General features: G+C 43.0%; 6 protein-coding genes and 2 pseudogenes across 6 annotated transcripts in view; 3 read left to right on the top strand and 5 right to left on the bottom strand.

Moving 5' to 3' along the window:
• Positions 1-1,145, top strand: part of LOC101960561 (transmembrane protein 161B-like) — a 2,496-nt gene extending 1,351 nt beyond the window's left edge. Inside the window, 1 exon segment of the mRNA XM_021721312.2 lies at positions 1-1,145. This exon segment is cut by the window's left edge and continues 1,039 nt beyond it. Coding sequence (XP_021576987.2) covers positions 1-138 — 138 coding nt within the window. The 3' untranslated portion in view covers positions 139-1,145.
• A 5,313-nt stretch (positions 1,146-6,458) lies between these two features.
• Positions 6,459-7,901, bottom strand: LOC101954802 (nucleosome assembly protein 1-like 1 pseudogene; annotated as a pseudogene).
• Positions 7,902-10,804: 2,903 nt separating this feature from the next.
• Positions 10,805-12,004, bottom strand: LOC101960273 (olfactory receptor 7D11). The gene has a single exon (XM_013366102.2). The coding sequence runs from the start codon at positions 11,885-11,887 to the stop codon at positions 10,904-10,906; it is 984 nt and encodes a 327-aa protein (XP_013221556.2). The 5' UTR covers positions 11,888-12,004; the 3' UTR covers positions 10,805-10,903.
• Positions 12,005-24,082: 12,078 nt separating this feature from the next.
• Positions 24,083-33,566, bottom strand: LOC144372188 (olfactory receptor 7E178-like). The gene is made up of 2 exons (XM_078035570.1): positions 29,347-33,566; positions 24,083-26,174 (listed from the first exon to the last, which is right to left on the bottom strand). The coding sequence occupies exons 1-2, from the start codon at positions 29,373-29,375 to the stop codon at positions 25,232-25,234; spliced, it is 972 nt and encodes a 323-aa protein (XP_077891696.1). The 5' UTR covers positions 29,376-33,566; the 3' UTR covers positions 24,083-25,231.
• On the top strand, positions 32,820-35,127 carry LOC101959990 (olfactory receptor 7D4-like; annotated as a pseudogene).
• A 6,664-nt stretch (positions 35,128-41,791) lies between these two features.
• On the top strand, positions 41,792-42,736 carry LOC101959696 (olfactory receptor 7D4). Its single transcript, XM_005342145.4, has one exon. The coding sequence runs from the start codon at positions 41,792-41,794 to the stop codon at positions 42,734-42,736; it is 945 nt and encodes a 314-aa protein (XP_005342202.4).
• Positions 42,737-51,159: 8,423 nt separating this feature from the next.
• On the bottom strand, positions 51,160-63,737 carry Znf317 (zinc finger protein 317). The gene is given in 10 exon segments (XM_078035569.1): positions 51,160-53,031; positions 53,033-54,310; positions 55,534-55,616; positions 56,659-56,754; positions 57,199-57,325; positions 57,803-57,942; positions 58,892-59,026; positions 59,882-59,981; positions 60,383-60,538; positions 63,535-63,737. Coding segments are annotated over 7 exon segments (2,019 nt in total). The 5' UTR covers positions 58,923-59,026; positions 59,882-59,981; positions 60,383-60,538; positions 63,535-63,737; the 3' UTR covers positions 51,160-52,767.
• Positions 63,738-70,693: 6,956 nt separating this feature from the next.
• The window catches only part of LOC101978475 (olfactory receptor-like protein OLF4), a 939-nt gene continuing 169 nt past the window's right edge, over positions 70,694-71,463 (bottom strand). The window contains exon 1 of the mRNA XM_078029657.1: positions 70,694-71,463. This exon is cut by the window's right edge and continues 169 nt beyond it. Within this exon, the coding sequence (XP_077885783.1) occupies positions 70,694-71,463 (770 nt within the window).

The following is a 71,463-nucleotide window of genomic DNA, read 5'->3' as shown; positions in this document are numbered from 1 at the left end:
CTGAGCAGCTTAAAAAACATTTTTACTCCTCTCCTTTTTCGAGGACTTCTATCATTTTTGACATGGTGGATTGCTGCTTGCCTTTTTTCTACAAGCCTTTTTGGGATCTTCTATCATCAGTATCTGACTGTGGCATGAATCTCAGTTAACAAAAAAGGTTATCCAAGTCATACTTTGAATTCAAATATCTGTGCCCTTAAAGGGCTAGAAAAAAACCAGAAGAAAGCAAATACAAAGGAAAAAAAAAAACAAACCATATCAAAGTATGTTGTTTTAAATGCTTCCTCTGTATTCTCAGGGTGAATTAATGTTGTAATATTTAAAATCACAAGATGGATTGTTAACTATTACACTGTGTCATTGGAATTTTAACTTACTGTATTAACTAATGTGAGAGGGCTATCTGCAGGGGTAATACTTGTGATTACCTTGGTTTACAGAAACCTCCAGCAATCTTTCAAACTTATGACTCTAGTTACTGATTGCTCTTAATGGTATTAAGGTACTGTTAGTAGTCCTAGTGGCTGCCTATAGAACAATCTTCAAACTGAGCCATGCTTTAGGGGAGAGAACAGAACTAAAGTCATTTCTGTTGGTAATATATTAGTTACTCTTCAAACAACAACAAAAATCCAACAGAAAGGAAGAGAAAGCTACTGTATATTACAGTAAGGAAAGCTGCATAGTTACTTTAAATTTAATGGAGTTGTATGTGCTTGATAACTGCAAGTACTGCTGCTTGAGAGTAGCAAAAGTGTTGTTTTAAATTGTATTCTACCTAAGTTGAAAGTTCTTTTAAAACTGTTGGCCATATGAACATTTGCAGTCTTGCTGTTAGGTTTGGGCCTACCATATTTTATTTTATTCTGTGATCCTAGATAGTTTCTTTTAATTGTCTAAAAATATTTATCAGTACTGATCAGACTTTTAAAAAATTACTTTGTAATCCTGCTGACTACATGTATGTATTGTATATATATTATATATTAAATATATAATATATTGAGATTATAAAAGATGAAAATATTGGGATCCTTATAATATTTTAAGTTGCTGAATGTATGTTTAAAAGTGATTTGAATGAGATGTATTTGTATCTAGAAATTTTATTTCTGTTTGGAATGAGATTAAAATACATTTTGAAAGTTCAAAAAAAAAAGAACAAGGAGACCATCACAGTTAGTAAGAAATGTGGATGTGGCTCAAGTGGTAGTGTGCTTGCCTAGCATGCCTGAGGCACTGGGTTCGATTCTCAGCACCACATAAAAGTAAGATAAAGATGTTGTGTCCACCTAAAACTAAAAAATAAATATTTAAAAAATGATTTTCATTATTAACATTATAATTACTAAAATCCTCCTGTAGGATAATTATTTTGGATACATATCTCCCAGGTCTCCCATGGCATCAATGTGAGAGCAACATTTAGAAATTGGGTTTTGAGTCAGACTTCATTTAATAGAATTTTGGTTCATCTGTGATCTTGAGGAACTATTTAAACTCTCTTAGATGTATATCATTCACTGCACAGTAGGAGTTGTAAATATTCACTCCATGTAAGATTGGGGAGTGAAATTAAATAGGATAATGCATGTAATTGCCCTACTATGGCTCTGGGGACCTACAATGGGCATTTCATAAACATGAGCTAATGTTCTTTTATATATAAAATTTATATATATGTTTATATTATATATATGTATAAAATTTATACATATATATATATAAACAATACCTTTATTTTTTTTTATGTGGTGCTGAGGATCGAAACAAGTGCCTCACACATGCTAGACAAACACTCTACCACAAAGCTACAACCCCCAACCCCAGTTTGTGTTCTTAACATGACAAAGATAATCTGTCTTCATGGGTACCATTGGTCAGAATCCCCCTGAACAGGGGTCAGCCATGGAGGATGCAATTCTCATCAATATAAGTATCAGTCGTCTTATCTCCTGTAATTGTGCACGGCACTTGTATTGTCGCCAGACGACAAGCAGAGAGGCTTTGCTGTTTGTAAACAAAACCATCAATTATATATTTTGACCATAAAGTGCTGATTTTAGTCCAAAGCCTCTCTGCTCAACAGCAGGACTCGGGGCACTCTCACATGTGCCTTCTGTCTGAGTGAGAGGCTGGGTGTTTCTTGGTTTCCTCCTTGTATTTATGGAGTCCCTGGTTTGTCATCTGGCAACAATGCACCTCCCAGGAATTGGCCCAAAGAAGGGGGAATAGGGAAGGTGACTGACTACAAGTGCTGTGCACCGTTACAGGAGATAAGATGACTCTGATACTTATATTGATGAGAATTGCATCCTCCATGGCTGACCCTTGTTCAGGGGGATTCTGACCAATGGAATCCATGAAGACAGATTATCTTTGTGATGTTAAGAACACTAACTTGGATCTGGGGTGGTGGCTCAGCGGTAGAACGCTTGTCTAGCACATGTGAGGCACTTGGTTCAATCCTCACCACTGCAAAAAATAAATAAAAGCTATTGTGCTCATCTACAACTAATATGTATAAACCAACTCACCCTAGAAACATTAAGTGACAAAATTACAATTTAAGCATCACTGTTTATATCTAGGCCTATGGCTCTTGCCTATAATCCCGACAGCTCAGGAGACTGAGGGAGGAGGATTGCAAGTTCAAAGCCCAGCCTCAGTAACTTGGGGAGGCCATAAGCAACTTAAAAGGACCCTGTTTCAAAATAAAAAAGGGCTAGGGATGTGGCTCAGTGACTGAGTGTCCTGGGTTCAATTCCTGGTACAAAACAAACCAACAAAAAAACTGCTTACAATGAGTAAGAATTATGAAACCTGAGGATGTTAACTATTTCAAGATAGGAAAAAAATCCTTGAAGATCAATGTAGTCCATGAAGGTGGGAGGAGGTGCTCTCTGAAATGGGAATGCTTGGGCAAGGAGAGGAAGGACCGGGGACTGCTCACTGGGGAGTGTAAGTGAGGGAGGAACTTTCTAGTATAAGAGGATAAGTGGCTGCCCAACTAGATGGCCAGCTGGTATAGGAGGGGGTGCAGTGGAGTGGAGTGGCCAGTGGATGGAGCAGGGTGGGCTTCTGAAGGGACCGAGTGTGAGGCCCACAGTCCAGCTGCCTGGGGACCTCCCTGAGGTCCCTCACACATGGGTAAAGCTGTACTGATTTGTGGATAAGAGGATGGGACCGTTTTGTTCCTTTTTCTACCCAAAGGGGCATATGGTGCCTGTCACCTGGCAGGTGCTTGACAAGTACAGATGCGGGCTGCGTAACAGACTGAGATCTGTGATCTTGAGAAAGTCACTTAAGCTCATGTCAACAACAACACAAAAAAGAAATAGGTGAATGAAGAGAACTCAAAATGATAATCACAATAAAAAAAAATAACTCTGAGGAGATTTAGCAGCCATTACGGTTTTTATCAGCCAGGCCAGAGAATCCTCCGGCATGAGCAAACCAGGGTCAAGTTATTAAGACAATAAAAATGATCATAGCAAACATGAGATGCTGGGGTGGAGTACTGTAATATTTGGGTTCAGTTAATGAATATGCCAAGAAAATATACTCCAATATTCATCAGGCAGTATTCTCCTGAGATGAGGTCAGAATAGGCACAAATAGCAAACATCAGAAAAGGTCATATTATTGTATTATGTGGTGGCCACTGAAGTGAGCAGAAAGGAGAATGGCAGCAACCATCATGTGGGACTATTCAGCAATGTCATTAAGTCAGGATCGACAGAAAATGTAGGTAGAGTACAAAGGAAAAATCACACTAAGAACCCATGAGTCAATATCTCATGCAGAATGGATGGATCTTCAGTGAGTAATTAGGAAATATATGATTTGGTATGGAAATCTAATAGGAGCCTATAATTCACGGGAGAGAGTAGAAAAGATACAGAATGGCCACTTCTGAGCTATTGAAAAAGGTTCTGAATACCAGAAAGCAAGGAAAGGAAGCAGAATGAGAGTTTGAAAAGATGATTCAGAGGAAAATAAAGTACCTTGCAAAGTGCAGGACCTTCGCCTTCATAGACTGACTACACGGGGCTGTCCCAGGGTCACTGTCCTGGAGTACAGCCCAGGGCCCACCTTCCCCTTTTCCTTTTTTGCTCCACCAGCCGCCCTGGAAATGCTGCCTCTCTCCAAGACTCTCACTGGAGACATCCCTTCTGCACAGCCTTTGTACAGAGAGTTGGAGCGGAGAAGTGTAAGAGAGGGGATAGAAGGCATGCTTAAAGAGGTGGATCCTCAGTGCTCCTCATTAAATAAATTATTCTTTTATCTTTGCAGTTGCACGTAATTCAACTCCCCTGGGCCACGGAGCAGAGAACAGAAAGAAAAACTTTCAGTCGGTACTGTATGTATGTATGCAGCAAGAGGGTGAGGTGGATTCGTTTCCTCCAAGGAAAATAAAAACAGTTTGCTTTAGTTTAAATGTCACAAGGTGTCCCCTGTGGAACGTTTTTTTTCTACATGGACCCAAAGTCAAGAATCAGTCCTCTGTGAAGTGCTTCCTCTAAAGAATCTTTCAGGTGAGGGATATAGCTGGGTTGGTAGAGTGCTTGCCTTGCATGCACAAGGCCCTGGGTTCAATCCTCGGCACCACCAAAGGAAAAAAAAGAAAAGAATCTTTGACAGTTTTGTAAACCATTTTGTGTTTGCAATGGTAAATTCATGATAATTAAAAGTGTCAAGGTGGAGAGGGAGGTACTTTGAAGTAGGGTTATGATCAAACATCACTGTGGGGAGTCCTCTGTGAGCTATTTGAGGGGCCTTTGCTCTGTATTGAGCCATGGAGACTTAGATGTTTTTCCTTAGGACTATCCCAGCTCTCCTGTGTGCACCAGATTGCCCAAGGCAGGAGACCTCTGTCCTCCATCTACTAGGGGAACAGCTCCTGCAGCTCCAGAATTGGGCCTAACCCGTAGGGTGTAACCCCACCCCCTACCTTATTTGGCAAAGATCATTCCATGGAAAACCTTTGATGTTCCCCCATATAAAGAAAAAAATTGTGGGCTCCATCTCTCTTTTTCTAGTGTAGAAACTCCATCCTTTTTTTTAATAAAATTAATTCCAAGTTTTATTAAGGATTTCAAATTACAAATATTTCAAATTTCTAGAATGGAATAGAACCACTTTGGAACTGACGAAATGGCATAAATGAACACTGACATTCCCTGAAACTCCAATTGGATAAAGAAAACAATTCCTGTGCAGACCACACGGATTATTTAAAGATGAAGTATTACTATCTTTTCACTTTGGCATAGCTGTTTCTTAAAGGAATAAAACAAAAAATAGTGATTTTTGTTGCTTCTTTCAATTCATTAAAAATGGGATTCTATCTTTAGATCAAAATTTTTAGATTCAGAAAAAGCTTGTATTTAGATTATGGTTAGAAAAAAAATCACAGACTTTCTAAGTCAAAGCAATCAAAATCATTTTGAAAATGAAGGAAAAAAAACTATTATAATTGGTTAAGGATTTCCAGTAGTTAGTTAAAAATCTCAGGAAAAGGCATGGATAATTCTATGCAAATAATAAAATGCCTTCACGTTCTAAAACCTTAATACTAAATTTTCAAAAGAAAACTATCACTTCTAAAAGTGAACTTAATGTAATTTTATTAACAGCAGAAATTCAAACTCTCCTGTAATTACAATTCATTTAGTTCACCCTCACTGTCAGATCAAAAGTTCACCTCACCCAAATTAACAGTAATAAGCCTGAGGTATTTTAAATGTGGCTCTATAGTCTCAAATTTAATTTCATTCCCCTTCCCTGAATGGTCTTATTACCACTTTAGTCCCGTGATCTCTATAGTATTTTGTTACAGTATGGTCATCTGATATACCTGGGAAAAAAAATCCTTGGGCCTACTGAAGAGTTCACTCATCTCATCCAATTTTCATTAAAATAGGAGCCATGCACAGATCTGAAAGAGTGTTGTCTGGCCAGATCCAGAAGAGAAATGTTTTCAATTCATTTTCCAGTTAATTATGGAAGCCTGGTATGGAAAAAAAAAATGCTGAACATCACACTTGTGGTACAAAACAGGCCCAAATTTTTAAGCTTTTAATGAGGCTGAGAAACAGTTCATGAAATTTAACTTAATATGCCTTAACACATCTTTGAGGTAGTTAAGTAAACAGTACTACCCATTTTAATACACAGTAAACAGAAGCATGGTAAATGACATACTAAAGCAATAAGAATTAGAATAAACCACACAAGCTTAGGGCTTTGGTTCTAGCCCAAAGGAAATGAAATTTAACATTTTTGCTTTTTAAAACTATATCACATCATTAAGAGTCTTTTTTTTTTTCCTTCCACTTGCTTAGGAAGCTGGCATGCTTTCCTTCAATAATATGGTAAACTGGGCACAACCCTTAATCCAAGCCTCTGGGTCTAACCTGAATTAGTACAAAATTAAGACAGTATCTTGTGAGAACTAAAATTATATTTGACATTTTTACTTTAGGCTGCAAAAACAAAAACAAGCAAACAAACAAGAAAAACTTGAAAAAGGCTCATCAAATGATGGAGATTCATCCTTTCCAGGAAAGCAGAAGGTAGATTCAGTGCAGGTTATCCTCAAGGCCACATACATCCTGCTTCACTGTTGCTTGCACTCTGCTGGGTTTTGATCCTTCTTGGAGTCATAGTCTGGATCATTTTCCTCATCTCCTTCTTATTCCCCTTCCTCATCCGCTTCTTCACCTTCTTTATCATAATCATCATCATCATCTTCAATAGCTTTTCCAGTGAAGTATAACTGGAATTACAGGATTCCAGTTCAGGATTATACATTCATGTAAAAAGTGACCAATTTCAAAGTCTGCAGCAAGAATAGCGTCAGCATCATCATCCAGATCTCCACTGTCGGGAACTTCAGGAGGGGCAAAAAAAAAAAAAAAGAAAGAAAGAATCATTGGAGACTGTTTCCGTCACTGTACGAACTTTCCCTCGACCCTTGTGTTTCTGCTTCTTCTTAACAGATTTCAAAGTGACATTCTTTCCTTTTTTCCAATCTATCTGGCACCCTGTACAGCCCATAATTTCGGGTCCATCAAAAGAAAAGGGATCAGAATTGTCTGGTTCTGACCTCATCCTGTATGCCTTTGTCAACACTTCATTTGTGAAATATTCATTGGGTTCAAAGTGAAATTCTGAGATAAAACTCGTAGGCTGGCCAGCTTCTGAGAACTTCACTTTAATATCTTTCAAGTGCTTCAGAATAGGTTCATCATGTTCCTGAACCATGTCACTGAGCAAGTCAACGTTCTTAAAAACAGTCCACCAAAATTCAGGAATTCCTTTAGGGTCTTCTTTTTCTTCATCTTTTTCTCTCATCTTCTATCTTGGCCTTTTCTTTTCAGCTCCTCCGAAATCGCCTCTTCTTCATCTGGTTTCCATTCACCTTCTTCTTCTGTAGGTTCATAAATTGCATTAATGATCTCAAATCGCTTATCAAACAGAGGCTGATGGAGAACAGCATACTTCCTTTCAAGATCATGAACTTCCTCATAGAATCTGGCTTCTGTCTGTGCACACTTAACTTGAAGGTTTTTGAGAGCACTCACTCATCTTTTGACCACCCTAGGCAAGCTTTCAGTGTGTCCTGTTGGTGTTTCTACCAGATCATCAAGTCTTTCTTGAAGAGCTACAAGAATCGGAGGATTTTGCATCATCTGAACAGTCAGCTGAGGCGCTTTGGTTTTTGTTTCTTCACCAGTTTCTTCTTCTGCTGCTTCTTCAACATCATCCAAATCTTGATCAAGTTCAGATTGTTCTTTGTGGTCAATGTCTGCCATGTTGTAGGAACTTCAAATACCGGCAGCTAGTACTGGGAGCCAGGTGGTCGGAGCTGCGCAGGCAGTGACTCAGGGAGGCAGCAGAGAGGCCAGGAGCCCTAGGCGGCACCGAGAGCAGATGGCGCTAAAAAAGCTGGAAACTCCATCCTTAAGATGAGCGAGCCCCCACCCACCTCTGCTTTTTAAAATTACATCCTGTGTCCCGTGGTTTTCCCGCGGCTTTCTCTTTTTTAGCTTTTATTGTGCAGCCAGCCGGCTCCACAAAGGGGAACCTCACTTCCACTTCATTACAGCTTTATCCCTAAAGCTGTAATGAAGGAAGAAGGGAGGAGAAGGAAGAAAGAAGAAGGAAGAAGAAAGGAGGAAGAAGGAGAAGGAGAAGTTGTTCTCAGAAGAAGACACAGATGGGGGCTGGGGATATGGCTTAAGCGGTAGCACACTCGCCTGGCATGCGTGCGGCCTGGGTTCCATCCTCAGCACAAAGATATTGTATCCTCCGAAAACTAAAAAATAAATATTAAAAAATTCTCCCCCCCCCTCTCTCTCTCTCTCTCTCTCTCTCTCTCTCTTAAAAAAAAAACAAGAAGAAGACATAAATGTCCAGCAGATATATGACAAAACTCCTCAACATCACTCATCATTAGGGTAATGCAAGCTAAAACTACTAGGAGACAACACTGCACATTGCTCAGCAAGGTTATGATCAAAAACAGAATAAAAAGGGAAATATGGGCTGTGCACTGTGATCCTAGCTACTCAGGAGGCTGAAGCAGGAGAACCTCAAATTCAAAGCCAACCTGGGAAACACAGAAAGACCCTTTCCCTAAATAAAAAATTAAAGAGGCTGCAGATAAAGCTCAGTTGTGGTACAACTGTCTGGCTTGGGTGAGGCCCTGGGTTTAATCTTTAAAAAAAAAAAGAAAGAAAGAAAGGCAGAAAAAAAGGAATGTTGGTGAGGATGTGGAGAAAAGGCATCTCTGAAACGTAAATAAATGCAATAATTTATTGTAATGTAATAAATATGGAAAACACGTTGTAATGTAAATAAATGTAATAATTATGGAAAACAGGTTGCTTGAAGAATTTTAAATAGACCGCCATAATGTCCATAAATTCCATTTTTGCATGAGAATCAGATGGATGTGAAATAGGTATTCACATTACATGTGCATTCTCATTAATGTAGCAATATTATTCACAGTACTCAAAGTACAAAATCAATGTAAATGTTTATTGACATATAACTGGAAAAATAAATATGCATCTACACAATGGGACATTAGTCAGGCACAACAATGAGAGAATCATGGCATTTAGTACAACATGGATGAACCTGGATGACATTATCGGCGTGACATATCAGTATGTCATACTGAAGCTGCCGGGCGGGCGTAGGAAGTCAAGTCCCACATGGCTCACTTACACATGGGTCTAAAAGTAGAGCCCAGCGAAATAGAGAAGATGGTGAGCACAAGAGCTATGGGGTGGAGGATTAGGTGGTTATCTGTCAGAGCTACCCATTCCAGTTAGATATGTTGAGAAGCTTCAAGAGATCTATTGTACCACATGATGAGCATAATCAATAACTGTAAACTTCAGAGTTGAGACAAAGGGAAAGATATCACAATGAGGGGGAAATATTGGCAAAACACATATTGGATAAGGGTCAAGTATCTTTATAATGTAGTGATTTTAACTGTCAGAAACAAAAATACCATCTACACAATTACTTAATGAGCACTGACTTCGTAAGACATTTCCCCACAGAAGATAGATCAACTGCCAACAAATTCCTGAAAAGATGTTCAATTTGTCACAGGGAAATGCAAAGCAAATGCAAAATGAGATAGTACTTCACAGACTGTGGAATGCTCTGCTTTTTATAAGTATCGGCAAGGATGTTATGATACCAGAACCTTCACAGGTAGAATGTAAAATGGGACATTTTATACTTACCATAGGCCCAAGCTCCACTCCTATTTATATTACCCAAACAATAATGATAATAGTATAATTCTTAACAGTAAAGATAGGTTCTGAGAAATGCACTCTTATGCAGTTTTGTCATCATGCAAACATCCTACCGTACACTTAGATGAAGTATCATGGCTGTGACATCACTAGACAATCCAGTGTTATGGAACTGCCCGTCACGTATACAGTCTGTCATTTGCTGAAGCCTCATTAATGCAGCTTGTGACTTTACTCAGACATAAGCATTCATGAATATCCTTAGCAGCACTCTTCACAGTAGCTACAAGATGTAAATTACCCCAAGGTCCATCAAGGAAGGAATGGCAAAACCACTTTGTTGTACACCTGAAGTGAAATATGCAGTGACAGAAAGAGAGAGAGGTAACATTAATCAATAAAACTGCCAAAGGGAAGAAGGAAAATAAGGACAGAGGAAATGAGGGAAAGAAGGAAGGAAAACCAGCAAGAACCACAGAGAATGAAGCAAGGTCTCAGTGCAATTCTAGCCATTACCTCACAAGTCGTATGAAAAAGCCTGTGTTCAAAACTTGATTCCAGATTTCATGTTCAAAATCCAAACATTGCTGTTACAAAGCGTATGTCAGCAAAGGTCGGAGCTGACCTCAGTTGTGTGTTCCACGTTTAGTCAATTCCAATCTCAGTGTCTTCAAGTGAGTAAGTGAATGAGAGAAAATATTTCAAAGAAGTCTTTTCCAGGGTAAATAAAGTCACAGATGTAAAGCAACAAGCATAGTCCTGATATAACAGGCTCTTTTGTCTTAAAATATTCATTCCATTTCCTCAGGGAAAATAGGAATATTCAAATTAAGGTAAATAATATTAATATTCAAGGAATGATTTTTCAGGAAATTATTTCAGCATATGGCATAAGTTCTTTATGTCAAGTTGAACAACTCAGGAATGACTACCAGAAACTTCCACATGTGGAAATTCATGCACCACGTATAATTAAGAAAAGTTAAAAGTACTGAATGGATTCTAGAGGAGAAGTTAAGACAAACACAAACAAATGTGGAATCAGGGATCTTTTGGGAAAAGAAGAAATAAGGCATGTCTTTAGGTCCCGGAAGGAGCCAGGATAGGTAAATTCACAGCAATAGCTTAAGGTTCTGCAGTGTCCACTTAGTTCTGAGGTCAGTGATCCAAGAAGGACCAAAGGCTGCTCTTCTGAGGAGCCTCCCCAGGGCCCCCTTCACATCCTTGTTCCTCAGGCTGTAGATGAAGGGGTTCAGCATGGGGGTGACCACAGTGTACATCATTGAGGCAATCATGGTTCTTGGGGAAGAGTGGGTCCCAGCAGAATTGAGATAAACCCCAAATCCTGTTCCATAGAACAAGGAGACCACACAGAGGTGGGACCCACAGGTGGAGAAGGCCTTAGACTTTCCCACAGAGGAGGACATCCTCATTAAGGAGGAGACGATCTGAGAGTAGGAGTAGAGGATCCCAGTGACAGGAACCACACCCAGCAGGACAGTCACTGTATACATAAAGATGTCATTGATGATGGTATCAGATCTGGCCACCTTGAGTAGCTGAGCCAGTTCACAGAAGAAATGTGGGATTTCAGTGCCCGTGGAGAAGGTCAGATGATTCAACAGTACAATATGAACCAGGGAGACCCAGCATATGATGATCCAAGACATCAAAACAAGGAGGACACAGAGCTGGGGGTTCATAATGACTGTGTAGTTCAGAGGATGACAGATGGCCACAAAGCGGTCAAAGGCCATGACGGTTAATAGGAAATTTTCCATACCAGCAAAGATATTAAAAAAATATACCTGAGTCAGGCACTCGATGTAGGAGATGTCTTTATTCTGTGCCAGCATCTTTGGGACCGTGGTGGAGATGAAGCAGATGTCATTGAAGGACAGGTTGGAAAGGAAGAAGTACATGGGGGTGTGGAGGTGGGGGTCAGAGAAGATGGCTAGGATGATGAGCAGGTTCCCGAGCACCGTGACCAGGTACATGGACAGGAACAGCCCAAATAGGATGGGCTGCAGGTCTGGGTCCTCTGAGAGAGGCAGGAGGAGGAATCCTGGTACACACGTGTGGTTTTCTGCTTCCATATAATTGGTGTACCTGCTGGGGAAAGAGGCAAGTGCACTGTTCAGTTAATAGCCAGCTGTCATCTCAGGTAATTTTCTCTTTACAGCGTCACCCTTGGATAGATGTCCTTCACCCTGTTTTGAATCACACCCTGACTGTGACTTACTCAGCCAAATGACAGCCCATTGCCCACTTTCAAAAGTGTGTAATTGGGCTGGGGATGTGGCTCAAGCGGTAGCGCGCTCGCCTGGCATGCGTGCGGCCCAGGTTGGATCCTCAGCACCACATACCAACAAAGATGTTGTGTCCGCCAAATTTTTAATGTTTATTTTTTAAACATTAAAAAATAATAAACATTAAAAATTAAAAATAAACATTAAAAATTCTCTCTCTCTCTCTCTCTCTCTAAAAGAAAAAAAAAGAAAGTCCTTCAGTAAGTTCCTGTTGCCATAAAAATTTTTTTTTTAAAAAAGTGTGTAATTATCCTGACTTCCTTTAACTTAGCAGAAACATCTCTTTCTATCATTGACTCACTAGTTTCCATTTTCCTAACTAAATCAATGGGCATCTGGGGGAAGCCACCCATGAATTACATGAGGATTTAGGTTTGGCCTTAGGAACTATCCATGGCTCTCCCATGGCAAGAGATTGCCCAATGCATGTGACCTTTGAACTCCGCTCTCCTAGGAAGATCCCTCATAGTAGCTACAAAGATGGATGTAACCCGTTGGGAAGGGGACAGCCCACATTTAACCTTTTTTGGTAAAGAACATTCTATGGACTGTCTCTGATATTTCCCGATATAAAGAAAGCAGGTGGGGGCTCCATTTTGCCTTAGTGTAGACACTGCATCATGACCAGCTGGCCCATCCTGCTCCAGCTTTTGAAACTGATTCTACCGAGGGGAACTCCATTGTCACTGCCCTCACAGGGCATCACCTGATTTCTCATCGATGTTAAACTTCCAAGGTATTTGCAGAAACTTCATCATCTCTTTTCAGTAATCCAATACTTTATTAATTCTCATGGCTCTGTAACGGTCACTGGCACATGAAGTTTCAGCCCAAGCAACCTTCACTGTGTGACATGGCACAAAGACATCGATTAACTCCCACATTTGCTTGGAAATGAATGGTAATCACTGTTACTATTTTTGTGATGTTTAAAAATGCCTTGTTCCCAGAAGGATCTAAAAAAATGATTTATCATTATTAAGTATCCCAAGGTATCATTATGAGAGGGACATTCAGAAACTGAGTTCTCAAGTCAGATTTCACTTAACCTCATTCTGGTTCAGCAATGCAGCACATGATGTTGGGAAAATGACTTAAACTCTTCTAGATGCAGATTCTTCCCTCCACAGTAGGAGTCATAATTATTCATGACACAGTAAGGATTAGAGAGTGAAATTGAAACAGTGCATGTAATTGTTGTCCTGTGGTTCCTGTGCTGTAAAGTGGGCACTCAGTAAATGTGAAATGTTAAAAACAATGTTAAGAACAGTACATCTGCCTTGCCAGGCTACTGTATTTCAATACTCCTCTTAACTTAACCAGGGCAGCCATAAAGGATGAAATTCTGAACAATACAGATATAACAATGATGTTACCTCTTTTAACTGCATACAGCACTTGTATTAATGAAGAGACCTATGGCTCCTCTGGGAGAATTTCTTGCCAGGTGAATTGTTCCAAGAAGAGGAAAAGTTCAGGGGGGCTCTATTGATAAGAGGAAGAAACAAAAGCACACCACCATTAAAGTCAGATGCAGGAGACGTGTGAGAACGTGTGTCCAGTTGCCCATTCTCTTGAGTAGGGACGTTTTGTAATGAAATCAGCAGTCAGTGGGCCAAATATATAGCTTTGGATTCCATTTCAAGCATTCAAGCATTCATAAACCAAATCATCTTAAAATCAAAACACCAATTTATGATTTAAAATTTTAAACAAAGAGTGAGCATGAAGATGGCTAGGGATGTTCGTTTTTTTCAAAACATGAAAAAAATCCTTGAACACCAATTTAGTCTGGGAAGGTGGGGAGAGAGTGTTCTCTGAAACAGGAATGCTTGAGCGGGGAGAGGGAGACGGTGACTGCTCATCGAGGAACGCAAGTGAGGAAGAAACCTTCTGGTCGGAGAGAAGAAGATGAGTGGCTGCCTAATCAGATGGCCAGCTGGTATGGGAAGGGGTGGCAGTGACCAGTGTGACAGAGAGCAGGGAGGGAGGAGGATGAGTTTCTGGAGAGACAGAATGAAATTGAGAGGGACATTCAGAACTGCCTAGGGTCCTTCCTGAGGTTCCTCACACATTGGTAAAGCTGTATTGATTTGAGGATATGTGGTTTGGACATCTTTGTTCATTTTTTTTACCCAAAGATGCATATGGTGGATGGATAAAGAAAATGTGATATCTGTACTCAATGGAATATGACTCAGCTTTAAAGAAGAGAGAAATTATGGCATTTGCCAGTAAATGGTTGGAGTTGGAGACTATCATGCTACGTGAAATAAGTCAATTCCACAAAACCAAAGGCTGAATGTTTTCTCTAATAAGTGGATTCTAATTCACAATAAGGTGCGGGGGGCACTAGGGAAGAAGAGCGAATAGCGTGACCTTAGATTAGGTAGAGGGAAGTAAAGGAAGGGAAGGGGAGGGGATGTGAGGATAGGAAAGACAGTGGAATGAAACAGACTGTATGTATATATGTGACTGCATGACCAATGTGATTCTGCAACATGTACACTCAGAAAAATGAGAAATGATATCCCATCTATGTATGATATATCAAAGAGCAGAAATGCATTCATTCTACTGTCATGTATGACTAATTAAAAATTTTTTTAAAAGATGCATATGGTACCTTTCACCTTGCAGGTGCTTAACAAGTCTAGATGTTGGCTGTGTAACAAAGACTGAGATGTGTGATCTTGAGAAAGTTGCTTAAGCTCATGTCAACAGCAACATAAAAAGAAATACATCAATGAAGAGAACTCAAAAGTATAATCACAATAAAAAGTGACTTTGAGGAGATTTAGCAGCCATTACTGTTCTTAACAGCCAGGCCACAGTATCCTTGGACACGAGGAAACCAATAGTAACTTCTTAACTCAATAAAAAATGATTGTTGGAAAACCACAGCAAACAGAAGATGCTACAATGAAACGCTATAATATTTGTGTTTGATTCATGAACATGGCAAGAGAGCACACTCCAACTTCAATCATTCAGTATTCTCCTAAAATCAGAATTGGCCTGAGTACCACACATCACAAATAATCAGGATTGTATATGTGGTGGCTACTGAAGTGCACAGATAGTGACAATGTCAATCACCACAATCTGAGCTTCAGTGCAGATTCAGTGACATAATTAAGTCAGTCTGACAGCAGCATCGGTAGATCACAAAAGAAACATCCAGGCACATCAGAGCAAAACCTCATGCCGGAGGCATCTTCAGTGAGCAGTTAGCAAATAAATGAATTGAAAGAGGGAATCTAATAGGGACCTGTCATCCAGGGAGGGAGTGGAGGAGATAGGAAACTCTCCAGAAAGCACTGCCTTCAAGGAATGGCCACTTCAGACTCTTGCATTAAGGTTCAGAATTCCAGAGAGCAAGGAAAGAGGCAGAATGGGAGCCTGAAAAGATGGTTTGGTAGAAAGTAAAGTACCTTGCACGTGCAGGACCTTCACCTTCACAGACTGACTACCCTGGGCTGCCCAGGGTCACTGTCCTGGATTAGAGCCCGGTGCCCACCTTCCCTTTTCCTTCTTGCTGCACCAGCCACACTGGACACACCGACTTTCTCCAAGGGCTACCACTGGAGATGTCCCTTCTGCACAGCCGGTTCCAGGAAGCCCACTTGGGTTTCCACAGGGACCTGGAACAAAGAGGTCAGGAGAGGGGAGCAGGGGCTTGCTTCAGATTTCTAGCAGCTCAAGGGTTGAATTCTCTGTGCTCCTCACTGAGTCAGTCCTTGTGTTGTATTCTCACCCTCCAGACAATTCAGCTCCCCTGGGCACAGAGCAGAGAGCACAGTGGAAAATTTTCAGTCTCTCTTGTGTGTATGTAGGCAGCAAGAGCGTGAGATGGACGCATTTCCTCCAAGGAAAACATCTGTTTGCTTTGCTTTGATTTAAGTATACAATGTGTCCTCCAAGGAATGTTTAATTTCTACGAGGGACTCATCAGAAGAATCACTCCTCTGTGAGGGGCCTGCCCCAAGCAATCTTTGAGGATTTAATAAATCTCTTGGTGTCCACAATGTTCAATTCATGATAATTAATGGTGTAGATAATTAAGGTAGGTAGTGAGGTACATACGTAGAGTGTGAGGCCAAGGTGACTTCATCCCTATAGGTCTAACAGTTCTAAAAATCATATATACTATATGTGTACATTATGCCCAATACACAAGCAATGTGATTTTCAAAATGTTTCTTTAAGCTTTCCCCATGTTCTTTATTTTCAAAAATTATTTAATTTTGTTTTATATATTTTGTTTATCTTTTCAAGGAATAAGGAGTAAATAGCTAAAAGCGTGAGGGTCTGTTTTTATGGTGATGAAGATGTTCTAATTTGCCCTCATGTTGCCCCCACATGTGCATGGATAGACTGGAAGTCACTGAGTTGTACACTTTCAGAGGAGGAATGACATGGCACGTGATTATATGGTAACAAAATGGTTTAGGAAAGTTTATCAAACTAATATCAGATATCAAAATATATATTATTGTGGTTTGGGGTGCAAGAGTGATATTGTACACAACGGATTGTAGGTTCTAGAAAGACATAGAGAAGAATGTTACTTTGTTTCTGCAAAGGGAATGACATCACTTGGGAGGTATTGAGGGCTGGCTGGTTGGTTTACAGTGCTGGGATGGAACCCAGGGCCTCCTGTGTTGTTATGCTTGAATTCGGGACACCCAAAAGACCACCAGAGACCAAGATCGATGTAAGCAGCAAACAGGTGTTTATTGCAAGCTAGCTCGGTCCTCCACACGCACACACAGCAACTGGTGATGCTGAGAGGCCCGAGCCCAGGATTTGCAGCAGTTTTATACACTCTTTGGGGAAGGCAGGGACTTCACATACATCATAGCATCTCTTAGCAAATCATCACACACCGTGGGAAAATCATAAAACAACTCTAAAACATGGTTAGCACATTCACTGGTGGGAACAAGTTGGATAGGGGTGATTGGCTAGTACAAGAGGGGGATTTGTTTGAACTGCTTGGTTTAAGCCATGAGATCAACCACCATAAACTACTGGGAGGGTCATCTGGCATCCCAGGTATTTTCCCTGTCTCATGCTGATTGGTGGTTGCTAGGGGGTTGCTATGGGTCCTCACCTAGCCTGACTGAGTCAGGGACACCTGGCTCTCCTGTTATTTGTAGATAAACAACTGAGCTCAGTTCTATTGTAAAGGTAAAATTTCTAAGCTGATTCTAAGCTGCAAAAGCCTGAATTAAAATGTAAAAGACTGAGCATTGTAAAGCTTCTAAATTGCAAAGCCTGAATTAAAATGTAAAAGACTAGGTATTGTTAAGTTCCTCTGCTACACCCAGATCCTGAAATTCCTGAGATAGTTAAGACAACACCCTACTGGCCATTTAGCCTAGAGCCCTGTGCAGTTTGTCACAGGGCCCGAACCAATCAGTTTGAATGTGTATCCCGCTTAGGAGTGACCAATCACCCCCGCCCAACCTGTTCCCGCCAATTAATGTGCTAATCATGTCTCAGAGTTGTTGTTCAATTTTCCCGTGCCTCATGATGATTTGTTCTGATGTATGCAAAGCCCCCTGCCCTCCCCAAAAAGTGTACTTAAGCTCTGCTTGACCTCTGCTCGGGGTTCTGGGCTTCTCTATCTTCCTGAGTGAGCCTGGAACCTCAGCATGCTGAATTAATAAATCCCCTTTTGCCAATTGCATGGAGCCAGTCTCCTGTGTGGTTTCTTTTTCCGACGCTACGCCGGACCTTTACACTATGAACACAAATACAGAACAGAGAAGAAAATTTCTTGCAATTGACAGTGTAAATTTCAGCAACATAGCAGTACTGATGCTAGACATAAAAACAGAGTATGGGCCAGGCTTGATGATACACACCTGCAATCAGGAGAATGAAGCAGGAGGATTGCAAGTTTGAGGCCAGTGTGGGCAGCTTAGCAAAACCCTGTCTCAAAGTATACAGGGGACCCGAGTCCCCTGTGTTCCTCCTTTGCTAGCAAAGGAAAGGGGCTGAGGATGTGGCTCTGGGGTAAAGTACTGGGTTCAATCTCCAATATTCAAAAGTAAATAAAGAAATGAGTGTGGGCTGGGGATGGGAGTGTTGGTGAGCCTGATTCTGGACCCTCAGGGAGGAATGCTTGTCTTTCTCACTGCAGCGGGGAAGTCCTAACACAGAACACTGTTTGGGGACAAAGTTCTGTCAGAACACTGGCAAGTGCCATTTCCTTGTCCTTTGACAAAAAGTTATTCCCCTGTTGGTACAAGATCAGCCTGAGTGGCAATTTCTGAACTCTTGGTGTCTGGACTCCAGTAATATGATATGTTGTGTATCACCTCTGGCCTGTTGTGACTGTTATATTGGCACATACCACTATAAAAGCTGTTTTTGCTGTGCAATAAAGCAGATGCAGTTCTCTGAAACTGTCTCCAGAGGGGTTTCTCTGCACCCCCAAAGGGCAGGCCCTTTATTACTGCTGTTGACTGGTGATGAGTCCTTGCTTCCCCAATGTTGAAGTATAACACCAGAGAAGCATGCCGAGGCAAGGTCAGAGTGGAAAATAGAAGTTTATTAAAGGACAGCAGAAAATACTTCTCCAGGAGGAAGAAGGGGACCCAAGAGATAGAATTCATTGAAGGGAGAATATGTTCCCCTTTTTATAGTTTTTTGAGTGATGGAATGTAGGTGGGAAGGCCCAAAGGGTGGGACACAGGTGGGTCAAAGAAGTAATCTGGGCAGGAAGGACTTTTGAGTCAGCATCTTCAAGTTTGCTGGAAGCTGTTCATTAACACTTCTTTGGGATGGGCTCTGGGCCTTGGGCTTTTCCTGGACTTCATTAACATTCCAAGAGTTGTTCAGCTTTTCCTGGAATTCATTCTCAACATGGCCTCCATTTTGGATCTTACTCAATATTAGACCCAATTTACCTAACTACACTGACTACCTATCTTTAAATCTGGCTTCATTCCCCCCTCTAATTTTGGGAACTCTTACTGCTGTAAGGAAAGGGGGCAAAGATCGTTCTGGCTTCCTCAAGCTGAAAGGGGATGATGTTGGGCAAGCAGTTTGGAGTCCCCCTTTAAAAATTGGGTTTATCGAGTGGTCCATGATAGAAGTCTGATTGAGAAGTAATAGGCTGGAGGGCCACTTGAGTGGATGGGTGGTCTATAAGAGAAGCAAGAATTTATTAGTACTGAAACCAGATTGATGCAGCAATAAATACCACAGCACAGGAATATGCCAATGAGTATGATGCCAAAGACAGAGACTAACAATGTTTTCCACCAGGAAGTAGAAAATGACGCACTTTTTTTTGAGCGTTTGAGGGTCAAATCTATCCCAATTTTTCAATATACAGGTTAGTGGTGCACCTGGCATATTGGAGAGAGAAGCTCCCATCTGAGTGAGAAGAGAATAAAACAGGACTCAGGCGCCCACACCAGAGAAAACTGTTCTTGTTCTCATTATGGACGTCTCCCTAAGCTTGAGCTTCCTAAATGGTCCAGAAAACCCGTCTCTCACCTTGCTTTGCCAAGGGTGTTTCTGGTCCCCTTTGGCAAAGTGCTAGGGTCTCAGTTTGCCCTGTGCCAAAGACCCTGGGAGGATTCAGACTTAAGGGCATTACTGCTTGTCCTCCCTGCCATTAAAAACCAATTGCAAAAGAGAATCGTGTGCTTTTTGTCGCTTTTGCTCTGTAGACTAAAGGAACTTCCTAAGGGTGAGGGAAATCTCCTGGTTGTAAGGTAGCGCTTTCTATCAGAGAGATAACTGGAGGAGTCTATTCCAAAAATGCCTCCCTCTAGCAGCTTAAAGAGAACACAGAACATTTTAAACATTGGAGCAGTAAAACAGACTAGTGAAAGTTACCTATGCATCTTAGGAAACCTGGGCAGATTTTACTAATTATCCCATACCTTTATCTCAGTCCTACAACCTGAATTGCTAACATTTCTGACCGGCAAAGGAAGGGGAGCATCCAGGAGGGAATGGATGCGAGGTGGGAGTGTTGCGTAGCCCACACGGAGGCAAGTGTGATTGGGGCTTTCCCTCAGTGCCATTCATCTACTGATCACCCTAGATACCCCTTAGGGCTGTCAGGAGGGGGCTCAAGAGAAAGGAACCTTAGGAATACGACTGAGTGTAGCCCAGACAGGAATTCCGCAGTTGTTCCAAACTCCTTCCTCCACCTCCACGCATCCGAGGCAGATTGGGATTTAGGGACACTGTGTACTCACGCCAATTGCTCTCCGGGCCCAGACAGAAAAGTTGGAAGTGGCTTTGGCAGAACCCAACATGCCTGCTCTGTATTGAACAGCTGATTGAGAGCTGCCTAGACTGGGAAACCTCTCACCTGAGTCTTGAAGAGTGGCGGCTGCACTAATAGCATTTAAGTAGCCATCGGGTGCCCACCTTACCCTCCAGAAAGAAAGAGAGAGAAAGATGCACCTCAGACAGCCATGGGGTGTGTGGAAAGGCACTTACCTCGGTGTAGAATCTCGGTGGGACCTCCAATATATTACCGCTGTTGACCAGTGACGAGTCCTTGCTTCCCCAATGTTGAAGTATAACACCAGAGAAGCATGCCGAGGCAAGGTCAAAGTGGAAATTAGAAGTTTATTAAAGGACAGCAGAAAATACTTCTTCTGGAGGAAGAAGGGGACTCAAGAGATGGAATCCATTGAAAGGCAAATCTGTTCCCCTTTTTATAGTTCTTTCAGTGATGGAATGTAGGTGGGAAGGCCCAAAGGGTGGGACACAGGTGGGCCAAAGAAGTAATCTGGGCAGGAAGGACTTTTGAGTCAGCATCTTCAAGTTTGCTGGGAGCTGTTCATTAACACTTCTTTGGGGTGGACTCTGGGCCTTGGGCTTTTCCTGGACTTCATTAACATTCCAAGAGCTTTTCCTGGAATTCATTCTCAACATGGCCTCCATTTTGGATCTTACTTGATATTAGACCTGATTTACCTAACTACACTGACTACCTATCTTTAAATCTGGCTTCACCTTCAGCAATGGAGCTCAGTGATAGAGACTTGCCCAGCGTACACATGGTCTTGGGTTCTTTCTCTAGCACTGAAAGAAAAGTAATTAAAAATGGAAATAGATATCTCAAGATGTCCAGCAATACATGTCTCAAAAGGAAAAATTCCCTTTATCCCACCACTCTTTATTTCTCTCATATAGAGTGGAAATTCTTCTGGGGATAGAACGTTCCTGAAGACAAACGTTCTGTGAGTTCATCTCTCAGGACACCCTCTCCTGGGGTCCTGCTTCAGCCCACTGGATACAATGCAGTCTTTCCATTCCTAGAAGTGTTTGGGGTAAATGAAGTGATGACTGCCTGTCCTGGGGCCACCACTCTCATTCTGCTCATGAGGATCATGTCGTGTAATGTCACAATATACCCCATGTTATGGTAAAAGTAGTGAAAACTAATGACAGAAACAGAATGGGATTTCACCTTTTAAAAATCCTGTTCATGTTATAATTTTAGAAACCACATCAATATTTCTAAAAGATCCTTTTGGCAATGTGATCCCTGAGATATCTTCTAATGTCCTGCAAGTGACAATGACAACTTTCCTTGAAGACAGTGGGGACTCTGAGGATACTCCAGGAATTTTAACAGTGCTCCTCCAGTTTACCTTTTCCTCTTCTCCCTCTCCCCCTCCCTAAACTGGGGCAGGGAACAGGATTACCTTGAGTTATTTGTGCTCCACAGGAAGGAATTATCTCCCAAGTTAACAAGTGAATCCCAACACACCATCAGGGGGCCCTGGGATGCCCTGTCGGGGCACACCTGGAATGAAGCCTTTGAATAGCTTCTTAAAATCTCCCTGTCTCTCCTAATGGGCAGAATTGCTGCATCTGGGACAGGAGCTCCCCGTGTTTCTCCTTTGCTAGCCAAACAATAAAACCTCTTTTTCCTTTTTCTCAAAACCGTGTCCTTGTTAGTGAATTGGCATCCAGGACAAGGACCAAACTTTCAGTTACAGATGATTAAGACTTCTAAGGGGTTTATCAGCCTAGCATGACAGCACACACACGCCTGCAATTCCAGCTGCTCAGAAGGCTGAGGCGGGATTGCAAGGTCAACTTAGTGAGAGGCACTGTCTTAAAATTTTAAAAATTTAAGAGGTCTAGGGATGCAGTTCAGTGATAGAGTGCAGGCGCCAAGCCCTGGGTTCAATCCCCAGATGGTTAAAAAAAAAACAAGGAAAAAGGAACTTATTTACTGTTCAAATTGTATTTCCTGCACAGTTATATTAATTCTCTTTACATCTGTGAAGCACATACAGATTACTGTACATACTGGCAGAGTTTGAATGTCCAACATTCAGGTATTGCCTCTTTAAGAGGGGAAGAGGCTAATGAAGATTAAGGCCCTAATGAAGAAGCTCCAGAGAGAGGGGTAGGGGAGGGTCGGGGAGAGAAAGAGGAGGGTGGAGCTATGGAACAGGCCAGTCGACAAATCATTTCCACGCTATTCATTGCCATGTGTAATGTCAAAGTAAATGCAATGTTCTTGGTGTCAAATAAGAGAGGACAACCAGAGATACCGTCAGTCACTAGTGACGTTCATTCCAACAGTGCACACAGCACCAAAACCCACACAAATGTCTGTGCAGCCTGTTAGGTAAGAATAGGGTCTCAGGTCAGAGTTCTGGGCTTCAGTCCTGCTTTTGCCATTGATCCCTCTATCACTTTGGAAGGTTTGCTTTGTTCTGTATCCTGTGCCTGTGTGTGCACGTATGTTTGCTCTTAGAGACTCACTTTCTGTAACAGAGGTCCCTTCACCTTCTGAATATAGCCCTCATTGCTCTAAGGTTTATTATTCTCTCTCTCTCTCTCTCTCTCTCTCTCTCTCTCTCTCTCTCTCTCTCTCTCTAACAAGATTACGGAGACAGTGTTATCTTTTCTTCTCCTAGTTAATTGCCCTCCAACATATACAACAACATATACAACATAGAGGAAGGAGATGCCTGCTGAGGATCTAGGAAGTGAATATCTCCCAAATTAACAAATGAATCCTGAAACTCCATCAGGGCGCCCTGGGGCCCCCCTATCAGAGCACAAGTGGAATGTAACCCTTGTAATTCCTTTAAAACTCCCCTATTCCTCCTGATCCAGAGAGTCACATTTTCCTGAAATCAGAATTGACCTGACTACCCCACACATCACAAGACCCTGTTGACAGATATCTGGATTGCATGGGAGAATTGCTTTGGTTATACGTTTCAGAGTCATTTGTTTTATATCAGGGCCATAGTCAGGGACGTCAGAAGGTCCTACTCTTATTGTCAACACAGATACAGTTGTCAGGAGGCTCAAAAAGGAAATATTTTAAGCAAGCATAAAATGGAGTCAGGGCAGAATGAAACGCCGTTACTTTGGTTCTATTTCATCTATTAGGGCATTACAGTTATAGATAATAGCTGGGTTCATTTTGACATAATCACAGGTGCAAGAAAATTGACTCCATATCAGTCCCTGGTACCTCCTTTTCCATCCCTTCCTCCATCCCCCTATTTCCCTTCCTCTGCTGGTTTATTTCCACTCATTTACTTATTTAAGTTCTCACTTTGAGAACTACTATACTAGCAAGGAACCAGGAAGGTGTTAGTAGGTGGGTTGGAGATTCTTAGGAAAAAACCACTCAGGGGGGATGAGGCTGTAGCTCGGTGGTGGAGCACTTTCCTACCTCCTGTGAGGTACGGGTTGGATCCTCAGCACCACATAAAAATAAAATAAAGGTATTGTGCCCATCTACAACTAAAAATATACTTTAAAAAGAAAATAACTACTCAGGGAGCACCAAATCTTAGTGACATTGAGAAAGGCACTAATTTCCACAAGGAAGGGCCATCACAGCTGCTGGGGACAGAAGACAGTCACAATGGAATCTAAAAAGACATACATAACCAGAGAAACACACTCCAGAGATTTCAGAAAGTTTCTAGGGGACATGATCACCACGGGAGTTCCATCTTTGTTCCTTTTTATTCATTTATTTATTTTTGTGGTGCGGGTGATTAAACCCAGGGCCTGGTGCATGCAAAGCAAGCACTTTACCAACTGAGCTATATCCCCAACCCCTCCTGGCTACTTTTTAAAATCCTTCTTTTCACATGCAGAACTCACTCAGTAGAACAGGGTGATCCTCCCTCTACTCGGCTGGTGTTGCATTAAAGAAAGCTGGACATCCTCTTTCTTCTCTGTCAGTTAGAGGCTGAGGTCAAATTCCACCCGAGAATGGCAGGGAGATAGACTTGTCCTGAAGCCTTCCCAGCTCATGTCTGTGAGAGGCACAGGTGTGGTCTAGTCCTGATCAAGCGTCACTGAATTACAGATGGACAGTACCAGGCAAGTATTTATGGCCTCTTGAGCCCGAGGAGGAGACTGATTTCTTATCCTTGCTCATCAAATAAATTGTTCCTGAGATGTTTGGCTCCGTTGGGGTGAAGAACAAATGGCAGAAAGGAACAAGGAATTCTGACTCTGTTTTCAAGAAGGCAGCTTTGGAACAAGAGAGAGCCAGGCGTGGTGGTACATATCTGTCATCCCAGCTACTTGGGAAGCTGATACCGGAGGATAACGAATTTGAGGCCAGTCTGGGCCACTTAGAGAGACCCTGTCTTATAACAAATAATAATAATAATAATAATAATAATAATAATAATAATAATAATAATAATATAATAATAAAAGGTTGAGAGTGTAGCTCAGTGGTAGAGCACTTCCCTAGCATATAATTCCCTAGGTTCAATCCCCAGTACTGAAAAAGAGAAAGAGAGAGAGAGAGAGAGAGAGAGAGAGAAGCAGGATTGTGTTCAGTGAAAGGAAGTGAGACTTCTCATGATTCAGAGACCTGGGTAGTAGATAAGGAAAGCATGAGGTTTATACTGAGTTCTGAAGACATTCCTTGAAGGACTATCACTTAAGTGTTTATCCATAATAACTTCTCAACTCCATTAAAGATACACTAAGAGGAATAATTGTGTTAACAGAAATCAGAAGGCCATATAGATAAATAGAGTCCTGTACACTGGGACTGCAGACTCAGGATTTCTTGCTGCCCACCTTTGAATCTGCTCCTATTTACAGCCTTACTACCAAAGGATAGCACAGGCAGTGAGATTAGGTTATTCTTCTGACAATTCTCTGCAGGGACTTCTTGATGTCCTTGTTCCTCAGGCTGTAGATGAAGGGGTTCAGCATGGGGGTGACCATGGTGTACATCACTGAGACCACCATACTCTTTCTGGAGGAAGTTGAGACAGATGAACTGAGGTACACCCCAAGGCCTGTTCCGTAAAATAAGCAAACAACAGACAGGTGAGACCCACAGGTGGAGAAGGCTCTGCACTTCCCACCTGAGGATGGGACTCTTAGAACAGAGGAAACAATTTTACAGTAGGAGAAGAGGATCCCTGCGATAGGCAGAAAACCAGAGATGGTGCCAACGAGAAATATGACTATGTTGTTAGCAGAGGTATCAGAACAGGCAAGTTTGAACAACTGAGGCACATCGCAGAAGAAATGAGGGATTTCTACATCTTGGCAGAAGGTCAGTTGTGACACCATCCAGCAGTGTACCTGGGAGTCCACAAGACTGATGGAGAAGGACACCAGGGCCAACAGGCCACAGAGGCGGGGGTTCATGATGATTGGGTAATGTAGAGGGTGGCAAATGGCCACCAAGCGGTCATAGGCCATCACGGCCAGCAGTAGACTATCCAAACATCCAAAAAGGAAAAAACAGGACACCTGAGTTAGGCAACCTGCATAGCTGATGGATTTGCTGTGTGTCTGGAAGTTCACCAGCATCTTGGGAATTGTAGAGCTGCTAAAGCCAATGTCAGCCAAGGACAGGTTGGAGAGGAAGAAGTACATGGGGGTGTGGAGGTGAGGGTCAGAGCTGATGGCCAGGATGATGAGCAGGTTCCCAAGAACTGTGACCAGGTACATGGACAGGAACAGTCCAAAGAGGACAGGTTGCACCTCTGGATCATCTGAAAGGCCCAGGAGCAGAAATTCCAAGATACCTGTTAAATTCTGTGGTTCCACATAGCAGAGGCACCTTTTAGAAAAAAAAAAAAAAGGTTGGAATAAAGAAAACAAGCACATTGGGACCCGTTACTGTGTGTCATGAATTAAAGCAATTCATAATGAAAGCATGCACACTTGTGCTGGAGATATAACTCAGTTGGGAGGGTGCTTGCCTCATATGCATAAGGCCCTGGGTTCAATCCCAAGCACCACAAAAAAAAAAAAAAAGGATACAGACTTGAGGATCATACACATTAGCACTATTTTTTAATTATGGCAAATACTTTCTCCTTTGGATTCTCTCTGTGGCTTTAGTTCCATTCATCTGCTGAATCTAAATCCATGTAAATCCACTTTAGAAACTCTAGGAAGAAGAATCTATGGGAGCATGGATATTTGGAGATTAAGAAAAGTCCATAAGCATTCTAAAACATGAGTCTCCTCCTTTGACTGGAACATAAATGTATTAACTTTCTCTTACTGAAACACAATACCTGCGATGTCCAGTGTAAAAATAAAAAAGGTGTTTATTTTGCCTGTCACGTGGTCCTATTGCTTTGGGCCTGTGGTGACACAGAAGTATGATGGCGGCATGTGGCAGAGGAGGCCTGCTCATCTTACAGTGGCCAGAAAGGAAAGAGAGAGGATGGGGCTGGGGTCCTAATATTCCCTTCAAGGGAATGCCCCCAGTGACCTTACTTCCTCCCACCAGCCCCTCCTCTTAAAGGTTGCACTAACTCCCGACAGCACACAGGGTGGCCACCTAGCCCTTGACACATGGGACTCTGGGGGACATTTTGGATCCACTCTATAGCGGTAAATATTATCCTTCTCTTTTAAAGAAAAAAAAAAAAGTTGTTCTAATTAAGGAGTCCTCCCTCCCTCCCTCCCCGCCATACAAGGGATTAAGCCCAAAGGTGCATGCCAGGCAAGTACTCTACCTCTTAGCTACAGCCCCATCCCTATCCCTGCCTATTTTATTTTTTTTTTAATTTCAAGACAGGGTCCGGCTAAATTGCCTAGACTAGCTTCAAACTTGGAATTCTTCTTCCTCAGCCTCCCAAGTAGCTGGGATCAAAGGTGTCCACTACCATGCCCAGATAAAGAATGCTTTAAATAGTCAAGTGTACTTTATTTTACTCAAATGCAGTTCCATAAATTCCTCTGTAGTGGACTATTTATTTATAAGCACCCTTTCACGTCAGACATGGCGATGCACACCTGTAATTCCGGCTAACCTGGGAAGCCCAGGGAGGAAGATTGTGCTCGAGGCCAGCCCGAGAACAGCAAGACACTGTTGCAAAATTCACAGGAAAAGGGCTGGACATGTTGCTCAGTGGTGAGGTGCTTGCCTAGCGCATATGAGGCCCAGCCTTATCCACCACGAAAACCAATAAAGAAACAATAACAACAACAACAGAAATAACCATTAATAGCTGCATAACAAAGAACCTGGCTGGATATAGGCACAGATTTGTAATCCCAGTGATTTGGAAGACTGAGGCATAAGGATCACAAGTTTGAGTTCAGCTTGAGCAATTTAGTGAGACCCTTTCTCAAAAAAAAATTAAAAATTTTTTTTAAAAAGAAAGGACTGGGGATATAGCTGAGTGGTAGAGCACTGAGGGGTTCAATCCCCATGAAAGAAAGAAAGAAAGAAAGAAAGAAAGAAAGAAAGAAAGAAAGAAAGGAAGGAAGGAAGGAAGGAAGGAAGGAAGGAAGGAAGGAAGGAAGGAAGGAAGGAAGGAAGGAAGGAAGGAAGGAAGGAAGGAAGGAAGGAAGGAAGGAAGGGACAGGAAGGAAGAGAAAGAAAGAAAGAAAGAAAGAAAGAAAGAAAGAAAGAGAGAGAGAGAGAGAGAGAGAAAGAAAGAAAGAAAGAAAGAAAGAAAGAAAGAAAGAAAGAGAGAAAGAGAGAAAGAGAGAAAGAGAGAGAGAAAGAAAGAGAGAAAGAGAGAGAGAAAGAGAAAGAAAGAAAGAAAGAAAGAAAGAAAGAAAGAAAGAAAGAAAGAAAGAAAGAAAGAAAGAGAAAGAGAGACAGGAAGGAAGAGAGAGAGAAAGAGAGAAAGAAAGAGAGAGAGAGAAAGAAAGAAAGAAAGAGAGAGAGAGAAAGAGAAAGAAAGAAAGAAAGAAAGAAAGAAAGAAAGAAAGAAAGAAAGAAAGAAAGAAAGAAAGAGAAAGAAAGAGAGACAGGAAGGAAGAGAGAGAGAAAGAGAGAAAGAAAGAAAGAAAAAGAAAGAAAGAAAGAAAGAAAGAAAGAAAGAAAGAGGTAGTGGGAGGGAGAAAGAAAGAGTGAAAGAAGAAGGAAGGGAGGAGAAAGAAAACAGAAGGAAGGAAGGAAGGAAGGAAGGAAGGAAGGAAGGAAGGAAGGAAGGAAGGAAGGAAGGAAGGAAGGAAACCTCACTCTTTCCTCCTATGGAGGTGGCAGGAGATGGGATCCCTAGAAGCTCATGCTCATGGGCAGGAGCCCATCCTCACCACAGTGAAAGCCACAGGCAGCCTCTTCCTTGAATGCTCCTGCATCACAGAAAAGGGAACTGGGGCTCTTCTGTCTGCCTATGCCAGCTGTCCTGCCTGTGAGGAGGAATCCGGGCTCCCCACACTCCCTCCACCATCGCCGCTGTCTGACACCCCCCCACTCACTGGGCTGTGCTCTGTCCCTGTGTCTGCCCCACCCCCACCCACGCCCCTTGTACTCACTGGGCTGTGCTCTGACCCTGTGTCTGCCACCCCCAACCTGCCCCCCTTGCACTCACTGGGCTGTGCTCTGTCCCTGTGTCTGCCCCACCCCCAACCTGCCCCCCTTGCACTCACTGGGCTGTGCTCTGTCCCTGTGTCTGCCCCACCCCCACCCACGCCCCTTGTACTCACTGGGCTGTGCTCTGACCCTGTGTCTGCCACCCCCAACCTGCCCCCCTTGCACTCACTGGGCTGTGCTCTGTCCCTGTGTCTGCCCCACCCCCAACCTGCCCCCCTTGCACTCACTGGGCTGTGCTCTGTCCCTGTGTCTGCCCCACCCCCACCCACGCCCCTTGTACTCACTGGGCTGTGCTCTGTCCCTGTGTCTGCCACCCCCAACCTGCCCCCCTTGCACTCACTGGGCTGTGCTCTGTCCCTGTGTCTGCCCCCCCCCATGCCCCTTGCACTCACTGGGCTGTGCTCTGTCCCTGTGTCTGCCACCCCCAACCTGCCCCCCTTGCACTCACTGGGCTGTGCTCTGTCCCCGTTGGGGCATGGTGAGGAATTGGGATCCACTGCTGTTCCCAGCTTGGTGAATGGTGAGGGCCCAGGCTCCGTCCTCAGGGGCAGCAGGAAGGCAGAGTGAGTCGTGGACTGACTGATGCAGAAGAAGAGACACAGATATCAGAGCCCACCAGACTGGCACCAGCAACCTGACCGTCTCCAGGACCCAGATTCATTATTTGTACTTAGACAAAGGGCACAGAGCTCACCATTAGCATAATTGGTCCACATTCTCCCAGCCTCTGAGGACTTGCTAATTTTAATGGAAAGGAAAAGAGGAGGGCTTGGGTCCTTCCTCCTCTAGGGAGAAAGCTGGCCTGCAACCTCTGGCTTCTCTTAAAACAAAATGTGATTCTTTCTTCAGTTTAGTTTACGACTCTTGACCTTGATATCTGTAAGTCCATCGTTTTCATCAACCACTTGAGGAAGAACTGGGTTTTCTATAGAGAATCTGAGGCAAATTCCATGTTCCCAGTTAAGATTTATGTCTCTAAGAAAATAATTCTCCATTCTGCTTGGTAGTCTTTGCTTGGGAGTTTTGGTTTATATGCATGGAATATTTATGGGGGCTTCTGATTATTTACATAACAGCCCAAGTCCTAATTTTTCTTTTGAAAGTGTGATATTAGTATACTAGAAAATGGCTATTGATGAAAGAAATTAAAGCCACAAATAAATGAAACAATATTTCCTGTTCATAAAGTGGATGAATACAGTTAAAGTGCCTACTAACCAAAGCAACCTACAGATTGAGTGCAATCCCAATCAAAATTCCCATAACGTTTTTTTAGAAAAATTCTAATTTTTTTTTTGTACTGGGGATTGAATTCAGGAGCACTCCACCACTGAGCCACATCCTCAGTCCCATTTTGTATTTTATTTAGACACAAGGTCTCACTGAGTTGCTTAGCGCCTTGTTGTTGCTCGAGGCTGGCTTTGAACTTGCAATCCTCCTGCTTCAGCCTCCCAAACTGTTGGGATTACAGGCATGTGCCATCATGCCCGGCACAATTCTAAAATTTACATGGAATGTGAAAGTCTCTTGATAGCCAAAGCAATCTTGAGAAAAATGAACAAAAGTGGCAGTATCACACTTCCTGCTTTCCAGCTATATTATGAAGTCATGTAATCAAAAGAGAATGATACTGGCATGAAAACAGACACATCGACTCATGGGACTGAACAGAGAATGCAGAAATAAGCTCGTGCATATGAAGGTAGCTAGTCTTCGACAAGGATACCAAGGACACCCCACGGGGAAGGAGGGCCTCTTGAAGGAATGGTGTGTGAAAACCTGGGCATCCACAGGCGAAGGAATAAGATGGGACTTACACAAAAATCAACTGGACTAGATTAAAGACTTAAAGGTAAGACCTGAAACCATAAAACCTCTGGTAAGAGGGCACACGGTTGAACTTCCTTGACTTTAGTCTTGGCAGTTTGGACTGGCCACCAAAATCAACTAAAGCAAAAATGTTTCCAGCGTGACTACGTCAAACTAAAAATCTTTGTGGTTTGAGGTTTTTGTTCATTTTTTTTTTCAGCAAAGGAAACAATCAACAAAACAAAAAGGAATCCACATGATGGGAGAATGTATTTGCAAACCACATATCTGACAAGAGGTTAATATCCAAAATATATAAAAGAAACTTATACAACCCAAAAGCAATAAATGAGTAAGTAAATAACTGGATGTAAGAAAAAGCAAAGGTCCTGAATAGGCATTTTTCCAAAGACATACAAATAGCCAACAGGAATAGGAAAAGTTGCTTGACATCATTCAATATCGGGGCATGAACTACAATGAACTAGCCCCTCCCATCTGTTAGAATGCCTTTATGAATAAGACAGAAGATAACATGCCACTGAGGATGTGCAGAAAAGAAAACCCTTGCACACTGGTGGTCACCATGTAAATTGCTTCAGCCATAGTGGAAAACCATGTGGAAGTGCCTCACAAATGTGAAACTAGAACAACGGTAGGAACCAGCAATCTCGCTTTGGGGTATATGTCCAAAATAAATAAAATGTGCATCTCAGAGAGGTCTCTGTACTTTCATGTCCTTGCAGCACTGCTCACAAGAACCAAGATATGGAAAACACCTAGGTGTCTGTTGGTGGGTGAAAGGATAAAGAAAATATGGTGTGTATATTATAATATTCAATATATTTTTCAGCCATAAACAAGAAAGAAATCTTGCTAAATGAAATAAACCAGACATAGAAGAAAACTCCTGCAATGATCTCACTTATATGAGAAATCCAAAAAAAAGTCAAACTCACAAAAATAGAGTAGAAAGGGGGTTGCTACCAGGTCAGGGTGGAAGATGTTGGTAAAAAGGAATAAATATTTATTTATGAAATGAAAGAATTCTGGAGCTTGATGCATAGTGGTGTCATCATAGGTAATTATGTTTTGATTACTTGAAATTTACTGAGAGCTGCGGAGTTGGCGCAATGCTGCTCTTCTCTCTGGATTGTGCGATGGGTTGATCGTGGAGGAGGGCCAGCGCTGAGCAGTGGACACCCAGCTGGATACGGATTATGTGCTTTGAGGATTAGCCAAAGCAATCTTGAGAAAAATGAACTGGTGTAGTGGGAAGTTCAATCCTTGGGATGGGAGAACCGGACATCAGGAAATGGAGCCCGCCTGCCAGTCAGGGGAGGAGAGCCACAGGGAAGGGTGCTGGGGTTGAAGTCCTGCTCATTCGCCTTTTACATTCACTAGGCAGATGACATTTCCTCACAGCCAATGAACATGCCGCTGTTTGCACAACTTAGTACTGTAAATGTCCCTAAATATTTAACTGTTAATTGTAAACCTGTTACCAAAACTTGTTCTGAATTTCTCATAAAAATGAAGTCTAAAAAAAAAAAGAAATTTACTGAGATCTTAAGTGTCTTCACCACAATACACACGTGATCACATGAGGTGATAGATATATTAATTAATTTGATGTATATCAAATTATCACATTGTCTACCTTGAATTTGTATAAGTTTTGTTAACTTTGCTTCAATAAAGCTGGAAAATTGATTTTTTTTTCTTATGTATGATGTGTTACTTATAACTTGCTGTTTCCCTTAATAACCTATGGTGTCACACAAGGCTGCAGTCACTCAAGAGTCTGCTGGGGAAGACCTGCTTCCAAGCTCACCCCTGTGGCTGGTGGAGGACTCAGTTCTTTGGGGGCTGTTGGACAAAGGCCACCCTTAGTTCTTTGCTGCATTGACTTCTGCATGAAGCAGATCACATAGGGCAGTTGGTTTCCATCAGAAAGAACAGATGGGTGGGGTAAAAGCAGAAAACCAGAAAGAAGCCAGTGTCTTTTTATACCCTAATCTCAAAAGTGACACCTGGTCCCTTCTGTCACGTAGCATTGGTTGGAAGTACATCGCCAGGTCCAGGACATGCTCAAAGAAATGGGTGCGCACAATGACTCGCACACAGGAGGTTAGATCTGTTAGAAACGTGTCCGAAGCGGCCCACTACACACGCTTGCCCTCTGTCAGGACACTTGGCTCCTCGCACACTAAGGTTCTGGAGTCATTTCTCCACTGCCTGACACAGCCCCAACCCACCACACCACCATGCTTCACCAGAAGCTCCCTGTAGCAGAACTCACGTGGGAGTAGAAATGGACTCTGATCTTGATATTTCTGAAGATGGCCTCATGCTGTTCCAGGTCATGCAGTCAGAAAGCCAACGAAAGAAAAGGTGTGGGAAGCCATTCTCACGCGTGATTGGGCACCTCCCGGATTGGGTGTGAGGCGCTCTGGCTAAACTGTGTCGGAGCTTTCCCGACCCTCTCCTGGTGCGAGAGCCTGTCCTATGGGGGTGTGCCTGACCACTGACCCTGAGGCCAATCACTGACCCTGACCTTGGAGTGCTGCCCCCCTCCACCTTCATTGGATGGAATTCTCCCCTGAATTTCTTGTTCCCCAATAAAAGGCCACTCCCTGGCGTGCTCTCTCGCTCTCTCCTGCTAGCCCTGAGTAATCCTTGTTGCCCTACCGGGTGGTTAGAGGTGTGAGCCAGAGATGTGAGAGCCGTCTTGGACCTGGTCATAGAAAAAGGTAATTGAGTCTGTGTGGTTTATTTTGATCTCACTAGCTAACTTTTATGCCAAGAACCTCTTTAATGAAACCAGTGCGCTGGTCGCCTGGTGGAAAAAAGGGCTTCTTTTCCATCCACAGTGTCTGTTCACTGACATCACATCAAGCTACCAATAATTAACAAATGTCTGCAGGGCTTGTGACTTTGGGTCACGTGAAAAAAAAGTTCATCTTGTTGCAAAATAGGATGAACCTGAAGTTGAGTCTACAAACAGACAAAGAGAATAAAAAAACATTGAACTAAATAGCACTCAAATTTAAGTAAAATTGGAAATTATTAAAATTGAGCACCTGCATTTGATAATATTGATTTTGATTTAACAAATTTTGAGGTAAGTATCAAGAACACATCATGAAATATCTTCAAATACTTTCAACGAGTCATAAAAGAAGGAATTGGTTGATGTCCATAGGTTCAGATAGAACAACCAAAACCAGAGAGTGGATGATAAAGGCAGAGGGCTCTCTGCTAAGTTGAGAAAGGCAGGCTGACTTTACACACTTGGAAATAGAACTGGGTTGTCACTCTGCTGAGTGGGTCATTGTTGTCTGGAGGGTTTAATGCAAGAGGAGTGGCATCCACCCAAGGGTGAGATGGTAAAGAGATAACATGGGAGGGGCTAGTTGGATATTCTGTGAAGGTTGCATTTGCCTCTGTCCCAGCAGGTGCACCAGCTCTATGGAAGTGGAAACTGCACAAGTGAATCAGAATTCCTCCTCCTGGGCCTCTCAGATGGTGCTGAACTGCAGCCCGTCCTCTTTGGCCTGTTCCTGTTCGTGTACCTGGTCACGGTGCTTGGGAACCTGCTCATCATCCTGGCCGTCAGCTCTGACTCCCACCTCCACACCCCCATGTACTTCTTCCTCTCCAACCTGTCCTTGGCTGACATAGGCTTCATCTCCACCACGGTCCCTAAGATGCTGGTGAACATCCAGGCACAGAACAAAGACATCTCCTACACAGAGTGCCTGGCACAGGCATATTTTTTAAATACATTTGCTGCAATGGATAATTTCCTACTGACCATGATGGCTTATGACCCGGTTTGTGGCCATCTGTCATCCATTGAAATAGTCACCATGAATCCACGGTTCTGTGTCCTCCTGGTGCTGCTGTCTTGGCTCATCATGTTCTGGGTCTCCCTGGTTCATATTCTACTGGTAAAGCGACTGACCTTCTCCGCTGGCACTGTTATCCCACATTTCTTCTGTGGACTGGCTCAGCTTTTCAAGGTGGCCACATCTGATACACTCATCAATAATATTTTTCTGTATGTGAGCACCACTGTGCTGGGGTTTTTCCTATGACAGGGATCCTCTTCTCTTATTTTCAGATTGTCTCCTCCTTATTGAGGATGTCCTCTTCTGTGGCCAAGTATAAAGCATTTTCCACCTGTGGATCCCACCTCTGTGTGGTCGCCCTATTCTATGGGGCAGGCCTTGGGGTTTACCCCAGTTCTGCCATGACCCATTCTTCCCAGAGAACCATGATGGCCTCAGTGATGTATTCTGTGGTCACCCCCATGCTGAACCCCTTCATCTACAGCCTGAGGAACAAGGATGTGAAGGGGGCCCTGGGGAGACTCCTCAGCAGAGCAGGTTTTGGCCCTGGATGGATGGATAACTGACCTCAGAATTAGTGGAAAATATATTTCATAATTCAAATGTGAACTTGACTACCTAGGCTTATTTTTTTTTCCTTGAGTGAATGATTAATTGCTTTCATTCCCTATGACTTTGCTTGTTTATATTTTTTTTATATATTTCACCCTATTTACTGCTTTAGTGATCCATTTCAATTTTCTTCCCTAAACATGGTCCATAAGTTTTCTTACAGGAATTTCTGAGTTTTCCAACTTGACATAGAATCTACATCAATGGGACTGCAGTTGTGGCTCAGTGGCAGTATGCTTGTGTAACATGTGTGAGGTACTGGGTTCGATTCTCAACACTGCATATAAAAAATAAAATACAGATCCATCAACATCTAAACAAAAAATAAGAACCCACATCAAGTGCTAACATGGGTTCCTCAAAACTTATGAATGTTCTTCACCTGAACATCAATGTATTCTTGTTTTCCCTAGCGGTGAGATGAAAATCATCAAAGTGCTTACCACGTCTGTCCTGTACTTGTTGATCTTCATGTTTGATTTTACTTATCCTGCAAAGAGTTCTTTGATGTATTTTCTCTCATGCACATGATTTCTGAAGGGAACAGACTCTCCATGGGTGCGTGAGAGCATGTCTGCACTGAGCACACCCTTCTCCCTCTACTACTTTGGCTACAATGATTGTAATGTAAACTTGACATTCCAATTTCATGAATGTGGTGATACAATGCCTCATCTTGCTTCCTTCCTTGTGATCTTGCCCTGTTTCTTTCTTCCTTCCTTTCCTGTTTTCCTCCTTGATTTTGGCCATCTCATGAGTGAATCTTAACTACTTATCTTCTTTCTATGGTGAAATAATTTTTTTCCTCCAGGGTACACTATAAGCTGCTCATCCATCCATGCACTGATGGACACCTGGGTGATTTGAATGGTCCTGCCTCCTGTAGGCACTCACAATAGTGTTCAGAGCTCGAGGACAGGTGTGTGCTGCATTGATGATGCTTGGGTAGATACAGACTGCACACACGGGGGTCTGTCTAGTGATGTCACACCCATGCTGATTTATGTAAGTGACTCTGTGATGTTTGCACAATGACAAAACTGTCCAACTGTGCACTTCTCAGGACATACCCTCGGTGCTCAAGCATGCGAGATTCTATGTTCAGTTGCTTGGATAAAATGTACACAGGAAGGAGATACTGGGTAATAAGGCAATGGTAGGTACAACTTAATGAAGAATCACCAAACTGCTTTTCGTTGTAGCTGGCACGTTTCATATCTAGTGTGGGAGGTTCAGGCCTCTTTACCTTGCTGCCAAAACTCATCATCTTCAATTTGATGTAAATTAAGGCTTTCTATTGGCTGTGAAGCAATCTCATGTTGCTTTGGATTTGCATTTCCCTGTAACTAATTGAGCATCTTTTTTAGGGGCTTGTTGGCAGTTGATGTATCTTTTGTGGGGAAATGTCTTACAGAGTCAATGCTCATTTCGTAATTAAGCAGGTTGTAGCTTTGTTTCTCACCTGTAAGAGTTCATGACATGGTCTAGATACCACCCTTATCATATATGGTTTTAGCAATATTTCCCCCTTCTGTATGATTTTTCCCATGTGTCCACTTGGAAGCTTATTGTTGATGATTAGCTAATGAGCTATTCATCAAATCTATCTCAAATTTGGTGACTCTGACTGCTAACTCCCTAACTTCTACCCCAAAGCTGACTTGGTCACCATCTTCTGAGTTCTGCCGTTAGATCCACCTCTAAGTGAGCTCTGGCAGTGCTTGTCTTCCTGTGGCTGGCCCTGTTACTTACATAATGTCACACTGGCTCCTCCATAATGCATCAAATACCCAGATTATTTTACTTTTCATGCACAGTGGTATTTCATTGTGTATGTATAGCATATTTATTTATTTACATGATAATAAACATTAATGGCGATTCCCTACATTAATTATTGTGAGTATTGCTGCCATGATGATAGATTTGTACATCTACTTTGACATTCCAATTTCATGCACATTATACAGATGTGCAGTAATGGGATTACTGGATCTTATGGTAGTTGTATTTTAAATTTGAAGGAACCTGCATAATGTTTCCCATAATTATTACACTGATTTATGCTGCCCAATATTGCAGTCAGAGGTCCCTTTTCTCCATATTCTCACAAACATGTTTTGTTCTGGTTTTTGAGATTAAACTTTCTAACTGGTGTGATCTGATGTCTCATTGTGGTTTTCTTTATGATTACCCAGATGATCTGTGATGCTGAGTCGTTCTTCATAAATCTGCTGAACATTTTTATCTTCTTTTGGAAAATGGCTAATATTACCACCCTGCAGACCCAGGCTTCATCACCATGGACAGAAGCTCTATTCAAACCATAGAGCATTGTTTAAAGGGAAAGTTTTTGTTTTTGTGGTTTTTTTTTTTTTTTTGTATCCATGATGCTTAACCATTGAGCCACATTTATATTTTATTTAGAGACAGGGTTTTGTTGAGTTGTTTAGGGCTCGCTAAGTTTCTGAGGCTGGCTTTGAACTCACGATCCTCCTGCCTCAGCCTCCCCAGGAGCTGAGATTACAGGTATGAGCCACCAAGCCCAGAAAAAAATAATGTTCAAGAATGCTTCCTTAGACTGGCCTGATGGTACACGTCTGTAATCACAGTGGCTTGGGAGGCTGAGGCAGGAGTATCACAAACAGGAAACCAGCTTCAGCAAGTTTTCAAGGACCTAAGCAAATTTGGAGAGCCTGTCTCAAAATAAAAATAATAAGAGTAAAAACAATTAAAAGGGTTCGGGATGTGGCTTAGTGGTTAAGCCTCCCAGGGTTCAATATCCACTGTGGAAAGAAGAAGGAAAAGGAGGGAGGGAGGGAGGGAGAGTTTTTGAATATGATTTTCCAAAACTTTATTAAGGATTTTTTTCATCTAGATTCATCATGGATATTGGTCTGATGCTTTCTTTCCTTGATATGCTCTTGGTATTGGTATCAGGGTGATACTGACTTCTTCATAGAATGAATTTGGCAGTGTTCCCACCCTTTGTATTTTACAGAATGATTTGAGGAGGATTGGTGTGTGTTCTTCCTTAGAGGTCTGGTAGAACTTGACTAAGAATCCATCTGATACTCAGCTTTTCTTTTTTTTAGAAAATAGAACAAATATTTCTGAAATTTATTTGGAAGAATGAAATAGAGATTCCTAGCAATTAAAGCAGAAACTTTGCAACTGTTAGAGTATACATAGGCATGACACCCCAAAAAATGGCATAAGCACCAACCTCCTTAATAAATGGCCATTTTATTAATTGGGTTATTTGAGGGCTTTGATGTTTTTTGAGTTCTTTATATATTCTGAATATTAATCCCCCATTGGAGGAGCAGCTGCAAAGAACTTTTTGCATTCTGTAGTGTCTTTACTATGTAGAAGATGTGCACAGCTTCCTTTGCTGTGCAGAAGATTTTTAGTTTGATGCCATCCCACTGATCGATTATTTATTTACTTTGCACATTTGGTTCTTGTTAGGGAAGTTGGCAGTTGTGCCAACATTCTGGCATTTTTAAATATTTTTCTTTTTCTTTTCAGTCACAGGATTGAATTCAGAGTGGTTCTACCACTGAGCTACAGGTGTTTCTACTTTTTATTTTGAGACAGAGTCTCACTATATTACCAACTCTTGCCTGTACCTCGTCTAGACTGTCCCTGAACTTGTGATCCCTCTGCCTCAGCTTCCAGAGCAGCTGGGATTACAGTGTGCTACTATGCCTGGCTACACCTTCATTACTTACAGAGCATTCAAGTTCTACCCTTAATTCTATGAGTCCATCTCATAGGTGCTATTAGAGAAAAATCCTATTGAATATTCATGATATAATAAATAAATAAAATATATTTTGTCTCTCCAGATTTCTTGGAGATCTTTTTGTGCTCTGGACACCGAACAAGATTTGACTAAGGATGATTCTTAATCCTTAGATTTGTTAAGAAACTGGAGATGGAGTAAAATGTTCCTGAAGGAAAGCTGGGTACTTTGGAGTCCACACCTGAGAGAATAATGGTTTTAAGAGAAAACAAATAAACAAAAAACCTGCAGGGCTGGGTGACTACATGCCTGTAATCCCAGTTATCAGGAGGCTGAGGCAGGAAGATTCCAAATTCAAGGACAGGCTGGGCAAGTTACCGATGTCTTATCTCAAAGTGAAATTAATAAAAAATAAAAGGGCTGGGGTCTGCCTTCGGGGTCCCTGCCTAGGCACCAGGAAAGTGCACAAGTGAAAGCACTGGCCCCCTTGCCTCTTTGCCACACCACTTCCTGAGCAAACTAGGTCATTGCAATGGAATTTCTGCAGATTGGGCTCTATTATCTTTGCTTCTCCAAATGGGGGACCAAACAGCATTGCACTGGGAGCCCCGAGGGGCAAGGACGTTTATGTCGTTTATGCTCCACTCTGCTTTTTTAGGTTGGCTCAGTGTTCAATAGCCAGCATCAGGGGAAAAACAAAAAAGGAAAAAAATTCCAATCAGGTTTAAGATATGGGGCTGGGGTAGGTAAAAGGCATGGATGGTAAACATGGCAGAACAGATCACTCCTCTCACCTCCAAGAGGGAACCTCTCCAGAAAGACCATCAAAACAGCAATTTATTTAATAAGAAATTAGAGGATTAACCCTCCTTCCCCTATTTGCAGTTCAATATTCACTTATCCCAGGCCACAGGGAGATGCCCCCCTGGGCCACCCAGGTGTTGCTCTGACCAGGTGTCCTTGCCCCTCTGGGCTCCCAGTGCAATGCTGTTTGGTCCCCCATTTGGAGAAGCAAAGATAATAGAAATTCCATTGTAATGACCCAGTTTGCTCAGGAAGTGGTGTGGCAAAGAGGCAAAGGGGGGGCCAATGCTTTCACTTGTGCACTTTCCTGATGCCTAGGCAGGGACCCCAGGGGCAGAAAAAAGGGAAATCAAATACACACTTTGGCTCCGAACAGGGCTTTCCCAGCCCCTCTGTCGTTTATGCTCCACTCTGCATCTTTAGGTTGGCTCTCCTGTCTCCCCATCTCTCATCTCCTGGGCCTCCCCCTCATCGCTCCCTCGCCACCCACTTAGACGCTTCCCCAGAGGATGTAGCACATCTGCAGAGCATCTCCCCCAGGCGAGCACTGAGCTAGATAAGCACATCAAGAGGTGGGAGGAAGAGAAGTCCAGACCTGACCACATGGGCAATGTGAGAGCGCCCGTCTCAGTTTTCTACAAGTACAGCAGAGGCCAAAGAGAGAGTGGTCCTCGCTGCCTGGGGTGGTCAAAGAAGATTTGGGGACAATCTGTGAAAGGAAAGGCAGAAGTTTTTCAAATGAATAGGGGAGAAAGAGGGCTCTCAGGGAAGAGGACAGGTAAGTACAAAGACTCAGATCCATGACACTGCACAGGAGGTTCCTGGGATTGTAAGATGCCGAGTATCTGATGCTGATTTTCAGTGAAGTTCATACAGTGTTTCTTAAGTTTGACCAGCTAATATTTTGAGAGCATCCAAGACTCTCACTCCTCAAGTGAGTCATCAGGGTTTTGATCACAATCATCACTGCACCCACATTTCCCAGGTGCTCAAGGCTCCAGGAAGGTGGAGCCTGGGCCTCTCCCCTTTGTATTCTTGGTCTAACCTCTGCCTGACAGAGTGGACTCTTGCATAAGGGAGGAATAAGTTAAATATGAGGAGACACAAAGAGAGTCATTTAGATGTATTCAGGTATCTAAAGACTCTCACAGCTGAGAGAAACCATCTTCAGAGAGAGGAACTAGGACTGTGCAGATTAACAGAAGTGCACTTCAACTCAAGAAAAGAAAACGTCCTCTTACATGTGAATGAAGTTCCAGAAGACCTTCTCTGAGTTTAGAGACTTCCTTCTGTGACAGATAGCTAATATTCACACAGAAATTAAGGTTTAGTTTTTTAATGGAGCAAAATAAAAGGTAGAAGGCTTTCAATCATCACTACTGTGAAGATGAATAAATAAATAAACTTAAAAAATGCCTTGACTTAAAAGAAATTTAAGAAACTCCACAAACATGCAGAGCATATTTAGAATGCACAGTGGAGGGTCTGATTTGACCTTTAGCATATGGAGGCATGCAGGATGCCTTGGTCTTCATGGTGTAGGTAGAGAGACATACTGGGAGAGGACTGGAGATGTTACTATAATAACAGAGGTATTTCCTATGAAAAATTTGCATAGTATTCTGTGAATCCAACTTGAGGCAGAAGAGAGTTTGTTTCATGACACTGGTCAATGGCATAAAGACTATAAGTTACCATTATATTCTGCAACTCCCACTGATATCTCTCTCTCTCTCCCTCCCCATGACCAAAGCTGCAAGGCATAAATGAGGTATTGGTGAGGATGATGGCTCTTTCTCAGAAATTAAACAACAGAGGAGGGAATCTCCGTGGGTCAGAGACAATGCAAAGAATTCTGCACAGCATGGAACAGTTATTTAAAGACGAGTCATTGCAGGTGCTGGTGGTCAGAGCACAGAAAAGAGGGCAGTATTAGAGAGATGTTGGTCAGCTGAAGAACACAAAAATGCTTAAACATCAGGCTCATGAGTGAATAATTTTTAAATGTATGGCACATTTCTGTTTTAACTATGCTTTCCTCTTTCTAGCCAATTTCCATGAGCTATATGGAACCAGGGAACCAAACAGCTACTTCAAAATTCATCCTTCTGGGACTGTGGGAAGATAAGGCCCTGCAGCCTCTCCTGTTTGGGCTGTTCCTGTCCATGTACCTGGTCACCATCCTGGGAAACCTGCTCATCATCCTGGCCGTAAGCTCTGACTCCCACCTCCACAGCCCCATGTACCTCTTCCTCTCCCACCTGTCCTTCGTGGACATCTGTTTCACCTCCACCACGGTCCCCAGGATGTTAGCGAACGCCCAGGCACAGAATAAAGCCATCACCTATGAAGCCTGCATTACTCAGGTGTACTTTTTCATGATTTTCTCTGGGTTGGATAGTTTGCTACTGACTGTGATGGCGTATGACCGCTTCGTGGCCATCTGTCACCCGCTACGCTACACAGTCATCATGAACCCTCGCCTTTGTGGTCTTCTGCTTCTGCTTTCTTGGCTAATCTGCCTGACATATTCTTTGCTGCAGAGTTTAATGGTTTTGAGGGTGTCTTTCTGCAAAGAAACAGAAGTCCCCCACTTCTTCTGTGAACTTGCTCAGATCCTCAAGCTGGCCTGCTCAGACACCCTTGCCAATGATGTCCTGCTGTATTGTGTAACTGGCCTTCTGGGCATTATTCCCCTGTCTGGGATTCTTTTTTCTTATGCTAGAATTATCTCCGCCATAGTGGGCATTTCATCTGCTGGAGGTAAGTATAAAGCCTTTTCCACCTGTGGGTCTCACCTCTCAGTGGTTTCCTTGTTCTATGGTGCAGGCCTTGGGGTCTACCTCACTTCTGGAACAGCCCATCCATCCAGAAAAGGTTCAATCGCCTCGGTGATGTACACCGTGGTTTCTCCCATGCTGAACCCCTTTATCTACAGCCTCAGGAACAGGGAACTGAAGGGAGCTCTGAGGAGACTTCTTCAGCCGAGGAGCTTGCTCTCAGAGGGATAATGCAAGTCAAAGATAAACAACAGAAATTCAGAGCTGATGACTGTTGTGTCTCTGCACCAGTTCCATCCCTCTATATTCTGAAGACAGAAAAGAAACACTACTCTTGAAATACTAGAAGAAAATATTCTGGAACTGAAGACAACTTGAAGCAGCACATCAAAAGGCTCAGTATCCATCAAGGACAATGAATGATGGGCAACCGATAACTAGGAAAAATCCCTTAGCTGAGAAAACTAACTAGTAAGGGCAGATTAGGCTGTAGGTGGCACAGGGCTGAGTGCATGCATCCCATCTTGACTCATGGCACCAAGGAAGTCACATAGGAGAGGAGTGCCCTATCCTAGCCTCAGCCTTCTGAAGAGGCACTGTTTGCTGGAGGCGAGATATGTGGAGTACAGCACAGAACTCTCTTGGAAACTATGGACTGAACCAGGAAATGGCCCCCAATAAGAACTCTCCTCCAACAGGGAGCAGAGAGGACAAAGCTTCCTTTTCACATGGTTCGGCTCCATGGGGAGATGCTCTTGAACTGAGAGCACAAAACTAAAACCCTCTTGGGTTGGCTTGAGGACTGCTGAATGCTCTTGGGGAGCACTGGGTTGGACTAGGGCAGGGTCAATGTGAGTCCTAACTCTGCCATTTACCAGGATGTCTACCCTGTCAGCAGAAAATGTGAAGTGTCTACAGATTCTCAACAAGTGGTGGGGACATATTTATGAACACAGTACTTTTTTACTAAGTAGTGCTCTGCCTTGGACCCTGTATGTCACACCTCCAGCACATGTCTGAAGGTGAGATACAAACTGATTGCTCCAGAAGAAAAAAGACTTGATTCAGTCCATTTCCAACCTTCCTGCCACTCTAGGGAAGCCTTTGCCCTAGTGACCTGAGCTGAATTAGGAGGGCTCCAAAAGATGACTATCCTTATTAGCCTGAAGTGGTATTGATAGTCCCCCATTTCTCCCTCAACTGCATTCTATTGTTACTCTATTCCAGGGCTTCCGAACCTGGGCACTGTTGGAGTTGGGGTCAGATATTGTGAGCATGCATGTGGCGCAGACTGTCCTGTGCATTGTAAGACATTTAGCAACTCTGTGTCCTCAAGTCATTAGATTTTAGTAGCAACCTCCCCACTCTTTCCCTGTTAAGTCATGACTATCCCAAATGCCCCCTGAACATTGCCAGAAGTCCTCTTGGGGCAAAATCTAGTCAAGCATCCTTGGGTACAGGAGGCCTCAGGTCTGGAGTATCTTAGAAACACCAAACCACATTTGTTGAATAAGTTGAAGAACATTTTTAGTTATTTCACACCCCCAAGAACCTTGAAACAGGACCCTTGTCTGTTATAAGTCCTTAGAATCTAAATAAAGTTCTAAATAAATTTTTGCTAAACTGGAGGTTTCTGTGTGCCCATTACCTCAATTTATTAACCTGTTTCACACTTCACCCTGGGAGGCAGTACCCCACCTCCATTTGGAAAAAAAGGACAAAGTAGCAATCATTGGCCTGCCAATATCAGAACATCTCCACTCTCTGAGCAAAAGGCAAACCTTTCCTATGGATTTTGCCTCCAAGTATATTTTTGGAAAAGATATGTGTCTTTCTGCTGACCTTTCTTCTTCTTGGAGGGGTTCTGCAGGAAGTTAAGTCCCAGGAGCCTACAAGGTGCAATTCCTTGTAGGAGTTAAAGGACCAAGGGATACTGTAGCACAGACTTGGCTCAATTTCCAAAGCCTTCATTTAGGGATGCGGACCCACTATCCTTTTGTTCCATTTATGGCCAAATTTAACTTCACCCAGGACCATCACCTAACTTTACCATAAAACCTATTTCAAACCAGAAAAAAGACCTAGAGATAGAAACATATAGGAGGGAAAGTCATGGTCTTCCAACTCTGAGTCAGACTTTTCCACTGAAAAAGAGAAGACTTCTGTCAATCAATCATATGAGATACCATCCACAGACAATTCCCGTCCTATGTCCAATGACCAGAAATTTAAAAAAGCGGGGGGGCTCTAATGTCTCTAAATAAATGAATGACAGTCCTCATGTAGAACCTGCATGGGAAGTGCATTCTGGGACCTTACAGTGCAGAAGCATGGGGGTCACCAATTAGAGCTTATAGGGTTCACTCTGTCCCAGGAGCAGACAAGAATCTAGAAAATTAGTTAGATTTATACATTTGAAGCTTTTTGGGAATTAAATCTAATCCCAGTGTCTGAGTGGCTTTATAAAGAATTTCAATCTCATATAAAATAAGGGGCTTTCTCTGGACAACTCACTGACCAGTTTTTCAGAACTGCAAACCAAATTTCCTTCCATCTGTGCAGTTTTGTCCCTATCCCTAGAATTCTCTATGCAGAATTTCCACACATAGTTACCAAAGAAACTCTGGGCTCCAAATAGTGCTCTATTTCTACATCTCCCATGAGAGAACATGGGGACTTCACTGTGAGCTCTTCCAGGCTACCACATGGATGGGAAGATAAAGGATGGGGGATAGTGGGAAAGGAAGCTAGTGGGTAGAAATCAAACTTTGATTCTTCATAGAAAAACATGGTTTGAGCTGTTCAATAAGACACCTGAGGACACTTCTGGGGGCTCCCTAACTTGATTGTGGGGATGGTTTCATTTGGGTCCAAACTTGCCAAGGTGAACACTATAAATATGCACTGTTTCCTATATGTCAACTGCATCTCAAGAAAACTGTTCCCTCTCACTTGGACTTTTACAATAAAAGTACATCGACATTGTGGCAGATGCAAAATGAACTTCCACTCCATTTCTTCTCCATATCCATGTCCCTTCCACTCTGGGATCACCACCTGATTACACTGGCCCATACAGCAGGGGCCTGAAAACCAGGGGAGCCTTGGGCAGTGTGTGCACAGGCCCTGCCTGGACTGCTGGAGGATAAGCCAGGAGCGGAGACCAAGTAATCGTCCACTCAACCTGGTAACACCCTGCAGATGCCAGTGCAAAAAACTCTCCAGCTCAGTGTGACCTAAATTGTCAATCAAACAGTGAAAAATTACACAAATGCTTGTTACTGGGGAATGAACTCGGGCGCTTTGCCTCTGAGCTACGAGCTACACATACAGTCTATTTTTTTTTTTTCCCATGTTGAGACATAGTCTCCCTAAGTTGCTGAGAGGCTGGCCTTGAACCTGTGATCCTCCTACCTCTGCCTCCCTACTCCCTGGGATTACAGGTGTGTACCTTCTACTCTTGGCCAAATAGTTGTTTTAAACTGCTGTTCTAGATGGCTTGATATGCGACACAAGTTAACAGAAATAGGTCCCCTTCAATCCATCTCCAAAGAAAGAACAGTGATTACCTTGCTAAACTGAAAATCTCATGAAATGCCAATGGATTCTCATCAACTTCCAATTAACATTTGTGACTAATATGCACTCATGTGCCACAAATGTGTGCTGACAGGAAGGACTGCCTGCGTGCGTGGCACATCATCACAGAGGTCCTGCAGGATCATATTGCCTGGTGTTCAAGTACACCTGATGCTTACAATGATGAAATCACCTGCACCCAAGAACACATTTTCCTGAACAAATCCCCAATGTTAAGTGACACATGTATCATTGGTGCATGCTGTGTATGAACTATCCTGTCTTAACCCTCCAGCTTTATCTCCTACTCCAATGATCCTTTTATCTCAAGAACCTGATGAAGTCATTTTTTTCTGGGCCTCTGCATTCAGGACTGACATAACCACTAAATTCTGTTCCTGAATCGCTTAATAAGCCTCTCACTTAGCTTGTGTCATCTTCCCTACAGGCTGATTGTCCCCATTCAACATCCCCTTCTTGGGGTTTCCTGAATGGACTAGCCCTAATAGCTGTTATTGTTCACTTCTGCTCCCAGACCCTTACTTGGTTAAGGACAGGAACATGTCTTATTGATCTCTTTCTTCCCAACACCTAAGTATAAGGAACACCATGAAACTCATGACGTATACATAGGTTTCTCACAGAGGAAAATATTTGAATGGATTGAAACTTCTTTAAATGTTACAGGAGACAGAGACGGCCTTGATGGAGTGGCTCCAGGAACTGAAAATGAGACAAGAAGATTGGGTTAATTAAAAGTCCCCTCCAGAGAGCAAGATCCCTTGTCCTGAGTGCTGGCAGGGAAGTGCAATGAGAAGCAAGAGCCCTGGGCCCTTTAGTAATGAATCCCACTGGAATTCATTACTTCTTCCTGCAGCTAACTTATGTGATAGAAAAATTGGGCACAGAGGGAACAGTTTTGCTGGATTCCCAAAGCTTCTAATTACAGAAATGGCACCACTTTACTCTAGGCTAAGTGTTCTCCCCTGCGGAATGGCCTCTGTGGTATGCATCCTTTTTTTCCAATCCTAGGCAAAAGCCAGCAAGTGATTGCTAATGCTACTAATGAGCTATGAAAACTTTTAACAAAGGCCCACTGAACATTCAGCACTGCCACTCAGGGATGTGAAACTGCCCTGGACCACATCCAAGGAACTGTGCGCAAGACTGCGAGTGCAGAAAAGGGATCTAGGGCTACAGGTGGCCAAAGGAAGACTTGAAAGCCCTGTGGTCACGCAGCTGTCCATCAGGTCCTCTGAGCCCCACTGATGCATCGCCTGACACAGGCATGAAAGTCAGGGAGAAGCAAGTGCTCTCTGACTGAGCAACCATTTTTCAATTCTTGCAACATGAAAACCGAATAAATACAGTAATACAGGGCCTTATAGAGCCAACAGGAATTGCTATCAGAGCAGAAAGAAAGCATTATGTGATCCTCAGTAGACATTGCCAACCTGCTTCTTTTACTTCCTGCCTGTTCTTGGAGACTGGGAGGCTGAGAGGCAATTGCCTCCAGAGGATTTCTGAGAGACCATATTTCCCGAAAAGATCAAGCAACCAAACATGACTGTGTACTATGCACAGCACAGGGTCCGTGGGTTGAGCCCTCTCTCCACACCCTTCCTCAACAGTACTGACCACCAGGATGCTGTACACCTGAGTGTCCTCTTGCTCCAACAGTGCCATGCAGATGCATGTGAATGTGACCTGTGTGCACAGCAAGTGCCTATGAATACCTGGAAAAAGCAGAAAATAAGTGTCATCCCTCAAATATCTGTGGGGGACTGCTTTCAGAATCCTCTGCAAATACCAAAATCCTCGGGTGCTCAAGTCCCTCATTCGAAATGGCCTCATATTTGCATAGAACATAGGCACACCCCTCCCATATATATACATTTTAAATATATTTTTTAGTTGTTGACGGACCTTTATGTGATGCTAGGAAATTGAACCCAGTGTCTCATATATATGAGGCAAGTGCTCAAATTATTTCTAGATGGCTTTTAATATTAATTATGTAATTGCTACATAAATAGTAATTATACTGTATTCTTTAGGGAATGACAAGAAAAAGAATCTGTACATGTTCAATATGAACACAACCGCAGTAAGGCTAACTACATAGTACATGTCAGCAATTTTTTCCCCCAGACATTTGCAACCTGTGGTGGATTCTGAGGATACCACAGAGGTTCATTCCCAGTATATGCAAGAATTACAAAGAATTTTTAATGTGGTTGATAAAAGTAGTTGTTTAACTAAAGGATGTAAACAATAGGTCAACACAACAGGGCTCCAAGTATGCTGTGTCCTACCACCAAAGGAACTCTGGGGCCTTCCCAAGTAACACAGTCACTCACAGCATCAAAAGGACCGGGGAAATCTCCGACCAAGAAACAAGCTCAGACACACACTTGATAGACTCCCAAGTCTTTGTACAAAGGAGAAAGTAAGTCAGCATGATGCACAAATCATTCTGAGGCAAATTACTGAAAACTCAAGGGTCCATGTGTTTTCTTGGCCACTCTACTCTAAATCCCACAGCCTGTCCCCACCCACAAATATTAAGCAGTGTTTGACCCATTCCCCTAGGAACTTAGGTGAGGAATGACGCCTATGCAGGCAGAACAAAAGCCAAGCAGTGAGCTAAGAAAGCTCAAAAAATGGCAATGTGGGAGTGGGAGAAGGCAGAAGGCTGCAGGGACAGGGGATGTAGCTCAGTGGTAAGCTCTAGGTGGGAAGGGGGGGGGAGGGAGGGAGAGACGGAAAGGACTATGAGGCCTTCCAAGGAACCAAGCAAGAGCAGAAGAAACAAATCTGGCCTCAAAGTCAGAGTCCACCCCTGTGAGCACCCACCCTTTAAATACCTAGGATAGTCATAGGCTGTATTAAATCAATTGCTGCTTCTTCTCCACGGTGGGATGAGTTGATTGCCAGATCCTATACAAGGGAGTGAACACAGCCCACAGCAACAAGATCTGTGTGTGCAGTTTGAGATCCTTGTTGGTTCTCCAGGCCCATTCTTAGCCTCCCCGGTGTGAAGCTTGGACTCCCATGGGCTGGAATACCACTTTGTAATGATGTCACGTGTATCTGGCTGCTGTCGGTACCTGAGACTTTATGTCTTAAGTATCTGAGACAGAGTTCTCAGAAAGCTGGTGGAAAAACGAAGAATAAGAAGTGGAAAGTATGGGCGCTTGTTAATTACCTAAGTTCTACATACAAGATAATATCTTAAGAAAAAAACAGTTGAGTCATTTCATCTAAAGTAAGGTAAAGATCTTCTAATACATCTCTGTATTAGAAGTACTGGCCAATGCAATCAGACAAGCAAAACCAGAGACTAAGTACACAAGTAAAGCTATCTCAATTTGCTGCATAGTATACTTGAAAAAAACTCGGAAAAGCAATGATAAAACTAAAAAAAAAAATAATTCAGTGAAGCAGCAGGTTATAAAATTAAGACATAAAATCAGTAGTTTTCATATACACAAATTGAATAGAAGATGTAATGGCATAAAAAATATTACTTCTGATGAACGATTAAATACCCAAGGGAAACTACATAATGTTTCAATTGGAGAGGTCAAGAGGGGTTTTATGAAATGTTAATCCTTCTTTCTTGACTTGGTGGTTTTAAGGATGTGTTCTTGTGATAACTAACGGAACTGTCCACTCATTAACTAAGCACCTTTTTTAATGTTTATGTCACATTTCAATAAAACCTCTTTTTAAACACCTCCTGTGTTATAGTCACCATACAAATTACCTCGATACTTACTAATACAACCTGGCAATTTCACATTCCTAGAGAAAGTAATGCTCCAAAAGGTATGCACAAGATATTGTGTAGCAGCATTATCCATAACATGGAAAGATGGAAACAACTAATTGTACCATCGGCAGAAGAGGAAATAAATTGATATAAAAACAGAGGACCACTATCTCATAGTAAAATTGAAAGCATAGCTCTTTTCATCCTGATTCACTGATAAACCACCCCCACTACCAATAATCTGGCCACCACTGCACCTAACTTGAATTCTGCAATGGCCTTCCAGCTGGCTTTTGGTGTGTACCTTGATCCTGTCATCCTTCTGAAAATATAAACCAGGTAGTGATCACTCTTCTGTTCAAAACCCTCCACTGACTATCTGCCACACTGAGAACAGAAGGAAAAGTTCTTCCAGTTCACTCACAAAACGCTCCATGATCTGTTCCCAGGGTACAGCTCTGACCTCATCAATCGTGAGGCCCAAACTTGCTCCACTCATCCCACTGACACCTCTACAGTTGCAAGGCTGGCCCAAGCAGAGCTGTATGTCACTTTTGAACCGCCAAGAGTTCTCATCCCCAGATTACACTGTCACATGCCCTAAGCATACCTCTGTTCAAACGAACCTTTAAGTGAAAAGCCTTCCTTACCAACCCAATGGATCCACTCTTGTCATCACCATGCTTAATGCTTCCTCCCACTATATTTGTCACACCTGATGCACAACATCCTTACTTATCAAATGTCCCAATCCCACCTAAAACATAAGCACCAAGAGGGCAAGAATCCCCAGTCCAACCCTGGGCATCTCAGACCAATGGCTGAGGTAAGAGGCATGGACTCTGGAGCCAGACCCAGGGTTGAAATCCAAGCACTACTGCCTGCCAACAGGCTGGCTTCAAATAAGCAACCAAGAATCTTTTGTCTGAGATTTCCCCTGTGCAAAATGAAGATGCAGACAACACTTGCTTCCTTGGACTTTTGTGAAAACTAGCAGCAGTCCCTGACTTAGAATGGTTTGACTTAGGACTTTTTGACTTTAGGATGGGTTTATCAGGACATACCTGAACAGTAAGCCAAGGAACACCTGTGGACTTCTAACAAAAAATAAGTCAAGAAAATAAATGTCTAAGTACATCAAATACTTAAAATATAATTTTAAAATCTGGTTTAAAGAATTCAAAAACCTTTATCCAATAATTCAAAATATACACATTATACCCACACACAAAAGTAGAAGTTATCAAAACTCACCAAATACCAAATGCTTCTTCCCACCAAGAAATAAAATAAACAGAAATAATATTCATAGCGCCATAAGCCAGTAATCAGTTTTATTTCTTCTCATGTAATAGTAGGTCTGGAAGTAACAAACCCAGGGCTGGCACAGACACTCGGAGGCCACAGGGAAGCCCTGCTCACTGTGACTTTGCTGTAGCATCCTCCTTAGACTGGCTTTTGCCTTCACAGCCACAAATCTTTCAACACTAGGAGCTGAATCTCCTTGCAAGGTGAGACGTAGGGAGAAAAGAACCAAATGTGGAGAGAAGAATCTAGGTAAGAAGGACTAGTTTTCAAGAGCTTTTTCTCAGAAACCCACACAGTGGCCTCTGCTTATTTGTCAATGGCCAGGGTTATGGGATGCAGACAGTACCAACTGCAAGAAAATCTGTTTAAGAGACATTAAAAAATAGCACACCAAATATGAGATTTGAATTCTTTTGATATGGAAGATGACAGTGGATGCAACTAGAAGTCTATGCCATTCTTGGCTGGACAGCAGGCCACAAACATACCAAAGGATCCATATAATGAAGACTTCATGCTTTGATCACAATGCATCTGAAATCAGATACCAGTAATTGGTACTATAAAATACCTATGTCACCAAGTATGTAACACAATTCTAAATATGCCATTGGTCAAGAAAGTTATCCAAAATGAAATTAGATATTTTAAGAATGAAGCTACAGTAAAAATACTATATACAAACCTTTTGTGATGAGGCCTAATGGTTATCTAGAAGAGCATAACCTTAAAAATAAAGACTAGAAATTCATGAGCTAGGGCCTGTTTTCATGATGAAGGACTGAGAAGTGCAATCCTGCGTTCACTGGAGAATATCATCAAAGCTTCTCTCCCAGTGAGAATTCTCATTTGCACAAGTGAAGGGACACATAGAGATTATCAGCAATGTTAAGTTCTTACAAATTTCTTCAAAGAACAATGTTAATTAAAAAAAAAAAAATTAAAAAGAAATTTCCTCTAGTTTGGTGCTGACATTAAGTACAATTATTCTTAACCTCAGCGTACTGTTATTGTAGGGCACACAACTCTTTGAAGTGGGGGGGCAGGGGCTCCTGGGCACTGTAGGATGCTTGGCACCATCCTAATGTCTTCCCACTACCTGTCAGTGGCTCCTCCCCCAGTAACAACCAAAAATGTCCCCTGGGGAACAAACCCCTACCTGTTGAGGAGCACTGCTGTGGACCAAGGCTCAACAAAGCTTTTCTATAAATAGCAAGCATTTCAAGCTTTGAGGGCCACAGAGGGTCTCTGCACAAACTCTCCTCTTAAAATGGAACAACTATTCTTAGTTTATGAACCATACAAACACAGACAGCTGGTTAGTTTGCTCACCCCCTTTATGGACTTCCCACATTCCTCACCCCATAGATTTTTCTCTTCCGTGTGATTTATCTCATGAGGAATGGAGTGTGAGAATGAAAAGATTTCCCCCATCACTGCACTGACAAAAATTCTCCCTAATGTGTCCAAAAGGTTGAGAAAGTGTCGCTGAAATTATTTCTTTTTTTTTTTTGGTGGGGATGGGACCCAGGGCCTCATGCATGCTAGGCAAGCACTCTACCACAGGGCCACAGTCCAGCCTGCTGAAGTTCTCACATGTTTACAAATTAGATGTACACTGAAGGCTTTTCCACACCAGATACATCCCCCCACAGTGTTGTTCTCCCAACTGATGAGAAACAACTTGTCTTCTCACAGGCTTCACACCAACTGGATTTCTCCTACGTTCCATGAACTCTTTTGTGCTCTGTAAGGTGAGAGCTTCTCCCTCACATCTGAAGGTTCCTTTCTGGTCCGAGTGTTCCCGCCGCCGACTGGAGTGCTCACTGGAGCCTCTTCCACACTGAGGCCGGGAAGAGCTTCTCTCCCCGGTGTGTCTTCATGTGGCTCCTGAGGGATGAGTGGTCGCTGAAGGCCTTCCCGCAGGCAAGGCACTCGTAGGGCTTCTCCCCAGTGTGAATCCTCCTGTGCACGTTGAGGTTGGAGCCTATGCTGAAGGCCTTCCCGCAATGGTCGCACTCATAGGGCTTCTCTCCCGTGTGGCTCCTCATGTGGGTCTTCAGGGTGGACTGGTTCCTGAAGGCTTTCCCGCACTGCCGACACTCCACACGCTTCTTTACCAGATGGATGCTCATGTGCCTCCTCCGTGACAGATAATCACCAAAGATCTTCCCGCAGGCTGCGCACTCATAGCGTCTCTCTTGAGTGTGGATCTTCCTGTGTGCAGTGAGGTTGGAGCTGGCGCTGAAGGCTTTCCCACAGAGATCGCACCCGTAGGGCTTCTCTCCTGTGTGAGAATTCATGTGTGTCTTCAGGATGGACTGGTTTCGGAAGGCCTTCCCACACTGGCGACATTCCACTGGTTTCTTCACAATATGGATTCTCATGTGTTTCCTCCGTGACAAGAGGTCACCAAAGGATTTCCCACATTCTTTGCATTCATAGGTTTTCTCCACCATATGGTTTTTCTTGTGCAAATTAAAGTTAGACTTCCAGCGGAAGGCTTTGCCACACTGTGTGCACTCGTAGGGCTTCTCCCCGGTGTGATTCCTGACGTGTTCTTTCAGGTGTGAGGGGTGCTGGAAAGCTTTCCCACAGTCCTGACACTCATAGGGCCGCTCCCCAGTGTGTGTTCGCTTGTGTGCAATGAGGTGGCAGCTCCTGCCGTAGGCCTTGCCACACTCATCACACTTGTAGGGTCTCTCGCCAGTGTGGACCCTCATGTGGATCTTCAGGGCCGAGAGGGTGCGGAAGGCGTTCCCACACTGACTACAGTCGAAGGGCTTCTCTTTGAGGTGTGTCCGTGCGTGGCTCCTGAGGGCAGAGGGGTCGTTGAAGGCCTTCCCACAGTCGCTGCAGCCATAGGGCTTCTCCCCAGTGTGGATCCTCCTGTGCCGGGTGAGGGAGGCGCTCGTGGTGAAGGCCTTCTGGCACTGCTGGCACTCGTGCATCTTCCTCCCATCATACACGTTCACGTGCTGAGTGAGGGGCGCCCTGCTCTTGAAGGCTGCCCCGCAATGGTGGCGATGGTAGGGCCTCTTGCCGGGGTGTCTCCCCATTGGCTGAGTGAGATGAGCACCCATGCTGAAGACTTGAAACAAGTGGGCGTATTCAGTGGACTTCTCCCCAAGATGAGCTCTTTCCTGTTGGTTAAGAGAGGAGAGCTGACTGGGTTATTTTCCACAAACACTGCATTCTTCTTCTTCTTTTTTCTTTTGGCACTGGGGATCGAACCCATGGCCTCATGCATACTAAACTCGTGCTCTACCACTGAGCTATACCCCAGCCCCTTTCAGCCTAAACATTCAAAGATAGATGCTCACCACTGGGACTGAAGATGCCATCATCCGCAGTGCCAATGTGCTGTTCCTGTCTCACTGGAACTCTATCCAAGAGGAAAGGCAAATGCTATACTATAAGGCTCCATGTGTGCTACTTTTTCAAAGCTTTCTTGCAGCTTGTTTACTCTTTAAAACCAAATTAAGCTAAACACGGCAATACACATCTATAATCTCAGCTAGCTACTCTAGAGGCTGAGGCAGTGGTATCCTAAGTTTGAGGTCTGCCTTGACAACTCAGTGAGACTCTGTCTCCAAATAAAATGTAAAAAGGGTTGGGATGTAGTTCAGTGATAACAGCACTTGCCCAGCATATGCAAGCTGCTAGGATCAATCCCCAGTAATACAAACAAACAAACCCTCACACACACAACCAAATTGAGCTCAAATACTCAACATCTAAGATAAGTTATGGATTTTGTATTTGGGGTTTTTGTTTTGTTTTGTTTTTGGTTCTAGGAATTAAACTCAAGGGTACTTTACCTCTGAGCTACATCCTTAGCTCTTCTTATTTTTTATTTTGAGACTGGGCCTTGCTAAATTGCTATGGTTGGCCTCAAACTTGCCACCTCCTGTCTCAGCCTCCGAAGTTGTGGGGATTTCAGGTGTGTGCCACTGTGCCCAGCAAGTTATAAAAAATATTTATCCATCAAAATTCTTGAGTAAGTCTGAAGCTAAATTTAGGATTTTTCTCCAAATTAAAAAAAAAAAATTGCATCTGTATTAAGTACATATACATTTTTCTTGTCATTATTCCTTAAATAACACAGAAAAATGAATATTTAAATATCATTTTTTTCTACATTGGTTATTAAAGACAATCTAGAGATAATTTAAAGCATACGGGAGGATGTGTGTAGTTCCATGCAAATACTATGTCATTTTATATGAAGGACTTGAGTATCCGCAGATTTTGGTCTCCATAGGAGACCTGAAACTGTTCCACAGGTCTCGTTCTTAAGCAGCTTTGCCAACTCCAGCTGCTTCTCTAATGGGGAAGATCCAGAATTATCTCAGGTAAATCTTACCATTGTCACACCACTGGATGTTTCCTTCCCAAAAATATCTTCCATGAGGATTGACCACTTGGTCTTAGATGGAGTCTCCCAATCTGAAATAAAATTAGCAAAATACTAACTTGATGAAAAAATAAAATGACAGTTACAAAACAGGCAGACTTTGCAAATACTACCTGTACGCAAGAAAATGCAAAAGGGAAGAACACACAATAGCAAAATAATTGTTGAAAATGTGGCTACGTGAGCTGTTTAGAAATGATGGCAGGATAAATTTAAGTCAGTTCAGATAGATATTCAAATAGTACATGATCAGGAAGGCCAAGCATAAAAGAATGAGACAGACAACACAGAAACATTAAACTAAACAGGGCAAGTTGGCCACAGTGGCGCACACCTGTAATCTCAGCAACTTGGGAGACCGAGGCATGAGGACTGCAGGTTCAAAGCCAGCCTTAAGCAACTTGGCAAGGCCCTAAGCAACTTAGTGAGACCTTGTCTCAGTCATAAAATACCCCTAGATTTAATCCCTAGCACCTCAATAAACAAAGAGGCATAGAGAACCAAGGACTTGTGCGAGAATGAATGGCCAGTAAAATAAAGACAGCATTTTCTAATTTCCTCAGGTGACATTACCTAATAGACTTCCCTGCTAAAGTATGGAAGTCATCTGTCCCCCAGAGGCTTATGTGCTGGAGGCCTGGTCCTCAGTGTGGTCATATAAAGGTGGTGGAACTCTGAAGATATAGTAGGGCCTGCTCAGATGGAGAGATACTGTTCTCCTGGGTGAATTAGTTCTGATAAAAGTGGGCTGTTAGGAAATCAGTGAGATCGGCCCTTCCTCAGTATCTTGCTTTCTGTCTTACCACAGGACCTTTCCTTCTAATACACTCCCTCTGAGATGCCATCTGCCAAACTGTGACACAGTATAATGTGCATGTGTTGGGGGTGGAGGAACGACACTTTCCAGGATAACGAGTCTCCAGTACTGTGAACTAACGAGACCTCTTTTCTTTACACACTACCCAGCCTTGGACATTTTTCTAGAAACAGAAAATGGCCCATGCACTCCCTCACTCCAGTCGCTGCCTAGAGTGGACAGTCTAAAGACTCCTATTCGCCCTCATGCTTGCTCACCTGGACAGGTGCCATGCTGACTGCCCCTCTCCTCTGTCCTCGGCTCTTCTTCTTGCTCCAAGTGTGAGATGAGGCTGGGTTTGCCAACCTGATACCCTACTCACAGGGAAAGACATGTTGAGGGAGGACTGTGCAGAGGACAACCCTTCCATTAGACTGCGGCCAACATTTTGATCTTCAGGGTTCTGAAGGTGGAGTCTGACTTAAGAGTAACAAAATGATGGTGCCTCATTTCTAAGAACACAGCGAATCTTTAAAAACAAAAACACATGAAACCACACCCACACATTTTCTCTCCAAAAGAACGGGGATTTCTTATTTCAGGAGCCCATGTCCAAGCTCAGAACACAAACGTGGGTGTCTCCAAAATCAATGCAACAATCAGGGTTCAAAATCTCTGGGAGACACCATGCGGGTGGGCACTGGTTCTGCTCATTCAGTCATGTTTCCAACCCCTGCCTAGTTTCTGAGTCACTGAAAATACTTGAACAAAAACATCTGGTTCTGGTAAGAACAAATTCTGAATGCGGCCAGGGTTACCTAGTGAAGTGAGGTTGCTATAGTTCTCCAGCATCACATCTTTGTACAGCTTTCTCTGAGAAGAATCCAGCAGGGGCCACTCTTTCTCAGTGAAGTCCACAGCTACATCCTGGAAAGTCACGGATTCCTGAAACACCACACACACCTGGGGTAAGAAGCCTGTCAGAGTTCACAGGAAGATGGAGGAGGCTGAAGACTGGACTTCCAGCTGGTGTGCTCTCAAACATCGTCTCTTCCCCATGAGGTGATCTTATGCTATCTCTCTGCTTCAAATACAATTCTGCGAGGCACCGAGTCTCCAGTACTGTGAACTAATGAGACCTCTTTACACACTACCCAGCCTAGCTTTACCCCCAGCCCCAGCCGTATCTAGGATTGAGCATGGGTAGGTCTGAGTACTCTGCAAGCAGAGAGAAATTCTTGCTACATAAATCACTTCCTGTGACTTCCCCGATACTAGGACAAGTTTGCCCTTCCCTGGCTATTTCTGGGGTCCTGGTCAGGCATCTGCCAGAGTAAGGAGGATCTGAAAAAATTTAATGTGCAATGATGAAGGTATTCTAGAAAACAACTCTACCCCTCAGGGCCCCGAGACCTTGTATACCTGAGAAGAAACACTGGGTGGTGTAGGAGGCTCCAGACCATGGGAAGCAAATAGGTCTAAATTCTGGGGACAGGAATGGTGTTTTGAAGACAGAGGAAATTCTGACTCTTGGAGAAAAGCAGGGCTCTGGGTGGACACAGCTACAGGAGAAAAGAAGCTCCATGAGAATCTCGTTTCTCCCACTAGTGTCTCCACCCAAACAACACGCCACAGACACTCCATTTGTGAACCACAGCAGCCCTGCACCTCTCAAAGACAGAGAGGGGTGCCAGGCCTACCTACCAGTAGGAAGCAACACACAGGCCGAGTATTTCATAGCCCCAATGCCTGGGACCAGAAGTGTTTCACTGGTGGTGGGAGGAGGCGGGTGTTAGAATGTTTGCACATATATAATGAGGTATCTTGAGATGGGGACCAAATCCAAACACAAAATTCGTTTATGTTTTATAAACATACAAGGACCCTGAAGGTAATCTCATAGAATACTTTTAGTGTGTCTGAACGCCCCCACCCCTGTACTGGGCATTAAGCCAAACCCTCTACCACTGAGCTGCATCCCCAGTCTTACCAAGTTGCCCAGGCTGGCCTCAAACTTGGAATTCCTAGGCTCCAGAGCTGGATTACTAGAATGCACGACCACACCCTGCTGGTATGCCCAAGTTTTAAGTGGAGTTTTCGCACTTGTGGCATTGTGCTAGCAGTCAAAAAGACTCAGATTTTGGAGCACTCTGAATGTTTTACTTAGGGATGCTCAATTTGAACAAAGTTTCAATTTCTGAGTGAAGAATTGAAATGCTGAGAGATGGAGCTATTACTTTGCTCTAATTTTATCAAAATAACAAATGGATAGTACACGATCCCCCGTCCACTGTCCCCTCTTCACACACCAACCAAATATCCACTCTCCCCTCTCCCCAATCCCTGAAAACCCCGAATCAGACACAGTCAGTGGACGGCTCCCATCATTCTTCAACTTGCCCGTCCTCCCCGGCAGCCCTCCCTGTGGGTGCAGGTCCCCTTTATCTCAATGGTGCTGCAGGAGACACTTACACTCCATACCCAAGGGCATGAGTTGACCTAAGAACTTACCAAATGTGGGAGACAGGCCAAGAGCTGCCATCCTGTGAGGAGGAGTCAACTTCCTGGACAGCAGGGCACTGGAGTCCTGTGGAAGTCCTGTAGGAAGCTACTCTCTGGATTCCACGGCTCTCTACAGGCTGGCCTCTGTGGCAATGAGAGGGAAGCAGGAAGTCAGAGGCCGCTGTCTCTCCTGCTCACTGAGGACAATTCTGAGTTTTGTTTTTGGCATTTTCTCTCTGAGCAGCAAGTTGCCCAATCGTTGGCCTCTACCTCCTGTAGGTCAAACTTCCGGGCCACGTGGTAGAAGCTCCCTGATTGGCCTCAAGTGGGAAGCCATATCCACTGTCCCCAACTCATGTGTCACCAGGCACAGTTGTGATCTTCCTTTCACCATGGTGGCCGGCCTCACTCAGGATGGCTCTCTAAGAGGATGCTCCCCTTAGGACACAAGTGCCTCTCTCCAATGCCCTCTGCACCCACATCGGCACACACAGCCATGGATTACGACCTTCACCACTGAAATCAGCCTAACCTCTTCTGGGATGGTACAGAGCTCGATTGGCATGCATAAGGGCCCTGGGTTCAAATCCCAGCAAACAGACAAACCAAAACAAAACAAAAAGAGAACAAGAAAGAAAAAAGAAACTTGATCCTCTGCACAAAATGCCCTGCATATCTTTCTCATCCTATTACCTCTCCCCTCAGAGAAGACTGCAGGCACCTATGCTTCTCACTGCCCCACAAGCCACCACATCACCTCAACCACTTCTTTGTCCAAATTCTTTTCTTTCTGCCTTCTACCCGTCTCCAGCAAGAAAAGCTTGGTAATTCCAGCCATCTGTCTCCTCCTCCCTGAAGGCACTCAGAAAGACCAGTGTGCACACAAAGTCTCCCCGTTGGGGTAAAGACTGAGTTGCAAACCCCAAAAGGACACCTATACTAAATAAGCGAACTAGGCCATCCCACCTTCCAGTCTCCCAGAGACCAAGAAAGTCTCACCAGTGTTTCTGAATTAGAAATCTTCCTCATCATCACTCTTACTTTCAGCAAATAATCTTGGAGTTCACTCCACAGCACTCATATACAGAAAGAAACATACCTTGGCAAAGAATTGGAGAATGAAGATTAAAAATCAGTTTTCTGTATGCTACATAAAGAAAACTTACATACATTCTTTTAGCACACATAAAGTACCTAGAAATTAATCAAGTAAAAGCTGTGCATAACCTTGACAATAACACAAAGGAAGAACTAATGAAATTCGAGGACTGGAGTCTCTGAATATGCAACCAAATATCCACTCTCCCCTGTGAAGAGAATGGCTACCAAGTGGCTAAGACACAGCCATCTGGCTGAGGCCAGGACCTGGAGCCCCGTCATCTACACTTTCCACGTGGGGCAAAGTGCTCAGGTGGCTCAGGCTTAGAGAGTAATCCCCATCAAACTCAGGCCTGTGGGACCCTTTCACTGTCAGAGCAGAAATTCTGGGCCATTTCTCACCTCAATAACTGTACCACTTTCACGGCGGCTTATCAGTGCTGAATGAGAGTCACCAAGAATCGGTGGCCCCGAATATAGAGGCACAGCAGGAAGACTGGCTGGATGTGGAGCACAGGTATATAGGAAGAAGTGTAAGTCTATGAACTCAGAAGTTTCCTACGAGACACACAAAACAATGAAAATCAGAACGACATCATAAGGATAAGTGAGAATGGAGATTACTTTTACAGAGTTAATGAGTCGTTTAACTTCTCCCTCAGCTCTTCACGATGCAGTAAAAGCAGCTCTACTATACCATTTCCACAAATGTTACTCTACCCTTAAGAGGATCAGGGACAGGACTCCGGGGGCAACAAGGTGCCAGGGCACATAATTCAAGACAGTGCTTTCAGCTTCACGTGAACACAGAGTTGGCACCAAGGGTGAGTGCCTTCTTGAATCAGCACCCCAGGAACCTCCCATGTTCCTCTGAGGCCCAGCCACACTTCTCACAATGACAGATCTGCCTCTTCCATCTAGTTACAGTCTAAGGTTAATTTTGCCCTTTCAGATGATTCCAATGTGAGTTTTCTTTTGTGGCTATAATTCTTCCAATATAACCTTATCTCTATATTCTACTTTACAATGCTGCACCAGGACATTCAGAATTAACATATGCAAACACTACAGGCACAAATTATTTTACTAATGTTTGCCCTTGCCACAACTATTTCTACCAGTGTTATCCATGCAAGCAAACATACACAAAGCAACAAATATATGTGAGAACATCATACAACTATTGTTTTCTCAGTCCAGAAGTATGCTGCACTAGGAACTCAACATATCTATGTATACTCCACCATCTTTAAGCTTTCAACCAACTAGATAAAATGTTGCAGGAGCTAAAAAGGTAGGGTCAGATTTGTTTCCAACAGGTAATATAGGTACCCTAACCAAACCTTCCACTCAACCTGTTTTAAAAAAGCAACAGTTAGGTGTGGTGGCCAGGCCTGTAACCCCAGGGGTTCTGGAGGCTGAGGCAGGAGGATTGACTGCCAAGTGCAAAGCCAACCTCAGCAACTTAGGGAGACCCTGTCTCAAAATAACAATAAATAAATAAATAAATAAAAAGGGGCTGGGGATGTGGCTCTGTGGATAAGTGCCCCGAGTTCAATCACTGGTGCCAAAAACAAAGCAATACAAAATACAGACATTTACTTTCTTCAAAACTACTCATGGGCTGACAACAAATAAACATATAGTAATTTTAAAAACTGTAATGAATTTTGTTTCCTAGGTATGACCCAAAGTGTGGTCTGCAGGCCAGGGCACAAACATTGCTCGGGGTAATGTAATAATTCTGATACCAGATCATATGCCAGTCCAACTGAGACCTGGTGGAGTGGGCCTAAGAAGTGGTGTTTTAACAAGCTCTACAGGTGACACTATGCATGCTTAAGTTTAGAAAGTAGTTCTTCAAAAGAATATCCGGGCAGCACAGAAAGATGAAGAGTATGAAGACGGTTAGGAGCCAGGCTCAGTGGCTCATGCCTATAATCCCAACTACTCCAGAAGCTGAGACAGGAGGATTGCAAGATGAAGATCAGCCTAAGCAACTAAGCGAGACCGTGCCTCAAAATTTTTTTAAAAATTTAAAAAGGGGATGTAGCTCAGTGTTAGAGCACCCTTGTGTTCAATGCCTAGTGCCCAATTAATAAATATCCTTTGAAAATGCCAATATTCTCAAAATTTAAATATAAATTCAAATTAAAGCCCAGTTTGTGGAATTTGGCAAACTTATTTTCAAATTTAAGCTGATGTTCCTAAAAATAATTGCTAAAATTTAAGCACTTCACCTGTAAGTTATTTAGAAATCGATAAATCATGGATGTGTACTTGCAGCAATATGGAAAAAAAGGATATCTATGAAAGTACTTAAGCATGTGAGTCTATTCACTAATAATTACCAAAATTAACAAATACATTTTTGTATTTACAGGCACAGGCCTGTAACCCCAGGGGTTTGGGAGGCTGAGGCAGGAGGATCCCGAGTTCACAGCCAGCCTCGGCAATGGTGAGGTGCTAAGCAATTCAGCGAGACCCGGTCTCTAAATAAAATAGAAACTAGGGCTGTGGATGTGGCTCAGTGGTTGAGTGCCTTTGAGTTCAATCACCAGTGCTGCCCCTAAAAACAAACAAACATATTTTTGAGAAAGCATATATAAGCAGTACAATTCATAAAGAAAATGCTGGAGGAGTTGGGTGCACTACACTATTCAGAAGGCTGAGTTGGGATGATCACAAGTTGGAAGCCGCCTGGGCGACTTGGAGGCCCTGTCTCAAGAATAAAATTAACCACCAGAAAGGGGTGAGCAAGTACCTCAGTGGCAGAGCTCTGGACTAGCACAGTAAAAAGAAGAAGAAAAAAAGAAAGTAACTAAGAAAGCCATGGGGAAGATGAGGATGCGGTATAGGAGCACTCGGTTCTGAGGTTAAATAACCTCTTTCTCGGCCTAGTTTGAGGATTCGCGTTCAATTTCAATTCTCAAACTTTCAATTCCAAGTTTGTGTGTGTGTTTTCACACTTTTTCTTTCTCCTTCGGGGCTGCGGGTGGGGTAAATGCCCTGCTTTTTAATGTGCAGGTATTTGAAAGTAAAAGGTTAATCAACACAACATAAGACGGCAGAACTCAATGCAAAATATTAGTGACCATCGCAAGTATTAATAGACCTAACTCTTCTCGAAAAGTTAAAAAACCGGATGCGAGGCGGAATTTTAAAGCTACCTGTAGGCCACTGACACAAGAAGGACAACTAAAACAGGTGCACAGGAGACTTGATACGTACAAGGTACTATTCAAGTTAAAGGCAAACAACATCGAAAAGCAGCGTGCCCCTAAGAACAGAAGCAAATCCGACGGCCTGTCGCCGCCCCCACCTCCAGGGCCCCACTCCTAACCAGGTTCCCAGCACCTCCGCCGTCACTCAAAGGCTGTGGACTTCCGCTCCAGCACCCGCAGCCTCTCACCCCGCCACCTAAGAGGCACTCCTCGCGCGCCTGCCCGGCTGCCCGGCCCCCTCATTCCTGCCCCTGGTCCCCCGCTTCCGGGGCCTCCCGGGTCCTGAGGAACGCGGCGGGTGGAAGGATTAGTGATGAAAACCGGGCTTACAGGGCTGGGGTACAATCGAGGGAGCGGAGGTCTCGGAAGCCGCCGCCGGAGACTAAGTTCATATGACAGGCTCCATATGCTGTAAGGAAGTCGAGGGTCCCCAACAGGTCGAAGGGAGAAGCCGCAGACCTCTCCCTTGCCCATGTGTCTTACAGTAATCGCCTCTCAAGAGTAATGGCTTCCGATTCACTTCCGCCTTCCAAATCTCGCGGTATCTCATTGGCCGCTTCTAGCCAGGAAGCGCAGACAGAGGGGATTCTGGGAAATGTAGTTCACAAGCTTTAACGGACTTGGCGGAGCTGCCCAAGCGGTGTCTCAACCTCTAGCAGCTTTCCCAAGTTGTAGTTGTCTGGCTGCCCCAGGGCTCCGTCCTCATCAGCCACCTTCTCGTCCTATAATCATTCACTCTATGGTAGCAGTGAATCTCACTGTTTTAACTGTTCATACTGTCCACAACTCTAAATTGCATACTGCCTGAGACATTTGCCACTTGCATATTTTATAGATCTGTTAAAATGCGGCAAATCAATTTCCTCCAAAACTTTCTCAATCTCAAATAGCATATACTCTTTTCCATAGTACCAGGGATTGAACCCAGGAATACTCTACCTCTGAGCTACACGTGTGTGTTTGTGTATGTGGTGTCGGGGAGTGAATCCAGGGCTTCATGCATGCTAAGCAAACGCTCTACTACTGAACTGTATCCCCAACCCAGCAACTTGATTCAGCAAGTCTGGGGTAGGGTCAAGGAGTCTGCATTCCAGGTGGCGCTGATGCGGCCTGCCCAGCAACTTCACTTTATTAGTACATTGAAATTTGCAAGTATCTAGCACATGGCAATGATCATAAAATCACTGCTCAGAAATTCTCCAAAAACCTGAAACAAAACCAATAAGTAGGCTTGAGAGAAGACATTTATTCAGTGTCTTTTGGGAATTGCAATCCTGGAGACCTAGGATCCAGTAGCAACTGGATTGTATTCTTATTACCAAATCCAGGTTTGGAAACTCATGCCATGGTGTTACCATTGTTTACCGGTGACAAGTCCTTGCTTCCCCAATGCTGAAGTATAACACCAGAGAAGCACTCCGAGGCAAGTGTAGAGTGCAAAGGAGAAGCTTCATTGAAGGACAGCAGAAAAGACTTCTCCCGGAGGAAGAAGGGGACCCAGGAGGTGGAATGGTGGAAGGGCGATGTCTCCCCTCTTCATAGCCAAGGTCTTCTTTCAGCTTTCCCGCATTTCTGTCAGCTTCCTGCCCTTTGTTCTGTTATCTTGCAGTGATAGAATGTAGGTGGGAAGACCCAAAAGGTGAGGGGCAGAAGGGCCTGCTGAGTAATCTGGGCAGGAATAAAAATAAAATAAAAATAAAAATAAAATAAAAAAACACTAAAAGATAAAAAAGAAAAAAAGAAGCTGAACTTTGGGCAGTTTGGATCCAGAACTTTATTAAACCAGACAGTTCCACAACTTTGAGCACATTCATTGGACTCTCTATGCCTCTGCTTTCCCATCTGTGACATAGAAACTAAAACTACTTCAATTAAAAATTTAAAATGATATTTTCAAAAAGATACATTAAAGAAATCACTATGTTCCAGGCATGGTGATGCATGCCTATAATCACAGTGGCTTGGGAGGCTGAGACAGGAGGATCACGAATTCAAAGCCGGCCTCAGCAACAGCAAGGCCCTAAGCAACTCAGTGAGACCCTGTCTCTAAATAAAATACAAAATAGGGCTGGGGATGTGGCTCAGTAGTTGAGTGGCCCTGAGTTCAATCTCTGGTACACTATGTAAAGTCCAGGATAATAGGGTGCAAGAGAGGTGAGCCAGGCACCAGGCCTAGTCTTACCTCTGAAGGGGACTGGGAGAGGCAGCTGAGGGGCCAATGTGAGCTTCTGGTGTTTACTGGCTCAAGAATAAAGGGTAAGAGTTAAGGACTTCCCGCTTTGGCCTGGGTCCATAAAGGGGTGGTTCTTAGAAACAAGAGAAAATTGGGCTGAGGATGTGACTCAAGCGGTAGCGTGCTCGCCTGGCATGCATGCGGCCCAGGTTCGGTCCTCAGCACCACATACAAACAAAGATGTTGTCTGCGGAAAACTAAAAAATATATATATATATTAAAATTCTCTCTCTCTCTCTCTCTCTCTCTCTCTCTCTCTCTCTCTCTCTCTCTCTCTCAAAAAAAAAAAATAAAGAAAAAAAGAAAGCAAAACCAATTGGAAGCAAACGAATTGGAAGTATGGAAGTACATCCAGGTTTTCCATTATTTGGAGCACCCAGGAAAAGCTTGTGTAACTGCAAGGTTCCCATTGAAGCAGACTTTAATGCAAAAACATGCCCAGAGACAACAAAGGTAATTGTATAAAGATAAAATATCCAGTGCACCAGGAAGGTACGAAATTATGAATTTGCACTCAGTTAACGGTCTTTTGAATGAATTGAGAGCAAAATAGAAACTTAAAAACCACATTCTGTGACTTTAACATATATTCCTCCATGATTTATACAAAAAGGAGACCAACAAACAACAAAATAAGCAAAAATCCACAAGATTTTAACATGATTAAAAACTTGATCTATTGGACATATATAGAAAAATGTAATCAATAATTATAGAATGCACAGTTATGTTTTAGCACAAATGGTACATTTACTAAATTTGACCACAAATGCCATGTAAGACAAACATTTAATTTCAAACTGTTGAAATTATATAAAGAATATGACCACAACGTAACTGAGCTACAAATGAACCACCAAAACATAATAAGAGGTCTCCCATTTTAAGAAGTGCATTTCTAATTGGGCACGGTGCTACACACTGGTAATTCCAGATGCTTGGCAGGTGGATGCATGAGGGTCCAAGGTAACAGACCAGCCTGGGCAACTTAGTGAGACCAACTCAAAATAAAGAAATAAAAGGGTTTGGGACATAGCTCAGTGATAAAGCATCCTTGGGTCCAATCCTCAATACCAGGAGAGAACAAAAAAAAATGCATTTCTGCTGAATTTCTACATAGCACATGTATTATGTAAAACTCTAAATGGACTTTGCTTAAATTCATTTATATGTATGGATTCTGGAAGTACTGAGGACAAAATAAAGAGGATCTCCACCCTCAAAGGGAACAGGGTGCAGTAAGAACTGATTTAATTAATAATTAACATGGTGGATTGGTGGTGAAGTCAGTGGTAGAGAACTTTCCAAGCATGAGAAGTCATGGGTTGATCCCCAGTAAGAGAGAAACCAAACAAACAAAAAACAACCAGTGATTAATGTGGAAGTGTTCACTCCAAGTTGATTTGAAAGGATGAAAGAAATTGAAATTGAAATGTAAAGGACCAGGTTTTGTAAAGTTTCTAAGCGGCACTCAGAATCTGAAATTCCTGTGGCAGTTAAGACAATTCCCAGAACTGCCCATTAGATGTTGGTCGAAATCTTCCCTGACCACCTAGTTGCTTAACAACCCCCCCTCCCAGAGACCGTGCAGCTCAGCACGTATACAACTCAGGGCTTCAACCAATCAGTTTAAATGTATACCCCTTCTTGGGACTGACCAATCACCCTCACACAACGTGTTCCCTCCAGTGAATGTGCCAATCATGTTTTAGAGTTGTTATTTGATTTTCCTGCGGTATGTGATGATTTGCTAAGGGATGCTATGATGTATGTAAAAGTCCCTGCCCTCTCCAAAGAATGTATATAAACTCTGCTTAAGTTGTTCTCGGGGCTCTTGGTTCTTTGCTCTTTTGGAGTGAGCTCTGAGCCCCAGCATGCTGGACCCCCAATAAACCCTTTGCTGTTGCATGAGACGGTCTCTTGGTGGTCTTTTCCTCCGACGTTCGCCCAACCTTTTTCAGATTAATGTGTGCTGCCCACCTGATGCTCATTTTACTGGTACGTCAGACAAATTTCTGAGTATACAAATGTTTTGAATTATCATATACATCCCAATATAGTTGACATATTCCCCAAATCACTATTTACTTGCACTATATTACTTTGCCCATTTTATGGATGCAGAAACTGAACTCAAAGTAAATTAGTTGGTATGTGAAATGGAGGGAAACACACAAAAGCAGGGTCAATACAACGCTGTTTGTCTTGAAAGTCCACTTTGCTCAGAGAATTGCACCACGATAGAGTCAGGCCTCCTATGGTGGCCCAAGCCTGTAATTCCATCACCTCAAGAAATTGAGGCTGGAGAATCACAGGTTTGAGGGCAGCATAGGCAATTTAATGACACTTTTGTCTCAAAAAGTAAAAAGGGACAAGGATATAGCTTGGTGGTAGAACACACCTGGAGTCAATCTCTAGTACTGAAAAATAAAAGAAAAAGAAAAGTCAGGATTTCTGGTGCAGCCAACATTTCATCCTCTTTGATTCATTTTAGAAGTTCATACTGAGGGCAGTTGACAGAATCACAAAAGGAAAATATTCCTTAAATGCGTTTTCTCAAGGCGCCCTTCACATCCTTGTTGCTCAGGCTGTAGATGAAGGGGTTCAGCATAGGAGTGACCACAGTGCACATCACTGAAGCCACTGCAGTCTTCCTGGGAGAATCATTCAAGCAGCATATCATGGTGGGTGCAGTGTTAACTTTGGGTGGTTTGTATCCAGAAGTCTCCTGTGCAAAATTTGAGGACATTACTTACCCTCTCCATGTCTCTGCTTCCCCATTTATAGCACAGGAGCTAAAAATCCTTTAATTAAAATTAAAACTATATTCAAATAAAGGAACATAAAATAAATCACTGTATATAGACAAGGGCTCCAGAAGCTGAGTCTAGAATGGATCTTACCAATGAAGGGGTCTGGGAGACACAGATGTGAGCTGTGGGTGTCTGCAGAGTCAGGAGTGAAGGCCGAGAATAAAGGGCTTTTCTATTTGTTCTGGTAGTGCAAAGGGATGGCCTTAGAAACGAGGGAGAATGGGAAATAAACTAACTGCTAGTAAGAACTACACCCAGGCTTCCTCCCCTCATCTGGAGAACTCAGAAAAGCCTTGTGTAAGTGCACTGTGTTCCTGTCAAAGAGAGAAGACCTCAATGCAAACCAAGCTCAGAGATAACTAAAGTGATCTCCTAAACATGAGGAATCTGATGCACTAGGAAGAGGTAAAATTTTGAATCTGCAGTCACTTAAGAATCATCTGATGGAATTACAAACATAACTAGACAAAACAATGTCACACTGAGTGAATTTACCACCCATCAGGATTGTACAACAAGGAGACCAGCAGAATCAGAAAATTTTACCCAGATTTGAACATGATTACCAAGTTGGACTGATTGGACATGCAGAGAACGATGCTTTCAATAACTGTAGAATACACATTTTTTTTTGTGATACTGTGGCTTGAACCGAGGACCCTATGCATGCAAGGCAAGCACTCTACCAACTGAACTATATCCCCAGCCCAAATGCACATATTTTGTAACCTCAGCTACTTGGGAATCTGAAGCAAGAGGATTCCAAATTCAAGGTCAGCCTCAGTAATTTAGGGAGACTCTGTCCCCCAAAATAAATAAATAAATAAATAAATTAATTAATTAATTAATAGATAAATAAATAAAAATAAAAGTTCTGGGAGTGGAGCTCAGTGGTAGAGCACCCCTGCTTTCAGTCCCAGGAATCACACACACACACACACACACACACATACACACACACACACACACACACACACCCATCAAAGAATGCACATTTATTTCATCACTACAGTTGGAACATGTAATCGTTTGACAACAGTGAGAATTAAGGCCATTTTTTAAATTCAAAGAATTAAAATTATAGGGAGAATACATTCTACAACCACAATGCAACAAGGTGAAAATAAGTCCCAATGGCATGACTAGAAACCCTCCATGTGTTTGGATATGGGAAATGCATTTCTACATAATACACCTATTATAAAAGAAATAACCATGGATTTTTTTTTCAAATGCATTTATCTCTAGACATTCTGGTAGAAAGGAGGTCAAAATCAAGAGGAAGTTGACAATAACTAGAAGGGAAAGGTATAAAGTGAGAAGTGATGAAGTGTAAGTGGGGCTTACATTTGCAGGGCCTGGGTTCATTCCCCAGAACCACATTTGTCAATAAAGTTACATTAACAATTAACGTAGAACCAAGAACACGTCTACTATGATTTTACTAATACAAGATTGTTGATAAAATAACTACTTGTTTTTTTGTATAATTTTAAAACCTCTCAATGCCTTTAAAGTGGTTTTTGTGGGTGTGAAGCAAATGGTGAGAATTTGAATTGGTCCCTTTATTATAGTATTGAAATTAAATCTACTTAATTTATTAAGTCATGTCCATGCCCTGATTTATATATATATATATATATATATATATATATATATATCCATAAACATTGTGATACTTGAAAAAAATTCACATATTTCTATAAGACAAATATATTCCCTAAATGATTTCTAAGTGTGTGACATTTGTCTGAGCTTATGATAGAGGTAGAAAATGAACCAAGAGTTGAAATTAGTTGGTCTGTGACATGGAGCAAAACATATTAACTGCTAGTAAGAACTAGAGTTCTTAGGATTCCATACAAAGACACTTTCTTGAAAGCTTGTGTTGCACCATTTGTTTGCAAGGAAAACTGAATTAAGGAAGATTCAAGATTTCGGGCCTGTTGTATTGGTCTCCTTTTCATTGCTGTGACTAAAATATGTGAGAAGGAGAACATAGAAGAGGAAAAGTTTATTTTGGCTTCTTGGTTTCAGATGTTCAGTCCCTGGTTGGCCCACTTCATTAATGGGCCCCAGAGATGAAGAAATCATGGCAGAAGTGTGTGGCATACACAAGCTCTTTAGCTTATGAAAGGCAGGAAGCAGAGACACAGAGAGAACTAGGAACCAGAGAGAAAACAGAGTCTCCAGGGGCATCTCCCGAGTGTTCTACTTCCTCTAGCTATTAGCACTTGCCTAGTTACCACCCACTAATACACTGAAATTATTAATTCCCAATAAGGATTAACCCACTGGTTTCTTATCTAATCATTTCACCTCTGAATATGCCTGAATTGCTACATGAGCTTTTATAGGAACATCTCATATTTTAACCATGACAGAGACCCAATAGTTCATTCTCTTTGCCTGTAGAAACCCACACTCAGGAAACTTAACAGGGTCACAACAATAAAAATGTCCCCAAGGTGAGTTTTCTCAAGGCGCCCTTTATGTCCTTATTCCTCAGGCTGTAAATGAAGGGGTTCAGCATGGGGGTGACCACAGTGTACATCACCGAGGCCATGGCACTCATTCTGGGAGAATCAGTCACAGCAGAACTCAGATAAACCCCAATACAAGTCCCATAGAACAAGGAAACCACTGACAGGTGAGACCCACAGGTAGAAAAAGCTTTATACTTTCTACCAGTTGATGGGATTCTGAAGATGGAGGAGACAATTTGAGCATAAGAGAAAATTATCCCGAAGAGAGGAGCAATACCCAAGAAGATGGTTGCTAAAAATTCAACCATGTTATTGATGACAGCGTCCGAACAGGCCATCCTGATGATCTGAGTCAGTTCACAGAAGAAGTGGGGGATCTGCAGATGTTTGCAGAAAGACAAACGCAGCAACATCAGAGTGTGCACCAGGGCATCCACAGTGCTGACGAGCAGACAGATCAGAACCAGCAGGGCACAGAGGCGGGGGTTCATGATGACCATGTAACGCAAGGGGTGGCAGATGGCCACATAGCGATCAAAGGCCATCACGGTCAGCAGTAAATTGTCCATACATACAAAAACCATGAAAAAATATGCCTGAGTGAGGCAGCCTGCATAAGAGATGGCTTTGCTTTCTGTCTGGATGTTCAGCAGCATCTTAGGAACCACAGTGGAAGTGCTGCCAATGTCAGCCAAGGACAGGTTGGAGAGGAAGAAGTACATGGGGG

Source organism: Ictidomys tridecemlineatus, chromosome 2 (assembly GCF_052094955.1).
Source record: "Ictidomys tridecemlineatus isolate mIctTri1 chromosome 2, mIctTri1.hap1, whole genome shotgun sequence".
In the NCBI taxonomy this organism is placed as follows: domain Eukaryota; kingdom Metazoa; phylum Chordata; class Mammalia; order Rodentia; family Sciuridae; genus Ictidomys; species Ictidomys tridecemlineatus.
The sequence above is the reverse complement of the archived record's forward strand: the minus strand, read 5'-3'. Positions and strand labels throughout refer to the sequence as shown.

Coding starts and splice junctions, on each gene's coding strand:
- LOC101959696 (XM_005342145.4), top strand. CDS start 41,792: ATGGAACCAGGGAACCAAACAGCTACTTCAAAATTCATCCTTCTGGGA.
- LOC144372188 (XM_078035570.1), bottom strand. CDS start 29,375: ATGCCCCAACGGGGACAGAGCACAGCCCA. Junction 26,175..29,346: donor CGGGGACAGAGCACAGCCCA/GTGAGTGCAAGG, acceptor TTTTTCTAAAAG/GTGCCTCTGCTATGTGGAAC.
- LOC101960273 (XM_013366102.2), bottom strand. CDS start 11,887: ATGGAAGCAGAAAACCACACGTGTGTACCAGGATTCCTCCTCCTGCCT.